Genomic DNA, 72089 nt, shown 5'->3' on the forward strand with positions numbered 1-72089 from the left:
AATTACTCTGGAACGCTTCAACAGATCCCCCTGATTCTGAGATTGTTTTTTCGTGACATATTGTACTTCATGATTGTGGTGAAATTTCTTCGATATCACTTGCGTTTATTTGTGAAAAAAATGGAAATTTGGTGAAAATTTTGAAATTTTCAAAATTTGAATTTTTATGCCCTTAAATCAGAGATATGTCACACAAAATAGTTAATAAATAACATTTCCCACATGTGTACTTTACATTAGCACAATTTTGGAACCAAATTTTTTTTTTTTTTTGGGGGGAGCTATAAGGGTTAAAAGTTGACCAGCGATTTCTCATTTCTCCAACAATTTTTTTTTTTTTTTTTTGGGATCACATTTGAAGTCACTTTGAGAGGTCTTTATGACAGAAAATACCCAAAAGTGACACCATTCTAAAAACTGCACCCCTCAAAGGTGCTCAAAACCACATTCAAGAACTTTATTAACCCTTCAGGTGCTTCACAGGAATTTTTGGAATGTGGAAGAAAAAAAAAAATGAACATTTAACTTTTTTCACAAAAATGTTACTTTAGACCTATTTTTTTTTTATTTTCGCAGGGGTAACAGGAAAAAAAATGGATCCCAAAATTTGTTGTGCAATTTCTCCTGAGTAAGCAGATACCCCATATGTGGGGAAAAAACACTGTTTGGGCACATGGCAGGGTTCAGAAGGGAAGGAGCGCCATTTGACTTTTTGAATGTAAAATTTGCTTGAATAATTAGCGGACGCCATGTTGCATTTGGGGAGCCCCTGATGTGCCTAAACAGTTGAAACCCCACCAACAAGCGACACCATTTTGGAAACTAGACCCCTCAGGGAACTTATCTAGATGTGTGGTGAGCACCTTGAACCCCCAAGTCCTTTACAGAAGTTTATAACATTGAGCTGTGAAAATAAAAAATCTAACTTTTTTCACAAAAATGTTTTAGCCCCAATTTTTTAATTTATTTTCACAAGGGTAAGAGGAGAAAATGGACCCCAAAAACTTTTGTGCAATTTCACCTGAGTACGCCAATACCCCATATGTGGGGAAAATAGTGTTTGGGCGCATGGCAGAGTTCAGAAGGGAAGGAGCACTGTGTGACTTTTTGAACGCAAAATCGTCTGGAATCGAGAGCGGATGCCATGTCGCGTTTGGAGAGCCCCTGATGTGCCTAAATAGTTGAAATCCCCCCACAAGTGACCCCATTTTGGAAACTACACCCCTCAAGGATTTTATCAAGGGGTATAGTGAACATTTTGAACCCAGAGGTACGACACAGAATTTGATGACATTAGGTCATCATATTGAATAAGTTGTCATTAGTCTTGAGCGCAAGTGCTCGCTACTTGAGTTTGCATCGGGTACGCACCATGTATCACGGGTGCTCAAGTGAAATGCTCGAGTCCCCGCCCGCATGTTTCACGGTTATTAGACACCCCCCAAAAAAAAAAAAAAAAAAAAAAAAATGCGGGGGGGAAAAAAAAAGAAAAAAAAAAAAAAAAGCAACCCTAGCGATTTTTTACGCCATTCCTAGTGCGGTATAAGTGATTAGACAACTTTATTCTTTGAGTCGGTGTGACTACAGAGATACCAGAATCATATTGGGTTTTTATGACCGACAGCTGTCACACACTAAAACACATTTTGTAAAATCTAGTTTTTGCATCGCTATATTTTGAGAGCTATAATTTTTCCATATTTTGGCTGACAGTCATGTGACGGCTTGTTTTTTGTGGGGCGAGTTGTCGTTTTTATTGGTGCCATTTTCAGGCCCGTGACATTTTTTGATCACTTTCTATTCCAGCTTTTGGGAGGCAGAATAAACAAAACAATTCAGGAATTTTTTTTATTCTACTCCACGTGTGGTAAAATTGATAATGCAGCGTTATTCTTCGGGTCAGTACGTTTACAGTGGTACCACATTTATCATTTTTCTATGTTTTGGCGCTTTTATTTTATAGAAAAAATTTTTTTTTGCATCGCTTTATTCTAAAAGCTATAACTTTGATTCTTTTGGATGATGGCAGCTTGTTTTTTTTGCGGGACGAGATGACGTTTTCAGCGGTACCATTTTTATTTATATTCGTCTTTTTGATCGCTTGTTATTCCATTTTTTGTTTGGCGGTATGATGATAAAGTATTGTTTTTTGCTCCGTTTTTTTTTTACAGTGTTCAATGAAGGGGTTAACTAGTGGGACAGTTTTATAGGTCAGGTCGTTACTTACGCGGCTATACCAAATGTGTACTATTGTTTGTTTTTTTCATAAACAATAAAAATATTTGTTGATGTGTACATTATATTTTTGGTGGATTATTTTTCATTTTCACAGAGTTTTTTTTTTTCCCCCACTTTGTCCCACTCTGGGACTTTTCGCTTTTTTTTAGTCTGATCACCTGCATAGCATAGGCCTGTGTTTTTTAGGCAGTCAGCGCTGCACAGTGAGAAGATTGTTTGGTCATGTACTGCGCAAAAAAAAAAAAAAAAAAAAATCTTCCTGCTGTCTGGTGACCCGGATGTTGTCATGACGACATCGGGTCTTCATGGCAACACCCGGGAAGCCGCGGCATACAGCGCTGGAGGCCGGAATAGGAGGCGAGTATCGCGATCACCTCCCCTTAGCCACCGCAATGCTGCGATTGACTTTGATTGCAGGGGTTAATGTGCCGGGAGCGGTGCGGGACTGCTCTCTGCACATAGCTGACACCCGGCAGCAATGGCGCCTGCACAGCCTGTGTGCACGCGATCACGTACTAATATGGGTCAGGCTCTTAAGTCCCAAGGCACAGATGCGTATTAGTACATCATGGGCTTTAAAAAAGGTGTTAAAAAAAACAAACCCATGATGTGGGAACATAGGCTTATACTGCCTGCAGAGTCACCTGAGAGTCGAGTGAAGCTCTTCCTGTGCTTCACTCAGCTCCCTGGTGCCTCTACATACAGTGATGACACTAAGGACAGCGCAGAAATGTGGAAAGGTGAGACACTGAATATCTGGTAAACGTCTATAAAAGGGGCAGTGACAAGTGTCTGATTACACAGAGAGGTTTCAAGATTTAATCCTTTCATATAGTTCTCTGCTGTAAGGCCTGAGATTTCTCTTTTTTAGGTCATGGCCCCACGATCAGTATTTTTTTTTCTCAGGAGTGGGAGCCAAAACCTGTTGAGGAACAGAGAAAAGGTAGAATAGAAACAAGTGCAGCAATTCTGCATTTATCACCTACTCCCAGTTTTGGCTCCCACTCAGGTGGGGGGGGAACTGACGAAATACCGATAGTGGGACCTCTTTGTTTTGTCCTCCCTTTGTAAAGAATCTTTTGATATAAAAAGACCTTTGATGCCTTTTTTGGCATCACACTTCCCTATTCATAGGGTACAACAAAGTATGGAAAGACTTAAAACCATCTAATCAGGTATAAATACAAACACAAAAATGTGATTATATTGTCTTTAATATAAAAATTTAAGAAATTCAGCATGTATAATTACAATAAGAAACATAAGCAGTCTAATCCACTATAAAAAGGCGTTGTCCACTACTGCTGCTAAAGAGCCCAACATCAAATATATATGCTTTGCCAGTAATGTTGGCGCTGCGTCTCTGCCGGACTAGTGACATAGTAATGACACATGACTACCAGAGACGTACCTCTGACATTGGTGGAATTTTTTTTTTTTTTTTTTTATGAGGCAGAGCAGTTGTCAAGCACAACCTCTTTAATAAAATCACCAGCATAATTAGGTTCACACGCTTCCGTTGATTCGTATCCAACATGAAAATCCCCATGCACTTCTCTGACTAGTAGGACCACCAACGTCATATCACATGGCACTGAGGCCCGTAAGGCAAAGTTCCCCCGCTGCGGATTTGGTGCGTTTGTGATGCTGCAGATTTCCAGCAGTGTTTCGACACCTAATTTCAGTGACTTGTGTTTTTTTGCCGCTATGCTTACTGTCTTTTATTATATACATCTACTTTCTATTGGAAATTTTCTTTTTGCTCAGTAACAGTTGAGATAAAACCTAGTTGGTAAAGTCATGTGCAGATGGATTTCCACAGCTGAATTGCTATAAAAAGACATTTCTGATTTTTTATCTGCATAGTTTCCACACCTCATTAAAATCTATATGAAAAAAAGTTTGTAAATAAAGCACATAATTCCTGCAATAGAAATTGTCATGCCACAGATTGCAAAAATCACACTGAAGACCAATCCATGCAGTGTAAAAAAAAAAAAAAAAAAAAAAAAAATGAATGAGAATGGTAAAAAAAAATAAAGATTATACTTACCTTATGATGGCCACTGGTCTTTTCACCGCTGCATCTAGTCTCTTGTACAGTCTGCGGTGGTGTGAAAGGACCAGCCATGACGTCATTTAGTCATGTGACCGCAGACGTCATGGAAGGTCCTTTTAGTCCATCGCGAGCCACCCAACACACCAGAGAGAAGACCAGGAGCCATCAGAGGCAAGTACAATCTTTATTTTTTTTTTTGATTTTAACAGGTTCTATGGTACCCGGGTCTGGATGAGAGTCCTCTTCTCCAGACCCAGGAACTATCTGCACATTGAATCGCTTAATATCCGCATGTAGTCATGCGGATATTAAGCGATTCAATGGCTTCAATTACGCTGAGTGTCTGCAAAATTAATGGACATTGCTGTGTATTTTTCTGCATTGATAATCCGCAGCATGTGCACAGCACACGCGGATCATTGGGGACCATAGGGCACGTATTACCAAGCATTTTTTGCTGGTGAAATTCCATGGCAAAAACGCATAGTGGGCATGCAGCCTAAGAATTGCAGGTGTAAGGAGTCTGTACGAGAAATATCTGGTTGTCACAGCATTTATACATGATTGTTAGTACAGTATAATATGTCTTAGGACTTTTACTAATAAAGGATTTATAAATCCTTTATGTATTAAAATGGAAAAAAACAAAACAAAAAAAAAAACCCAAGCTAAAAACAAAAAGTGAAGCAGTTGCCCATAGTAGCCAATCAGATAAGCTGTGACATTTCACAAGGTCTGAGAAATGAGAGGTGGAATTTGATTGGTCATTATGGAAAACTACTCCACTTTTCATAGATATCCCCCCCCCCCCCCCCCATGTATTTATATACCCTTCTGTCTAAAGCTGCTTTCACACATTGCGTTTATTCCTCCCCCCCTGTACCATGTGATCGCAAATTTAAACTTACCCATCAGCTAGCCAGGCCCAATTATGAACAGAAAAAGTACATTGAATTTGTCATATTTCTATATTAAAAATGGAGTAGATATCATTTGCCAAACTTCTGGTGCCATTAGATATCAGTAGAAAAGGAAATGCCCCTCAGGGTCACACCCGAGTTGTTCGTGTGTTGCTTTACACTGCAGCATGTTCTATCTTGGGGCAATTTCTGCTGCAAAGACACCAGAAAGAACTATGATAGTTTACCAACATAATGATATTAAAAGGGAGGTACTGGGGAGCAAGACATTAAAAAATAGACTTGGCCTTATCCAGAGGACATAAAAGGTTACTGTAATTTAGCCTCTGTATTAGAACCTCAGGTGACTTCTTAGATTCATATAGTGCAGATTTAAGACCCCGATTATTCTTCTATGATGGTTGTGTCTTTCATCTGCTGCTCCCTGTTATCCTTATAGAACCTTCATATAAACATAATACAGCATGAAGGGGCTCGGTGAATTCGGCAGTGAAGGTGTGCAATAGCCTGATGGGTTTACATAGCTCATAAAAGGACAGCAGCCCGGCATCATAATCCAGATATATCCTGACTCTATTACTGGAAATCTGGTGACGCAACAGGATCTCAGTACCATCATGTTTTAACGAATACTGAGTACTTAACAGAAGATTGCCACACAAACGCCAGGACTTGTTGTTATATCCAATAAGTGAGTGAATCCCGCTCCTGTCTATACTGGGGTAACACATCCCCAACCTCCACCTCCTCGATCCACTGATCTCCACATCCCAGTAATGTCGTCCTGAGTAGAATCCCGTCCCGCTCATCACCTGATTATACTGGAATCTCTCTGCTGTTTCTGGACGATACTGGTACATTAGTGTCCAAGTCGCAGTTGTCAGGTCGTCTGATATATGGAGATTATTATGAGCAGTGTTTACATCTAGTAATATGTCCGCAGGATCCTGCACATAGAAGGTCACATTTACAGCTCTTATTATATCAGATAATGATTGCGAGATCAGCTCTGCATCCCAATCACCTACATCATCCTGTCCACTCATGTCCTCATCATGTCCTCCTGTGGCTTCATCACCACCATCATGTCCTCCTGTGGCCTCATCACAACCATCCTCGTCAGAGTCACGAAAGTCACTGGTGTCCGGTTTCTGTAAGACAGTCAGTGGATCAGTCATGTTACACCGCTCCTCAATGTGCCTCATCTTCCTGGACAGCTGGTCCTTCTTTATTTCCAGCTTCTGAAAGACATGTGACAGCGACACCTTCTCTTCTAACCTACTGATGTCAAGCAAGACCCTGTTCTCCAGGGCGTCCACCCGCCTCCTGATGTCTATGAACAGGGTAGTGACTCTCTTGGATTCTACTGCCACTTTTTCTTGAACGTTTCTCCCGAGCTCCTCCAGACTCTGAACTCTTTCCTCAGTCTGTTTTCTTTTTCTGATCACTTTCTGCTGAACATTGCTCAGGTTCATCATCTTCTTCTTCTCCGAAGCCTCATCCAGCATCTCTACCTGGTGGCCCATATGTTCTCCGGTCAAATGGCAGGACACACAGATGGAAACAGCATCCTCAGTGCAGTAATATTCCAGGATCTTCTTATGGACAGAACATTTCCTGTTCTCCAGAGAAGAGCTGGGATCAGGGAGGACATGTTCTTCCTTGCTGTGATCTTTAAGGTGATTATCACACAGAAAAGCCTCACACAGCAGACAAGATATAACAGCAGGTACAGAAGAGTCAATACAGTAAGTGCAGCGGATTGAGGCATCATTACCACGATTAGACCAGAAATTCTCCACTACATTACACAGAGTTATGTTCTTCATCAGTGCTGGCCGCTCCTGAAACTCTTCTCTACATTCAGGACAGGTATAAACTCCAGGCCAGTCCTGTGTATCCAGGAACTGATTAATACAGGCCCGGCAGAAGTTGTGTCCACACCTCAGGGTTACCGGATCTGTGTACAGGGTCAGACAGATGGAGCAGTCCAGCACCTTTTCAAGACCTGCAGACGCCATCGCTGAAGGCAGAAGGAAGAAATGAAGGTACAAGTTTATAAAGATCAGAGAACAGCAAGTGTGATCTCAGTTTATAACAAAAGACAAGGTTGAGTTCCATAAAGGGTTTACTATAAGCTTTTGAGGTATAAAAATAACAAAATCACTGATTTTCTCATTACATGAATTATAAACCAGACACCATATAGGTACATGTTATGTCTGGAGAAAAAAAAAAGCAAAAAACACACAGGATCTTTGAATGAGACCTAAGGCTACGTTCACATGAACTTGTTTTTCTGTCCATGTGCGCAACGTACAGCATAACATGTTGACCTTGTGAAGTAGCACATAGGATTCTTTCCACACAAATCTCAGGTCTACGTGGATAAAAATTATTATATATAATTGTCTTAGCCTGTCTGTCTTTCTGTCCAGGAAATCCCACGTCGCTGATTGGCCACGGCCAGACCAATCAGCGACGCAGGATTTCAGAAAAAAGATGGCGGCCGTTAACAGCTCATCTGCCGCACGGAGGTCAGCAGCGATGCAGCCGGGAGATGACAAGCGCCAGCCGGTCATCTCCTGGCTGATCGCAGCAGAACTACCCCGACCTCCATGCGGCTACCGTCAGGAGATCAGCGGCTAGGACCGCTGATCTCCCGACAGTAAGTGTGAAGGGAGAACCGGGGAGCGGCGCTGCCGCCGGTCGGGATGCTTCTGCTGTGAGCAGCCAGTCATCTCCCAGCAGACGTACCCGCACAAGCAGCACCGCTCCCAGGCCCACACCAATATGACGCTGATTGGTCACAGCCAACTTTAAACACCGCTCTGCACAGAGGTCAGTGGCGATGCAGCCAAAGTACCACGACCGGTGGCGCCACTGACCTCCATGCGGCTACAGTCAAGAGATCAGCGGCAAGTGTGAAGGGAGGACCGGTGCCGCCATCAGGATACTTCAGCTGCAAGCAGCCAACCATCTCCCGGCTCTTCGCAGCAGAAGTACCTGCACATGCAGATCCGCTGCCTGGTCCTCAGAAATAGGATTCACTGATTGGTGGCTGCCACCAATCAGCAATATTGGCACCAAATTTAAACACAGCTCTGCTGATTGCGCCCACATACATATTCTAGAATACCCAATGCATTAGAATCGGGCCACCATCTAGAGAGATATATATATATAGCACATCTTCTCAGGCATCAGTCAAACCATACGGACAAGCACATTGGGCCAGTCATGTCTAACAGTGGATGTGACTGGTCCACAAATTGAGACCTCACCTGAACTTAACCTAAGGCCACATTCATTATTTGATCAGTATTTTACCTCATTATTTGTAAGCCAAAAATCAGACCTGCAACAGTCAGAAAAAAAAAAAAAAAAAGTATAATAGAAACGTGAGCACCACTTTTGGCTAACAAATACAGAGGTATATAATATAATTTTTTTTTTTTTTTATATATATATATATATATATATATATATATATATATATATATATATATATATATATATATATATATATATATATATATATATATATATATATATATATATAAAACCCATCACCAAATACTCAATGTGTGCATGTGACCTAAAAGGGATGGGTGAGAAAATAAGAAATTATTATAACTACTAGAGGTGTGGTGGTAACAGCAACGTTGGTCAAGATTGAAAACCCATGTATGATGGAGAAATAGAGTAAAGAAACACTGTAAATAATAATAACACCAATTCATAGGCAGAAGAAAAAGAAGCAAATTTACCATCTGTATCTAGAGACAAGGAGGCAAGGGACAGAGCAGCCCAACAGGTATCACCACACAGAGACACTTCATCCAGAGGTATCACATTGTAGGTAGAGCTGTGTTTTATAGCTAACAAAGACTTCTTAATAGGTAAAACCTGAAATGGAAGAAAAGGAGAATACAGCATCCAAAAGGCAGAATGGAGTCCTTCCCGCACCACATATTACCTGTGCAGAATCCTAATAACAGGCAGGTGTGCGGGATAGAGGACTCCAGAGCTAAAGGTCCAGCACATCAGGGAATATGTAATATATGAATATAGCATGTATAAACAGAGACACTGGCAGCCATAAAGACCACATAGAAGGAGACACGGATTAGATAACCACAATGTGTCATAATGGACATGATGAGTAACGACGAAATATAGTGTAAATGTGACAGAATAAAATGGGAGAGACGATTCACTAGTTAGGAATGGACATAAAGCTCAGTCGCTATGAAGTGTAGGGATCACATATGAGAGCAGAGAGAACCGTGGTCACTTGGAAAAGCTACAATTGCTGTGAAATTTTTACAGTGTATCAGTGCAGATAAGGAACAAATAATCAGTCTCTCTCCTGTCCTCATAGTTTGCCACAGTGTGTCAGTGCAGGTAATAAAAGATAACAGCCCAAATATCTTGTTTTGAGATTTTGCTACAATGAGAGTTTGTTACAATGTATCAGTGAGGGTAAGAAACACATCAACAGTCCAAAAATGTGTCCTGTGCTGAAGGTTTGTTACAATTTAAAAGTGAAAGAGAAAAAAATAAAAATCAGCAGCCCAAATCAATGTATCAGTGCAGGTAGAAATGAATAATAAAATAAATATTAGAGCCGTGAAATATAAAATCATTGAGAAATTAGATAACCACAATGTATCATAATGGATACGATGAGTAAGACGCAATATAGTGCAAATGTGACAATAAAATGGCACAGACGACTCACTAGTCATGAATAGGCATAAAGCTCACTCGCTATTGAGTGTGGGGTGGCGAGAAAAGTGGTCACAAATAAATGAAAGAATTTCTGTATGTCCGTGAAGTTAATCCCCCCTTCCCAAAAAATGCACCTGTCTCAGAAATCACACCTAAAGTCATTTTCACACGTTCAGTATTTGGTCAGTATTTTATACCAGTATTTGTAAGCCAAAATCAGTAGTTTGGGAAACGTGCGGAAGAGGTGCTCATGTTTCTATTATATTTTTCCCCTGATTGTTCCTCTTCTGATTTTGGCTTAGGCTGTGTGCCCACGATGCGTTTTTCAAGCGTTTTTGCTGCGGAACGTGCACATGCTGCGGAATTTTCCGTGCGGAAAAATCCGCAGCATGTCCATTATTTGTGCATTTCCGCATGCGGATTTGCCTACTCAATGCATTTGAAAAACGCATGGCAAATCCGCATGTAAAAACGCTTCAAAAACGCGTGTTAAAATCCGCATGCGTTTTTACTGGCAAGGACATGCAGAAAAGATGCGGAAATTTTCTGCTTCAATTCTGCATCGTGGGCACATAGCCTTACAATTACCGACATTAAATACCGAGCAAATACTGAACATGTGAATGTGGCCTAAAGCATTAGATCCTGATTGACTTTATTACTATCAGCGTTGACTCTCCCTTGCGTTTAAGAAAAGTATTCACATACTCCGGGGCTGTCAGGATACCAAAATTTGGGCTGGGTGTGTTGAGTCCCCTCTAACTCCTTTCGGATTGCGCCTGTGCCTCCTCTCGCCCATTTCTTATGTTCCCCTGACTCGGCAGCATCAGGCACAGTTGAAGACGTTTAATTATTTTCCAGATATTTATGGTCAGTATGGTTGGTCATTGGGAATTTATCCCCTTCAAATACATTTCTTGAGCTAATTTTATGGCTAGGAACTTATGGTCACTGATAAAATAATTCCATTCTGCTGGAAAACATTTTTTTGGAGAAGAATCTGCAGACAAAACTTCTTGATCCATAAGAATTTTGTGAGGCATCCACATCAAGAAAAAATGGCCTGTTTACATCAGGATGGTATAGGACTAGAGTAGGCAAACCAATATTTAAGTTCCTGGAAAGCTTGAACAGTGAAATACAACCGGTTCCAAGAATTAGCTCCCTTCCGAATTATGCCGTTAGGCTATGTGCCCACGTTGCATTTATGAAGCAGAAAATTTCTGCTTCATTTCTGCAAGTCCTCTCCCGGAAAAACGCATGCGGAATTCCGCACGCGTTTATCGCGCATTTTTCGCGCGTTTATCACGCGTTTTCCACATGCGGAATTGCCTTGCGTTTTTTATGCATTGGACAAAGGCAATTCCGCTTGCGGAAACGCAAAATTAAATGACATCCTGCGGATTTTTGAACGCGGCATAAACGCTGTGGAAAAATCCGCAGCATGTGCATAGAACTTGCGGAATCCCATTGGGGACCATGGGGTGCGGATTACCAAGCGTTTTACAAGCGTTTCCGCTGCGGAAATTCCGCATCAAAAACGCTTGAAAAACGCTACGTGGGCACACAGCCTAGAGGACAAAACACTCTTCCTGTTCCTGAGCTTCTCTTTAGTTCGTAGGGTGCTTCTGCAGGCCGTGTTGACACTGGAGAAACTGCAGGAACATGGAGAGGAGATGTTGAATATCTGGTCGAGGTCCCTAAATGGGTAGTGACAAAATATATGTGTGACGAGAGACTCTAATGAATTGGATATGCTTGAAGATTTAGGCCTTTCATGTATTTCTCAGCAGTAAGGCCTGAGATTCCTCTTTTTAATGCATAGATCTCGTTTGACAGATGATTCTCCGCCATTATTCACAGGACAGAATGACATACAGATGTCATGAGATTTATATTAAGGCCACGGCCCCACTAACAGTATTTGGTCAGTATTCGGTCGGTATTTTTTCTCTGGAGTGGGATCCAAAACCAGGTGAGGAACAATCAGAGAAAAGGTCTAATAGAAACAAGTCACCAATTCTGCATTTATCACTCATTTCTTGTTTTGACTCCCACTCCTGAGAGAAAATACTGACCGAATACTGATAATGGGGCTGTGGCCTAAAGGTTATTATTTCATGTACATCATATCAGTTATCAATCCCATTGATCATCTCATATTTATATATTGTTCACAGCAGCTTATGATAAAACCACCAAATCTGTATGACAGGATCCGGTGCAGCACGGAAAGCCTCAACAAACTGATTAACTAATAATAATTAGCTGCAGACTTAGGCACTTTTTGTGTTTTATAGACCGTGTACAGATTGCAATACACAAACTGATCACGAGTGCAAACCTGAGCGAACAGCTTCATATACGCCGTCAGTCCGTGCACTGTGGTCCATACGCTGCTTTGGGCCTTATTCACACATCCGCATTTTGCAACAGTATTTTAGAACTAAAATCAGGAACAGAACTGACAGAGAGAGAAACTATAATGGAAAGATTCCCTCTTGTGTGATGTGTAGCCTCTACTAGTTTTGCTGTGCAAACACTGATTAAACACTGACCAAAATCACTGCTAGAATGTATCATACATTATATAGTATAGTATTGCATTGAATCATAAAATAAAAACTTAAAAAGGGAACTTAAGAAAGTCCCTTAAATTACAATTAAAAGATATCTGAAAATACATAGGCCCCAATTTATCAGTTTTCTCCAGAATTCTGGCATGAAACTGTTCGAAGTGTTGCTACATTTCTGTGCCATTTGTAGTTTTGCAAAATTTTTTTTACGTTGGGTGTTTTTAAACCAATACTGGTCAGCTCCGAGATAGGTGGAGCAATGCGTGGGGGCGAGAAGCTGGACGTTATACATCGGAGTCAATGGGACTGAATGAAAAACCCAAAAACCATTATTAAAAGGGGTGTTCATAAAAATGGAAAATGAAAATAATTTATTTTTATTATTTATTTTTCAGAGCACAATTGATTCCGTGGTGCAGTGCATGAGAAGGGGTTTACATACAAAATACAAATATAGATTATAGAGACCAACTAACAATAAGTGACTGATACAGAAAGGAGAGGGCCCCGCCCTTGCGGGATTACATTCTGCAGAATAATGGGGAAGGAGATAGTAGACTAGGTGGTGAGGTTGGTCATTGCAGTCTGTAAGCTTTCTTGAAGAGATGCGTTTTCAAGTTGTGTCTGAAAGTTATTAAAGTGGTGGATAATCGAGTATGTTTGGGCACAGAATTTCAGATGATGGGGGAGAAGTTTTGGAGGCGATTGGGTGAGAAATGAATAACTATAAATGGAGAGAAGGAGGTCTTGGGAGGACCGGAGATTACATGTTGAAAGATATGGTGAGATTAGTTCGGAGATATATGGAGGAGATGGACGGCTTTGTAGGTCAGTTAGTAGTTTAAACTGGATACATTGGGGGAATTAAGAGCCAGTGAATGGATTTGCAGTGGGGAGAAGCGAAGGAGTAGCGAGGAAAGAGGTAGATTAATCGGGCAGCAGAGTTAAGGACGGACTGGAGAGGTGCGAGAGTGTTAGCAGGGAGGCCATAGAGGAGGATATTGCAGTAGTGAAGGCGGAAGATGGTGAGGGCATGCACTAACATTTTAGTAGATTCAGTTTTGTGGAAAGGACGGATTCTGGAAATATTTTTGAGTTGGAGGCAGCAAGAAATGGTAAGCACTTGGATGTGTGGTTTGAAGGACAGACAGAGTCGAGGGTTACTCCGAGTAGAGATGAGCGTTGTTCTACTCGAACTGTTCGCCAATCTCAAATTCGAGCTGTTTTGGGCGGTGTTCAAGCCGTTCGGCGAACACGAACAATTTGAGAAAAATTCGGCTGTTCGAGGTTATGTTCGATAACTGTTCGTGCACCAAAATCATAACTGGATTTTTTCTCAGTAATGATGAAAATTAATGTTAATACGCAGTTTGAGTGTACAGCGGGGTGGGGGGAGGGGCAGGGGATGGATCTCTGCAGGAACAATGAAGATCTCCATTTTTTTTTTCTCTTTCCTGCATTTACAGTGGGGAGGTGCAATCTGTCAGCCTATCAGCAGCGCACACACGGAGCGAAGTGCTTTTTTTCACACAAGCAAGGGCATGTGTCATTGGCAGTGTATGTCACATGTCCTTGCCCTATAAGACCAAGCCATTTTCCCCGTCGCCACCATTTTCTCACTGCTGCAGCTGCGTGTTAGACGGTACCGCTGTTGCTGTGTGCGCTATACCTTGTTAATTTCAAGCCAATTTTCGCACAAATCTACAGATAGCTTGGGAGTAGGGAATAGTTGTGATTGCAGTCCTTTTAAGGACTAGGTTACAGCATTTCCTACGACTTTTATCAGGCAGGTCTGTGCTCTTAAATAGATAGATTGTGGGAGTAAAGACTAATTGTAATTGGAGTCCTTTTCAGGACTAGGTTACATCAGTTCCTATCAGTTTTTGCCAGGCAGGTCTGTGCCAGTGCTGTGCAAGTTTTTTTCACAGCATTTGGCTGAATCTAGCAAAGCTAATCCTTTTTGGCCTATTGCAGAGTGTGTTAGTCAGTGGAGTAGCCTATCTGTGTTGCAAGATATACCACCTGTGTATAGAATACCAATTTTTTTACTGCACCTAGTGAAGTAAAATCTTTTGGGCATAGCATCATTCTATTAGTCCATCTATACTGACCTCAGGTTGCAAATTGAATATAATTTTTTTCTGCATCTAGCTCTGAAAAAATATTGGGCTTCTAGCTGTGTGTGGGACTTGTTGTATTAGTCCATCTATACTGACCTCCATCAGGTTGCAAACTGAATATATTTTTTTCTGCATCTACCTCTGAAAAAATATTGGGCTTCTAGCTGTGTGTGGGACTTGTTCTATTAATCCATCTATACAGACCTCCATCAGGTTGCAAACTGAATATATTTTTTTCTGCATCTACCTCTGAAAAAATATTGGGCTTCTAGCTGTGTGTGGGACTTGTTGTATTAGTCCATCTATACTGACCTCCATCAGGTTGCAAACTGAATATATTTTTTTCTGCATCTACCTCTGAAAAAATATTGGGCTTCTAGCTGTGTGTGGGACTTGTTCTATTAATCCATCTATACAGACCTCCATCAGGTTGCAAACTGAATATATTTTTTTCTGCATCTAGCTCTGAAAAAATATTTGGCCTTCTAGCAGTGTGTGGGACTTTCTCTATTAGTCCATCTATACTGACCTCCATCAGGTTGCAAATTAAAAATAATTTTTATCTGCATCTACAGTACCTCTGAAAAAATATTTGGGCTTCTAGCTGTATGTGGGACTTGTTGTATTAGTCCATCTATACTGACCTCCATCAGGTTGCAAATGGAATATAATTTTTATCTGCATCTAGCTCTGAAAAAATATTTGGCCTTCTAGCAGTGTATGGGACTTTCTCTATTAGTCCATCTATGCTGACCTCCATCAGGTTGCAAATTAAAAATAATTTTTATCTGCATCTACCTCTGAAAAAATATTTGGGCTTCTAGCTGTGTGTGGGACTTGTTCTATTACTCCATCTATACTGACCTCCATCAGGTTGCAAACTGAATATATTTTTTTCTTCATCTACCTCTGAAAAAATATTGGGCTTCTAGCTGTGTGTGGGACTTGTTGTATTAGTCCATCTATACTGACCTCCATCAGGTTGCAAATTAAAAATAATTTTTATCTGCATCTACAGTACCTCTGAAAAAATATTTGGGCTTCTAGCTGTGTGTGGGACTTGTTCTATTAGTCCATCTATACTGACCTCCATCAGGTTGCAAATTGAATATAATTTTTATCTGCATCTAGCTCTGAAAAAATATTGGGCTTCTAGCTGTGTGTGGGACTTGTTGTATTAGTCCATCTATACTGACCTCCATCAGGTTGCAAACTGAATATATTTTTTTCTGCATCTACCTCTGAAAAAATATTGGGCTTCTAGCTGTGTGTGGGACTTGTTCTATTAATCCATCTATACAGACCTCCATCAGGTTGCAAACTGAATATATTTTTTTCTGCATCTACCTCTGAAAAAATATTGGGCTTCTAGCTGTGTGTGGGACTTGTTGTATTAGTCCATCTATACTGACCTCCATCAGGTTGCAAATTGAATATAATTTTTATCTGCATCTAGCTCTGAAAAAATATTTGGCCTTCTAGCAGTGTGTGGGACTTTCTCTATTAGTCCATCTATACTGACCTCCATCAGGTTGCAAATTGAATATAATTTTTATCTGCATCTAGCTCTGAAAAAATATTTGGCCTTCTAGCAGTGTGTGGGACTTTCTCTATTAGTCCATCTATACTGACATCCATCAGGTTGCAAACTGAATATATTTTTTTCTGCATCTACCTCTGAAAAAATATTGGGCTTCTAGCTGTGTGTGGGACTTGTTCTATTAATCCATCTATACAGACCTCCATCAGGTTGCAAACTGAATATATTTTTTTCTGCATCTACCTCTGAAAAAATATTGGGCTTCTAGCTGTGTGTGGGACTTGTTGTATTAGTCCATCTATACTGACCTCCATCAGGTTGCAAATTAAAAATAATTTTTATCTGCATCTACAGTACCTCTGAAAAAATATTTGGGCTTCTAGCTGTGTGTGGGACTTGTTCTATTAGTCCATCTATACTGACCTCCATCAGGTTGCAAATTGAATATAATTTTTATCTGCATCTAGCTCTGAAAAAATATTGGGCTTCTAGCTGTGTGTGGGACTTGTTGTATTAGTCCATCTATACTGACCTCCATCAGGTTGCAAACTGAATATATTTTTTTCTGCATCTACCTCTGAAAAAATATTGGGCTTCTAGCTGTGTGTGGGACTTGTTCTATTAATCCATCTATACAGACCTCCATCAGGTTGCAAACTGAATATATTTTTTTCTGCATCTACCTCTGAAAAAATATTGGGCTTCTAGCTGTGTGTGGGACTTGTTGTATTAGTCCATCTATACTGACCTCCATCAGGTTGCAAATTGAATATAATTTTTATCTGCATCTAGCTCTGAAAAAATATTTGGCCTTCTAGCAGTGTGTGGGACTTTCTCTATTAGTCCATCTATACTGACCTCCATCAGATTGCAAATTGAATATAATTTTTATCTGCATCTAGCTCTGAAAAAATATTTGGCCTTCTAGCAGTGTGTGGGACTTTCTCTATTAGTCCATCTATACTGACCTCCATCAGGTTGCAAATTAAAAATAATTTTTATCTGTATCTACCTCTGAAAAAATATTTGGGCTTCTAGCTGTGTGTGGGACTTGTTCTATTACTCCATCTATACTGACCTCCATCAGGTTGCAAACTGAATATATTTTTTTCTGCATCTACCTCTGAAAAAATATTGGGCTTCTAGCTGTGTATGGGACTTGTTGTATTAGTCCATCTATACTGACCTCCATCAGGTTGCAAATTAAAAATAATTTTTATCTGCATCTACAGTACCTCTGAAAAAATATTTGGGCTTCTAGCTGTGTGTGGGACTTGTTCTATTAGTCCATCTATACTGACCTCCATCAGGTTGCAAATTGAATATAATTTTTATCTGCATCTAGCTCTGAAAAAATATTTGGCCTTCTAGCAGTGTGTGGGACTTGTTCTATTAGTCCACCTATACTGACCTCCATCAGGTTGCAAATTCAAAATAATTTTTTGTCTGCATCTAGCTCTGAAAAAATATTTGGCCTTCTAGCAGTGTGTGGGACTTTCTCTATTAGTCCATCTATACTGACCTCCATCAGGTTGCAAACTGAATATATTTTTTTTCTGCATCTACCTCTGAAAAAATATTGGGCTTGTAGCTGTCTGTGGGACTTGTTCTATTAATCCATCTATACAGACCTCCATCAGGTTGCAAACTGAATAAAAAATTTTTCTGCATCTACCTCTGAAAAAATATTTGGGCTTCTAGCTGTGTGTGGGACTTGTTCTATTAGCCCATCTATACTGACCTCCATCAGGTTGCAAATTGAATATAATTTTTTTCTGCATCTAACCCAGCCAATAGTTTTGGCCTAATACCACAGTTTGGCCACTCAGCTCTGCTCGGTTCCCATCCATTGTTTTTTTGTGCAAACAACTCCAGAGTTGTGAATTAGTTAACCACCAAAATGAGTGGAAAAAGGCCTGCTGCTGGTGGAAAGGGGAATAGGCGTGTTGGGAAGGGGAAAAAAGGTTGTGTCCGTGGGGTAGGTGTTAAAGCAACAGTAACATCTGCAGAAGAAAGACCATCTTCCAGCCAAACTAAAATGTCTACTTCTTTTAGCGGACAATGTGATAAGATCCCTTTCTTATGGCCACGCCAATCGCTACAAATTCCAGATGAGGCACAAAAACAGCAGGTGCTTCAACGGATATCAAGTGCTCCTTTAAGTGGGCTCTCCTCCACATCAACTTCAACATCACAAATACTCCAGTCCTCAAAGGTGTCACCCCAATCGCACTTGCTTCCTCACAGCTCCCAAATCTCCAGCTGCCCGTCTGAGTATGAGGTAGAACAGATGGTTGAGTCTGCAGAGCTGTTTACTCATACTATAGCCTGGGAATCAGAGGTCGACTCCAGCGCTTCTGTGAATCCAGACGAGGAAATGATCTGCACTGATGCCCAGAATCTTTATGAGTCGGATCCAGGACCAGACGCAGAAGGTTCTGACCATAATGTAGACCCTCATTCCCAAACTGTAACTCCTGTTGGTGGAGACAATGAGGAAGACGATGATAAGACTCAAATACCTGATTGGAGCGACAACTTTAGTTTTTTGTCAGGGCAGGAACAGGTTGGCTCTGAGGACGACGGGTGTGATAACGCACAGGGTGATGATGATGAGGTTGGAGTTCCCACTTACTGTCAACCCACAGTCAGCCAAGAGATGAGGTCAGCAGAGGAGGTGGAGGAAGATGCTAGTGACGACGAGGTCAGGTTGCGCCTTCCTGGACAGAGACGTAGTACTGGAAGCACGTCAACAACTGCATCCTCAAACACAACTCTGCCTCTCACCACAAGTCGTGGTGGCTCTTCAGGTCGCATGGGTGCTAAGCCTTGCATAGCCTGGGCATTTTTTCAGATCGATAAAGATGACCCAACTCGTGTTATCTGTAACATTTGTCAGCAAAAGCTAAGTAGAGGCCAAAAAATACATAGTTTGAGTATTTCATGCATGAACCGGCACATGGACATGAAGCATAAGTTGCAGTGGGAAGCTCAGTGTGCTACAATGCGGCCTAGCCGGCCGGGCCAACCACCATCTGCCATATCTTGTGCATCCGCGGCCTCTTCATCCTCTGTGACTGGGGGGAGAGCAGTCACACCTGTTTTGGGGCGCAGACCTGCCACCTCTTTACCCGCAACAGCCAGCGTGATTGGCAGGTCATCATTTTCTTTGGAGGTGGTAACACCAGCTGGTGTTGAGCGCTGTCCGACATCGATAGCACCACCTTTGGATCAAGGCAACCTAACATGTCCGCCTGCATCTTCCTCACAGACCGGCAGTTTGCCGGGGACACCCTTATCAACCCCGTCTAAGCACAATAGCCAGCCCTCGGTCCCTCAAATGTGGACAAGTAAAAGACCATTTCCTCCTAGCCATGAGAAAGCTAAGAGGTTGAATTTCACCATCTGCAAGCTCTTGGCTACAGAAATGCTGCTTTTCCGCCTGGTGGACACAGAGGATTTTCGAGACCTTATGTCCGTCGCAGTGCCCCAGTACCAGATGCCCAGTCGGCACTACTTCTCAAAGAAAGGTGTGCCTGCGCTCCACCAGCATGTCGCACACAACATCACCGCTTCTTTGAGAAACTCTGTGTGTGACAGGGTGCATTTCACCACAGACACTTGGACGAGTAGGCATGGACAGGGGCGTTACATGTCGCTGACTGGGCACTGGGTAACTATGGTGACAGCAGGACAAGGGGCTGCTGTCCAAGTCTTGCCGTCCCCACGAGTTGTGCGTCAATCCTCTTTATGTCAAAGTTCCTCCACTGCTTCTGCCTCCTCAACCTCCTCTCGGTCTTCCACCTGCACCCAAAGCCTGTCTGGTCATGCCACAAGCTTTCTAACTGCGCAGAAGGGATCCTGCACACCTCCTTACTATGCTGGCAGTAGGGCTCAACGTCATCAGGCGGTTTTTACATTGAAATGTCTGGGAAATGTGAGTCACACAGCTGAGGAGTTGTGGTCAGCTCTGGAGAACCAATTTCATGAATGGTTGTCTCCACTGGACCTGAAACCAGGGAAGGCCGTGTGCGACAATGCTGCAAACCTGGGTGCGGCCCTTCGCCGGGGCAATGTCACACACGTGCCTTGTATGGCTCACGTGTTGAACCTGGTTGTCCAGCAATTTTTAGCCCACTATCCCAGACTAGATGGCCTTCTGCAGAGGGCACGGTCGCTGTGTGCTCACTTCCGCCGTTCGCATCCCGCAGCTCAGCGACTTACATCTCTACAGAAGTCATTGGGCCTGCCACTTCACCGGCTAAAATGCGATGTGCCTACCCGGTGGAATTCAACTCTGCACATGTTGCAGCGACTGTGGCAGCACCGACAAGCCCTGGTGCAATACGTTCTGACGTATAGCCTGGGCCAACGAGATCCAGAGGTGGGGCAAATCACGCTGGAGGAGTGGTCTCAGATCAGGGACCTATGCACCCTTCTGCACAGTTTTGAAATGGCGACGAAGATGTTTAGTGCTGACGATGCCATTATCAGCATGACTATTCCGGTGATTTACATGCTGGAGCACATGTTAAACAGAATTCGGAGTCAGGTGGTGGCACAAGAGGAGGTGGAGGAAGTAGAGGAGGAGGAGTTGTATGCGGAAGGGCTAACATCTGCAAGGTCCAGACGGTCGGCAGCACCAAGGCGGCAGGCATGTGAGGGTGGGGGAGATGGTTTTACCAGGGCGCATGGTAGCAGCCAAACTAGTGAGGAAGGTGCAGGAGCCCAGGAAGAAGTGGAGGACGAACTGATGGAAGACTCATCAGATGAGGGAGACCTTGATCACATTTCTGTTGTGCGAGGTTGGGGGGAGAGGACAGAGGAAGGAAGCATGATTGTTACCTCGCCACCAACACAACAGGGACTTGGTGCTCCTGGATGCGCAACACACATGAGTGCCTTCTTGCTGCACTACCTGCAACATGACCCTCGAATTGTGAGAATTAGAAATAATCCTGACTACTGGGTTGCCACACTGTTAGATCCCCGGTACAAAAGTAAATTTGCAGAAATTATTCCTGCCATAGAAAGGTGTGCACGCATGCAGGAGTATCAGCAGAGACTGTTGCAGAATCTTACATGTGCTTTTCCACAAAATACCAGTGGTGCACGTAGTGAATCTCACAGTTCCAACTTGCCAACTGTGGGACCGTCAAGTGTTCAGCACTCAAACCGTAACAGAACCACAGTATCTGCTGGTAACATCAATTTTGCGGAATCATTTCACCACTTTTTTAGCCCATCCTTTGCAAGGCCACAGGAGACAAGAAGTCTGACACATAGTCAACGCCTAGAGACGATGGTACAGGAGTATCTCCAAGTAAACATTGAAGCCATGACTGTGTCACTGGACCCTTGCTCTTTTTGGGCTTCCAATCTGGATAAATGGCCGGAGCTAGCCACTTACGCCTTGGAGATCTTGTCATGCCCCGCAGCCAGCGTTCTGTCTGAACGTGTGTTCAGCGCTGCTGGTGGTGTGCTGACAGATAAGTGCACGCGGCTCTCCACTGATAATGTAGACAGACTCACGTTCATAAAGATGAACAAATCATGGATCCGAAACGACTTTTCTACCCCTGTGTCATCCTGGGGAGAGTAAAAGCTTGATGATTGGTTAAAATCACCCTACCAACCGTTTTAAGCTTTCAAATTACTAATCATGTTTATCTGTATCTTGGCTGGAAAATAATTTGGGCTTTGTAGCAGTGTGCAGCACTGATTCTATTAGGCCATCTATAATAAGCTCCACCAGATTTAAAATTACTAATCATGTTTATCTGTATCTTGACTGGAAAATAATTTGGGCTTTGTAGCAGTGTGCAGCACTGATCCTATTAGGCCATCTATACTAAAGCTTCACCAGATTTAAAATTAATAATAATATTTAGCTGCATCTAGCCCGGAAAATAATTTTGGGGCTCCGAGATGCGCAAGACACATAAGTGCCTTCTTGCTGCACTACCTGCAGCATGACCCTCATATTGTCAGAATTCGAAGTAATCATGAGTACTGGGTTGCCACACTCTTAGATCCCCCAAACTTTTCGATCAACCTTTTCATTTTAATAAAGACCAAAAAAATGGTCATTTTTGAAATTATAAGCATTAGCAGGTTGTTAGAAACTGAAATCAAACAGTTTTCAACTCAAAACTTTATTCTAGGTGATGTTACATTTTCACATAGGACCCCTTGTTCGAAAGGAGCTTCTGAACTCTCTCGTCCATTGAATTTGTCAGGTTTTGGATGGTTTCTGCTTCAATTGTTTTGCATGAGGACAGAATACCCTCCCAGAGCTGTTGCTTAGATGTGAACTGCCTCCCGCCATCATAGACACTCCTTTTAATGATGCTCCAAAGGTTCTGAATGGGGTAGAGGTCAGGGGAGCATGGGGGTCACACCATAAGTTTGTCCCCTTTTATGCCCATATCAGCCAGAGATGCAGATGTTTTATGTGCAGCATGAGATGGTGCATTATCATGCAAAAAAATGATCTTGCTGTGAAATACACGGTTCTTCTTCTTGAACCATGGCAGGAAGTGCTGTTTGAGAAAATCCACATACATTATGGAGTTCATCTTTAGCGCCTTCAGGGATCCTAAAGGGACCGACAATCTCTCTCCCCATGATTCCAGCCCAAAACATTACTCCACCTCCTCCTTGTTGGCGCTGTAGCCGTGTTTGCGTGGGGTGTCCATCAACCAGCCATCCTCCACTCCATCCATCTGGACCATCGAGCGCTGCACGGCACTCATCCGTAAACAAAACAGTTTTGAAATCAGTCTTCATGTAATGTTTGGCCCACTGGAGCCGTTTCTGCTTGTGTGAAGTGGATAGAGGAGGTCGACAGGATGGCGTATGCACAGCTGCAAACCTCTGAAGGACCCTGCATCTTGTTGTTCGGGGGACGTTGGAGGCACCAGCAGCTTCAAAAACTTGTCTGCTGCTATGACAAGGCTTTTTTGCCGCTGCTCTTTCAACCTGACGTAATTGCCTGTAGGAAAGAGTCCTCAATTTGCCCTTATCAGCACGCACACGTGTGTACTGTGAATCAGCTACATACTTCTTGATTGCCAAGACACTTCATCCTGATCATCGCACAATGTTGATTGTAGTCATGCCTTGACCTAAACACTCCACAATTTGTTGCTTCTCAGCAGTCGACACATCCTTTTTCTTTCCCATTTTGGCAGAAAATGTAGGCTGCTTAATAATGTGAGACAGCCTTCTTAAGTAGTCTTGCCTTTCATTGGACACACCTGCCAAACTAATTAGCACAGGTGTCTGCAATTGCTTACAGTGATATAAAGAGCCCTGACACACATCACCATCAATGAGTTTAACTGACAAACAAACAAATTCTTCCCTTATCACTCCTAAACACTTTTTGCATAATAATTTGGAACACAGTGTACATGTGCTTTTCCACAAAACACAAGTGGTTCACGTAGTGAATCTTACAGTTCTAACTTGCCAACCGTGGTCTGTATGGAGTTGTTCAATAAAGGGCCCAAAATTAAGATAACATAGATGGGAGAGGTCTCTATGAATAGGAATTCCTAAGTATTTGATACCCTGTGAGGGCCAGGCAAAGGGAAAGTTGGACTGGATGGAATCCTATATGGATTTGGGGAGGGAGACATCGAGGGCCTCAGACTTCGCTGCATTGATTTTAAAATTTGACCATGTAACAAAGTGATCTATTTCAGCCATAACAGCATGGATGGATATATGTGATTGAGTGATATATACTAGGACATCATCAGCAAATAGAGAGCACTTGTACTCGGTGCCTCCCACCTCAATCCACCTAATATTGGGGTTATGGCGAATTGATGAGAGCAGGTGCTCCGTCACTAGGATGTATAAGAGAGGGAACAGAGAACATCCCTGCCTTGTCCCATTGGTGATTGTGAAAGGTGATGAAAATGTTCTGACGCGCCCCCTGGGCCTTGGGACACCCGGAGCCGGACCCTTTTTGGTGGATGCTGGTGGTTGTAGTCTCCGTGGCGGCGACCCGATTCTGTGGCTCAGGGCGGTCAAACCAGTGGCGGAACTATTTTTGTGGTTTTGATGTTTAAATGTCCGACTACGCCACCCGTGGATTGCGGTCAGAGTGAACCGCCGCTCCAGGGCAGACCGCTGAGGCTGGTGTTGTGGGTGCAGCAGAGCGTAGCATAACTCCCCACGGGAGGAGTATAGCCTCAGGGCAGTGTATGCGGAGGATAGGGGTGATGGTGCAGGGCAGCAGCAGTAACAACACGGAGTCAGTGATGCAGTCCAGGGCCTTTACTCACAGTTCTTATTATCCAGACCACGTCTGCAGGTAACGGCTGCCCACGTCGTACTGTGCTCACCAGGTGAGGGGCTCAGACAACTCCCAGATAACTTTGGAGCGCTTCACAGGACCCCCTTTGTGTGTCCTTTGTCTGGCCTTTCTTACCAACCCTTCTGTCCGGCTGCCTCGGGCCTCCTCTTGGTAAACTTGGCGCCAGTTTCCCTGACCCTATGTGGTGCCTTCCTAGCGGGTGTAGCGAGGGGCTGCGCCACATAAAATGTCACAGCCTCCTGTTTCTAGCTGAGGGTCGTTTCCTGCCTCCACTAGTTTCGGGGACCGGTCTCCCCCTTTGGCCTGACCCCTCCACACAGGTGGATTCGGGCGTGCGGTGGCGACTCGCCCGTCCGCACCCCTGGGATCCCTTCGTTCCTCGTTCCTGGAGCCTTCTCCGCTCCTGTTCCTTCCTTCTCCCTCTTCCAGGCCTGGGCCTCTGTTACTAGGCCCGCCTCCGGAGCAGGGCTCATGCAGAGCCCCTGCTCCCTGCCACTTCTGCTCAGACTTCTCTGCACTGAACTAAGATGGTGCCCACCTTTTATACTCCCTTCTCAATGCACCCAGGAACTGCTTCCTCCCTGCTCCTGCACTACAGGGTTCCCCTTCCTCAGTGTTCCCTCCCCCCACTCCAGCCAGGGACAGGGACTGTCGTGCCCATCTCAGGGGCATATTGGTCGCCCTGCCCCACGGCAATGTGGTGTAATGCATGCAGGTGTCGGGTCCTGATCCACACTACATCCTTACCTGAGAGTGAGATATCACACCTCTGGGTGAGGTGCAATACCTCTGTAGCAACCGAGCCCTCAGGGTGCTACAGTTCCATTTATCTTCAGCCTAGGTGACGTATTGCGATACAGGGCCGTGATTTTGGCTATAAAAGGGTCCCCTAGACCCCTACCCCAAGCTTTTTAAGAGAATCATATATGGCGTGCCAGGAGACTCTATGGAATGCTTTCTCAGCATCCAACGAGAGTATCTAATTACAAATTTTTAACTGCATCTAGCCCAGGAAATACTTTGTGCCTAGTAGCAGTGTCTGCTAGTCAGCGGATTATCCCGGCTGTTAAGCAAGCTACACCACCTGTAGTTTGGACACTTAATTTTTTCAAAGGAAATGCTTCGGGACCACGGGATACTCAGTGAAGAGCATCAGGAGGCACCCCAAGGCATAGGGGCTGGGACTGGCAGTAGGATGCCTTGCGGTGGACAGCCGAGCTCGATCCTTATAAAAGCTTTTTAACTGCAGCAGCTTTAGTGGACGCTACTGGAGCTGGAATTACGCGGCTGCTGGCATGAGACTTGCCCTCCAATAGATCCTTGTAAATGGATTTAAAGTGTATTCATTCAAATTAGAGAGACAATTTAAATTAAAAAGCTTAGAGCTGCCTCCACCACAGGGGGGCTCGCTCGACCCACCAGCGGACAGGCACCAGTATTGGGAGAGGGGGGCTGGCCGTCAGGGTTCACCGCGGCTCTGGCACAAACCCGGCGACACGGAGGTGGCACGGGCAGGAGCAGACTGAACGTGTCGTCTTCTCACTTTTTGGATTTTAGAAGGGCATGACATGCCTATATCTGTGTCTCCCCCTCCTTTTACTCCTCCACCTCTTTTCTTTTCGCATGACTATATGTACTTGTCACTTTTCCATGTGTTAGTTGTGTCTTCTGAGCAGTTTGTCAGCTTTTGGACACCTTTGAAGGTGTTTTCTATGTGTTTCCATGTGTTTTTGTTTGCCTGCCATTGGTTTTAACGGTGTTCGAAGGTGTTCGACGAACAGTTCGACGAACAGTTCGGCGAACACACGGGTGTTCGACGAACCGAACCGAACTCGAACACTACGGGGGTGGCTCAACACTAACTCCAAGGTAGCGAACTTCTGGTACAAGGGAAAGCATGATATAATTTATTATGATAGCTAGATCAGGTAGAGGGGTTAGGTGAGATGGAGGAAAGATGATTAATTTAGTTTTGTCCACATTGAGCTTTAGGAAGCAAGTTGAGAAGAAGGAGGATATGGCCGATTGACACTCTGGGATTCTGGACAGCAGAAAGTTGACATCTGGGTGAGAGAAGTAGCTTAGATATCCATGGTTACGACCACTCATATAGTGACAGTTAGTGGTCGTAACGATGGATACCTAGGCTACAGGAACAACTTGCATATGGGGTAAGCGACATAGCTAATCAGAAGAACTATACTATATTTCTAACTGGAGGTATTTGTTAATATTATTACACCTACTACATACTGGGATTGGATCTTGGAGATCGGAATACCCCATTAAGATTTTTTTAATGCAAATCTAATCAGATATCCATGGTAAAAATAGAGTACAACAAAGTATCACTAGAAGATGCATTTTAACTCCTTTCTGACGTAGGGCGTAATATTACGTACCTGGGCCTTAATGACCAGGTACATATTATTATGCCTTGGCGATCGCGCCCGCTCAAAGTCTGTGCTGGTGCGATCGCCGCCGGGTGTCAGCTAATTCTAACAGCTGACACCTGGTACTATGTGCCAGGAGCGGGTCCCGCACCGCTCCCGGCACATTAATGCCCGAAATGTTGCGAAGTTGATCGCGGCATTGTGGGAGCAGGCAGAAGAGAGCCCATCTTACTTTGGATCGTAGACCCCGCACTTTGTGCGTGGGGTCCCGATCATTTACATGCTGACCCGATATCGTCATGATGACATTCGGGTCACCAAGCATCAGGAAGTTAGATAGATTGTGTGCAGTGCACGATCTATCTAACTTGTGCCAGTGCAGAGCTGACAGCCTGCATAGCATAAGGATGCTGCTGCATCCCTATGCTATACAAGCGATCAGCCTGCAAAAAATGAAAGCCCCATAGTGGGGCAAAGTATAAAAGTGAAAGAAAATGTCAGAAAGTGAAAAAAATAAATTGTAAATATATTAAAAAAGAAAAATAATCCAGAAAAGGAAAAATATACTGTACACATAAATAAATATTATTATGAAAAAAAAAAAAAAAAAGTACACGGAACAACCTGACCTATGAAACTGTCCTACTAGTTAACCCCTTTAGTGAACACCGTAAAAAAAAAAAAAACAAAGCAAAAAACAATGCTTTATGAAATGTTTATGAAATGGAAAGAGGGAGGCATATCTAAAGAAGATTATAATGCAGTCTGCAGATCCTGCAGGGCACGTATCAGGTTAGCTAAAGCTGACAATGAATTAAGGCTTGCAAGAGATGTCAAAAGCAATAAAAAAGGATTTTGGGGGTATGTCAAAAGTAAAAGAAAAGTCAAAGATGCTATAGGATTTTTACAGGATGAAAATGGAGAAATGGTAAGAGAGGATGTTGAGAAGGCCAAACTTTTTAATTCCTATTTTGCATCTGTTTTCTCTCAGAAAGAAAATGTAACATCAACTGATTTTCACTGTCCTTTTAAAGGAATAGAAGAATCCAAGTTATCTGTAAACAGAAAGATTGTGAGGGAATATTTAGCTAACATAAATGAGTTCAAGTCTCCAGGTCCAGATGAATTACACCCCAGAGTACTGAAGGAGATCGTAGAAGAAATTTTAGAACCACTCTCCATAATCTTTGAAAATTCTTGGAGAACAGGAGAAGTCCCAGAAGACTGGAGAAGAGCAAATGTTGTTCCTATCTTCAAAAAGGGGAAGAAGGTGGACCCAGGGAACTATAGGCCGGTGAGTCTGACTTCTATACCAGGAAAGATCTTTGAACAAATTATTAAACATCATGTATGTAAGTACCTGGATAAGAATGAAGTGATTAACCAGAGTCAGCATGGGTTTGTAACTAACAAGTCATGTCAGACTAACTTAATTTCCTTCTATGACAGAATCACTGACTGGGTGGATCAGGGAAATGCTGTAGATATAGTATATCTTGACTTCAGCAAAGCATTTGACAAAGTATCTCACACCATCCTTATTGAAAAAATGACCAAGTATGCAATGGACCAGGCAACTGTTAGGTGGATTCATAACTGGCTTAGTGATCGGACTCAAAGGGTGGTTGTAAATGGCTTCACATCCAGCTGGATGAATGTCTCAAGTGGGATACCACAGGGCTCTGTCCTGGGACCTGTATTGTTCAACATCTTCATCAATGATTTAGATGAAGGAATTGAGGGTAAACTGATTAAATTTGCTGATGACACAAAGCTAGGAGGGATAGCTAATACTAGAGAAGAGAGAGAGAGGATTCAAAAAGACCTAAATAAACTGGAGCAGTGGGCAGCAACCAACAGAATGGTTTTTAACAGGGAAAAATGCAAAGTACTACATCTGGGCAATAAAAATGAAAAAAGCATATACAGAATGGGAGGAATAGAGCTAAGCAACAGTACATGTGAAAAAGACTTAGGTATACTAATAGATCATAGACTGAACATGAGTCAACAGTGTGATGCAGCAGCAAAAAAGGCAAATACAATTCTGGGATGTATTAACAGAAGCATACAGTCTAGATCACGTGAAGTCATTATCGGTCTTTACTCCTCTTTGGTCAGACCTCATCTGGAATACTGTGTACAGTTTTGGGCACCACATTTTAAAAAAGACATAGACAAGCTGGAACAAGTTCAGAGAAGAGCGACCAGAATGGTGACTGGTCTGCAAACCATGTCCTATGAGGAACGGTTGCAGGATTTGGGAATGTTTAGCTTGCAAAAAAGAAGACTGAGAGGAGACTTAATAGCTGTCTACAAATATGTCAAGGGCTGTCACATTGTAGAAGGATCATCTTTATTCTCATTTGCACAGGGAAAGACTAGAAGCAACGGGATGAAACTAAATGGGAGGAGACACAGATTAGATATTAGAAAAAACTTTTTGACAGTTAGGGTGATTAATGAGTGGAACAGGCTGCCACGAGAGGTGGTGAGTTCCCCTTCAATGGACGTCTTCAAACAGAGGCTGGACAGACATCTGTCTGAGATGATTTAGTGAATCCTGCTTTGAGCAGGGGGTTGGACCAGATGACCCAGGAGGTCCCTTCCAACTCTACCATTCTATGATTCTATGATTCTATGATTATCATCATACTGCCAAACAAAAAATGGAATAAAGTGCGATCAAAAAGACGAATGTAAATATAAGTGTTACTGCTGAAAACGTCATCTTGTCCCGCAAAAAAAACAAGCCACCATACAGCTCCATCAGCCCAAAAAAAAAGTTATAGCTCTCAGAATAAAGCGATGGAAGGTTGGGTTAGGGTTGTGCTTGGGTTAGGGTTGTGCTTGGGTTAGGATTGTGGTAGGGTTAGGGTTGTGTTACAGTTAGGGTTGTGCTAGGGTGTCATGCTAGGTAAGGGGAGGACCAAGTGTACGACGATGGGAAAAGGGGGGAAGCCCAACAATAAGGGAGAGTGGAGACCCCTAGGCAGATCTTACAACACCCTGACTCCCCTACCGTTCCGCATCTATCGCAGAGCAGGATACCTAATCCCTAACTGACCCTAAATCTAGCTCTATGTATTGAGGGGAAGAGGAGAGCACTAGTCAGCCCCCACTGCAACTAAAGACAAACAAGGAAAGCCAACAAGGTGTCTTTGGTGTCTTCTCAAAGATACACTTATCTTTGAGAAGACACCAGAGAGAAGACAACAACAATCCACCAAGAAGAAACTAGCCAACTGCTAGAGATCCAATCCTGACCAGAGGAAAATATTTCTAGCACTGGCGACTTTCTGGAGACACTGAGGGTTTTTAAAGATCAAGCAAGGGTGTGTCAATTAGCGGCAGAAGTTAGAGATCACTACTGAGTCCTAGCGAGAGAAGGATACCACTAAACTACAGAGATGAAAGGATTAAGACGGTGTCTACCAAGCCAAGCGCAGGGACCTTCTACACCCAGATCCAGAATGACTGTCTGTCAAACCTGATACACCTGTGACAGTACCCTCCCTTCTACGAGTGGCCTTCTTACACTCAGGACCAGGTTATCTGGATGAGAGGCATGGAAAGAACGAACCAGTCTAGGGGCATTCACCTCCGATGCTGAAACCCACATATTTTCCTCTGGACCATAACCCCTCCAGTGCACCAAATACTGAAGGGAACGACGCTGAAGACGAGAATCCACAATCCTCAAAATTGGGAACTCCAAATTGCCATCAACCATGATTTGGGGCGGCGGAAGTGGGGTGGACTCAAGAGATACCACATATTTTTTAAAGGGGTTGTCCGGTAAGTTTAAAAAAATGCCAGTGTGTTTTAATGATAGATACAACCGTTCTAATTACCTTGCGCTGCTGATACTACCTGTGAGCGGCGCTATTGGTGACTGTTCACAGGCAGCACGTGACCCCCGGCTGCAGCCGGCGCTGACATCTGCTGACGTAACGATAAGTTGTGGGTGCAGCCGAGGTTCCCTCTTCCGCGGTCCACCGGTGGCTGCTGGGTTGTGGGCGGGGTTATTTTATAGGTCCCAGCTTCCAGGAAGGAACCTTCACTTGATATTCCTGGTAGACAACCACATAAAGTCATTCACACTTAGGTCCGGACTTGACAAGCGTTTCCTGTCAGCCATACGTTTGTACCTGTCTCCCATGATCTTAAAATTACTCTAAACTCCCCGCCACACAGAAGAGAGTGACGAAGCAAAACATTCCTCCTCAGGAACTACTGAAGCCCCTCCCCCACTTAAGGTACCAAACTGTAGATGAAAACCATTTGCACCAAAAAAAGGAGACCTGCCAGTAGACTTGGCGATGATTATTAATAGCAAACCCTGCTCACTGTAAGTAAGATGCCCAATCCTACTGGTTCTCAGAGACAAAACACCTGCTCTAAGTCTCCAAATTCTGATTAATGTGCTCGGTCTGTCCATTCGACTGAGGATGAAAGGCAGAGGAAAAAGACAACTTCACCCCCAGTCGAGTACAGAAAGCCTTCCATAACTTAAAAACATACTGGGTTCCCCGATCTGACACCACATCAGAAGTAACCCCGTAAAGCTTCACGATCTCATTAATGAATACCTGAGCAAGAGTCTTGGCATTCGGAAGTGCCGGTAATGCAATAAAATGAACCATCTAACTGAACCTATCTACAGCCACCAGAACCACAGTCTTGCGTGCGGATACCGGTAGGTCAGTAATAAAATCCATGGACTAGTGTGTCCATGGCCTGCTAGGAATAGGCAGCAGAATAAGAGGACCAGACGGAAGGGTATGGGATACTTTAGAACGCACGCAAATACTGCAAGCAGACACATATTCAACCACATCCTGATGCAACCCCGGCCACCAAAAACGACGAGAAAAGAGGCCTTACTACATGGATGACCAGCAAGCACCGAGTTGTGATGTTCCCTAATTACTTTATGGTGCAGATTAGATGGTACAAATAACCTCCCCGAAGGGCAGGAGGCAGGGGCGTCCCCCTGAGCCTCCAACACCTCTCCCTGCAGGTCAGGGTACAAAGCCAAAATGACTACCCCCTTCTGCAAAATAGGGGCAGGGTTCTCATGGTCACCACCACCAGTGAAGCTCTGGGACAAAGCTTCAGCCTTGATATTTTTGACCCCTGGACGGAAAGTGACAACAAAATTGAACCTAGTAAAAACAGGGACAATCTAGAGTTGAGACGTTTAGCAGACTGAAGATATGACAGGTTGTTATGGTCCGCGATAACAGTAATATTATGGACAGCCCCCTCCAACCAATGTCACCATTCTTCTAATGGCAATTTAATCACCAAAAGTTCCCTACTACCAACGTCATTATTTCCCTCATGCGATAATATTTTGGAAAAGAAAGCGCATGGACACCATTTACCAGAGGATGGACCCTGAGACAACACAGCCCCAACTCCCTCCTCCAATGCATCGACTTCTACGATAAAAGATTGAGAAACCGGGTTGACAGAGTATAGGTCCAGTGGCAAAACATCTCTGAAGGAGGAAAACATGTTGGTATTTGACCATTTATAAATATCAGACCCCTTTCTTATCATGTCAGCAAGGGGTTTCACAATTACCAAATAATTTTGGATAAATTTCCGGTAAAAGTTAGTAAAGCCCAGAAAGCGCTGTAATGCCTTCAGGTTCTCGGGATGGTCCCAATAAAGTACAGCATGGATCTTCTCCGGATCCATCCGAAATCCTGATGATGACAACAGGTACCTCAAAAACTGCACCTCCTGGACAGCTAAAACACATTTCCCTAGTTTGGTATATAGTTTGTTATCCCTTAATATCTATAATACCTGTTTAACATGCCCATGATGTGTCTCAAAATCAGGTGAGTAAGCCAAAATTTCATCCAGATAGACCACCACAAACCTGCCCGCTTGTCTCTCCGGGCCAGAAAGTCTGGACTTTGGTAGTTTAGCTTTGGGAGTCAGGTTAATAGGACAGTAATATGCACGATGAGGAGGCGAGGCAAATCATGACACCCCCTTCTTAGAAAATACATCCTCAAAACCAGACAAAAACGCAGGTAAGGTCTCCGTAGAAACCGCAGAAAGGGAAATGTTTAAGCAGTTCTCGTGACAGTAATCCCCCCATTCAACAATTTCTCTGGATTGCCAGTCCACTATCGGATTATGTTTCACCAACCAGGGTAGACACAGTAAAGTCGGAGTGGGAAGGCTCTCCAGGACATAACAAGGAATTACCTCATAATGCAAAGACCCCACCCTCAGTTTACAGTGGATATGGAAAGTATTCAGACCCCTTTAAATTTTTCACTCTTTGTTTCATTGCAGCCATTTGGTAAATTCTAAAAAGTTCTTTTTTTTCTCATTAACTCTGCACCGCATCTTGACTGAAAAAAAACCCAGAAATGTAGACATTTTTGCAAATTTATTAAAAAAGAAAATCTGAAATATCACATGGTCATAAGTATTCAGACCCTTTACTCAGTATTAAGTAGAAGCACCCTTTTGAGCTAGTACAGCCATGAGTCTTCTTGGGAATGATGCAACAAGTTTTTCACACCTGGATTTGGGGATCCTCTGCCAATTTTCCTTGCAGATCCTCTCCAGTTCCGTCAGGTTGGATGGTGAACGTTGGTGGACAGCCATTTTCAGGTCTCTCCAGAGATGCTCAATTTTGTTTAGGTTAGGGCTCTGACTGGACCAGTCAAGAATGGTCACAGAATTGTTCTAAAGCCACTCCTTTGTTATTTTAGCTGTGTGCTAAGGGTCATTGTTTTTTGGAAGGTGAACCTTCGGCCAAGTCTGAGGTCCAGAGCACTCTGGAAGAGGTTTTCATGCAGGATATCTCTGTACTTGGCCGAATTCATGTTTCCTTTAATTGCTACCAGTCGTCCTGTCCCTGCAGCTGAAAAACTCCCCTATAGCATGATGCTGCCACCACCATGTTTCACTGTTGGAATTGTATTGGGCAGGTGATGAGCAGTGCCTGGTTTTCTCCACACATACCGCTTAGAATTATCACCAAAAAGTTCTATCTTCGTCTCATCAGACCAGCCCTTATTATTATTATTATTTATTATTATAGCGCCATTTATTCCATGGCACTTTACATGTGAAGAAGGGGTATACATACAAGAACAATTACAATAATCTTGAACACAATGTGACGGCAACTGGCACAGGAGGAGCGAGGACCCTGCCCGCGAGGGCTCACAGTCTACAAGGGATGGGTAAGGATACAGTAGGTGAGGGTAGAGCTGGTCGTGCAGCATTATTTGTGGAGTGGTGGTTACTGCAGGTTGTAGGCTTGTCGGAAGAGGTGGGTCTTCAGGCTCTTTTTGAAGGTTTCCACGGTCGACGAGAGTCTGATGTGTTGGGGTTGATAGTTCCAGAGTAGAGGGGAAGCACGGGAGAAAGCTTGTATGTGATTGTGGGAGGAGGAGATTAGAAGGGAGTAGAGAAGGAGATCTTGTGAGGATCGGAGGTTGCGTGCGGGTATGTAGCGGGAGACTAGGTCAGAGATATATGGAGGAGACAAGTTGTGAATGGCTTTGTATGTCATGGTTAGGGTTTTGAACTGGAGTCTCTGGGCAATGGGGAGCCAGTGAAGAGATTGACAGAGAGGAGAGGCCGGGGAATAGCGGGGGGACAGGTGGATTAGTCGGGCGGCAGAGTTTAGGATGGATTGGAGGGGTGCGAGAGTGTTGGAAGGGAGGCCATAGAGCAGGATGTTGCAGTAGTCAAGGCGGGAGATGATGAGGATGTGCACTAGTGTTTTTGCAGATTCATGGTTGAGGAATGTGCGGATCCGGGTGATATTTTTGAGTTGGAGTCGGCAGGAAGTAGAAAGGGCTTGGATATGTTGTTAGAAGGAGAGTTCAGAGTCCAGGGTTACCCCAAGGCAGCGAGCTTGATAGACTGGGGAGAGTGGGCAGTCATTGACTATGATGGATAGGTCAGGGGTTGAATGAGATGGCGGAAAGATGATGAATTCTGTTTTGTCCATGTTAAGTTTTAGAAATCTAGCAGAGAAGAAGGATGAAATAGCAGACCGACATTGTGGGATTTTAGTTAGTAAGGAGTTGATGTCAGGTCCAGAGAGGTAGATCTCTGTGTTGTCAGCATAGAGGTGATAATGAAAGCCATGAGACTCTATGAGCTGTCCCAGGCCGAAGGTGTAGATGGAGAAGAGCAGGGGTCCTAGAACTGAACCTTCGGGGACACCGACAGATAGGGGGTGAGATGAGGAGGTGGTCTGTGAGTGAGAGACACTGAATGTCCTGTCTGTTAGATATGAGGAGATCCAGGATAGGGCCAAGTCTGTGATGCCGAGAGATAAGGAGAGTTTTTAGTAAGAGGGAATGGTCCACTGTGTCGAAGGCAGATGACAGGTCTAGGAGGAGGAGGACAGAATAGTGTCGCTTAGATTTGGCGGTTAGTAGGTCATTGGTAACTTTGGTCAGTGCAGTTTCAGTAGAATGGTGCAGTCGGAAACCAGATTGTAGGCGGTCAAAGAGGGAGCAGGAGGAGAGGTGGGAGGACAGCTCAGAATGGACGTGTTGTTCCAGTAGTTTTGTGGCATAAGGGAGAAGCGATATGGGGCGATAGCTAGACAGAGAGGATGGGTCAAGGAGGGCTTTTTGAGGATGGGTGTGATTGAGGCATGTTTGAAGCATGAGGGGAAGACACCAATTGTTAGTGACAAGTTGAAGAGGTGGGCTAGGGCTGGGATGAAGATAGTGGTAAGGTTTGGGATGAGGTGGGATGGGATTGGGTCAAGTTTACAGGTGGTGAGGTGTGATTTGGAGAGTAAAGAGGAAAGTTGATCTTCTGTAATGGTGGAGAATGTGGTTTTGGAGGAGGTGGGTTGAGTAGGTGTGGGGAGGGGCTGTTGGGGCTTTAAGCAAAAGCTTTGTCTGATGGTGTCAATCTTCTGTTTGAAGAATGAGGCAAAGTCTTCTGCTGAAATAAGAGGAGAGGAAGGAGGCACTGGGGGACGGAGGAGAAAATTGAAGGTGTTGAATAGTTGTTTGGGGTTGTGAGACGGGGAGGATATGAGAGATGAGAAGTATGTTTGTTTTGCTTGTTTTGCTGCAGTGAGTGTGGACTTGAAGGTCGTGAGGGACTGTTTGAATGCGATGAAGTGCTCATTGGAGTGGGACCTTTTCCATCTACGCTCAGCAACCCTGGAGGCCCTTCGCAGTTCTTTAGTTAGGATGGTGTGCCAGGGCTGTCTGTTGATTGTGGGAGCCTTGGAATGTGTGAGGGGGGCAACCGAATCGAGAGCTGCAGCTGTTGTGGTGTTGTATAAAGTGGCAGCAACATCTGCATCATGTAGGGAACTAATGTCTGTAAGAGGGAGAAGGGATTCAGAGAGTGAGTGTAGGTCAAGGTGTTTGAGATTTCTGCGAGGGTATGCAAATTTGTGAAGAGGGGATTGTTTCCCTGGAGAGGAGAGGGTAGAGAATGTAAGTAGGTTGTGGTCTGAGAGAGGGAGAGGTGAGTTAGAGAGGTTAGATAGGGAACAGAGGCAGGTGAAGATGAGGTCCAGCGTGTGGCCGTCTTTGTGAGTGGATGTGGAAGACCACTGGGTAAGACCAAAGGAGGAAGTGAGGGATCGAAGCTTAGAGGCGGCTGAGAGGGAAGTGTCAATGGGGATGTTGAAGTCGCCCATGAGGATAGTGGGGATGTCAACGGAGAGGAAATGAAGTAGCCAAGTGGTGAAGTGGTCAAAGAAAGTGGTGGCTGATCCTGGGGGGCGGTAGATGACAGCCAATTGGAGGTTGGAGGGATGCGCACGCAGTGCACTTCAAAAGAGGGGAGAGTAATTGAGGGTAGCAGTGGGATATGGGTGAAGGAGCAGTTATCTGAGAGGAGAAAACCTATTCCTCCACCGTGCTTGCCGGTGGGGCGCGGGATATGGGAGAGGTGGAATCCGCCGTATGAAAGTGCAGCAGGAGAGGCCGTGTCAGAGGAGATGAGGCAGGTTTCAGTGATGCCGAGGAAGGAAAGCTTGTTGGTGATGAAGAGGTCATGAATGTAGGACGGAGACGGAGCGAGCGTTCCATAGAGCTCCTGTTAGTGGGACTGGGGAAGCGGGGGCTGGTCGGATGGGTATAAGGTTACAAGGGTTACGAGAGTTTGGGATAGATCGTGGGTAGGAGGTGGAAGTGACTGTGGGGATGTGGTGAGGAGGGCCAGGATTTGGAGAGATGTCGCCGGCAGTAAGGAGGAGCAGAGAAAGCGTTAGTAGGTGGGAGCAGGAGAGGGCATGAGGTGGCTGTCTGTGTTTGGAGGCAAAGGATTGTATGTTGAGGAATAGCTCTGAGGAGAAGGTGAGATGGGTGGGGAGAATGGAGGGAGAGATGAAGAGTTCCTTACTAGGTGTAGAGATTAGGGGTGGTTGGAAAAGGTGAAGGATTACGGGGGTGAGAGTGAAAACAAACACAAACATTGTTTATTGTGACTTAGTATCCAGTTACCTTCAGTTCACTTCAGATTCAATTCAGAATTCATATTTCTCACACTTAAGCAATGGACACTTAAGGTGATGGACACAGACTAAAGTCTGACACAGACTCCTGACTCATAATATATTTGTAACTGAATGCATTCAGCTTATTTCTCATAGTCTGGGAGTCCTTGGTGTGTTTTTGAGCAAACTCTATGCCGGCTTTCATATGTATTGCACTGAGGAGAGGCTTCCACTCTGCCATAAAGGCCCGACTGGTGGAGGGCTGCAGTGATAGTTGACTTTGTGGAACTTTCTCCCATCTCCCTACTGCATCTCTGGAGCTCAGCCACAGTGATCTTGGGGTTCTTCTTTACCTCTCTCACCAAGGCTCTTCTCCCACGATTGCTCAGTTTGGCTGGACGGCCAGGTCTAGGAAGACTTCTGGTGGTCCCAAACTTCTTCCATTTAAGGATTATGGAGGCGCTGTGCTCTTAGGAACCTTGAGTAATGCAGAAATTCTTTTGTAACCTTGGACAGATCTGTGCCTTGCCACAATTCTTTCTCTGAGCTCCTTGGGCAGTTATTATTATTATTATAGCGCCATTTATTCCATGGCACTTTATATGTGAAAAAGGGGTATACATACATGAACTATTGCAAAGATCTTTAACAAAACGTGACGACTGGTACAGGAGGAGTGAGGACCCTGCCTGCAAGGGCTCACAATCTACAAGGGATAGGTGAGGATACAGTAGATGAGGGTAGAGCTGGTCGTGCAGCAGTTTGGTGGCGCAATGGTTACTACAGGTTGTAGGCTTGTCGGAAGAGGGGAGCCTTCAGGTTCCTTTTGAAGGTTTCCATGGTAGGCGAGAGTCTGATGTGTTGGGGTAGAGAGTTCCAGAGTAGGGGGGATGCACAGGAGACATCTTGTATGCGATTGTGAGAAGAGGGGAGTAGAGAAGGAGATCTTCTGAGGATCAGAGGTTGCATGCAGGTATGTACCGGGAGACTAGGTCAGAGATATAAGGAGGAGACAGGTTGTGGATGGCTTTGTATGTCAGGGTTAGGGTTTTGAACTGGATTCTCTGGACAATGGGGTGCCAGTGAAGGGATTGACAGAGGGGAGCTGCCGGGAAATAGCGCGGGAACAGGTGGATTAGTCGGGCAGCAGCGTTTAGGATAGGATGGAGGGGTGCGAGGGTGTTGGAGGGGAGGCCACAGAGCAGGAGGTTGCAATAGATGAGGCGGGAGATGATGAGGGTGTGCACTATTGTTTTTGCAGATTCGTGATTGAGGAATGTGCAAATCTGGGAGATATTTTTGGAGTTGGCAGGAAGTAGAAAGGGGTTGAATATGTGGTTTGAAGGAGAGATCTGAGTCCAGGGTTACCCCAAGGCAGCGAGTTTGAGGGACTGGGGAGAGTGGACAGCCATTGACGTTGATAGATAGGTCAGGTGGGGGGGATGAATGAGATGGTGGAAAGACGATGAATTCTGTTTTATCCATGTTAAGTTTTAGAAATCTGTCAGAGAAGAAGGATGAGATAGCGGACAGACATTGTGGGATTTTGGTTAGTAGGTAGGAATTATCGGGTCCAGAGAGGTAGATCTGTGTGTCGTCAGCATAGAGGTGGTACTGAAAGCCATGAGACTCAACGAGTTGTCCCAGGCCAAAGGTGTAGATGGAGAAGAGCAGGGGTCTTAGGACTGAACCTTGGGGGACACCAACAGATAGGGGGTGAGATGAGGAGGTGATGTGTGGGTGGGAGACACTGAATGTCCTGTCTGTTAAGTATGAGGAGATCCAAGATAGGGCCAAGTCTTTGATGCCAAGAGATGAGAGAATCTGGAGTAAGAGGGAATGGTCCACTGTGTCGAAGGCAGATGACAGGTCTAGGAGGAGGAGGACAGTAGTGTCGCTTGGTTTTGGGGGTTACTAGGTCGTTGGTGACTTTAGTCAGGGCAGTTTCATGGTGTGGTTGGAACACAGATTGGAGGCGGTCAAAGATAGAGCAGGAGGAGAGGTGGGAAGACAGTTCAGAATTAACGTGTTGTTCCAGTAGTTTTGAGGCATAAGGGAGAAGTGATATGGGGTGGTAGCTAGTCAAAGAGGATGTGTCAAGGGAGGGCTTTTTCAGGATGGGTGTGATTGAGGCATGTTTGAAGCATGAGAGGAAGACATCAGTTGTTAGTGACAGGTTGAAAAGGTGGGTAAGGGTTGGGATGAAGACTCTGGTAAGGTTGGGGATGAGATGGGACAGGATTGGGTCAAGTTCACAGGTGGTGAGGTGTGATTTGGAGAGTAAAGAGGAAAATTGGTCTTCTGTAATGGCAGAGAAACTGCTTTTGGAAGAGGATGATTGAGTAGGTGTGAGGAGGGGCTGGGGGACTTTAGGCAAAAGCTTTGTCTGATGGTGTCAATCTTCTGCTTGAAGAATGAGGCAAAGTCTACCGCTGAGATGAGAGGAGAGGGGGGAGGTGCTGGGGGACTTAGGAGAGAATTGAAGGTGTTGAATAATTGTTTAGGGTCGTGAGACAGGGAGGATATGACAGATGAGAAGTATGTTTGTTTTGCAGCAGTGAGTGGATTTGAAGATAATGAGGGACTGGTTGAATGCGATGAAGTGCTCATTGAAGTGGGACCTTTTCCATCTATGCTCAGCAACCCTGGAGGCGCGTTGCAGCTCTTTGGTTAGGCTGGTATGCCAGGGTTGCCTGTTGAATGTGTGAGCTTTGGTATGTGTGAGGAGATTGACTGAATTGAGAGTTGCAGCTGTTGTGGTGTTATATAGAGCAGCAGCAACATCCGTGTCATGTAAGGAACTGATGTCTGTAAGAGGGAGGAGGGATTCAGAGAGTGAGTGTAGGTCAAGGTGTTTAAGATTTCTACGAGGGTATGCAAGTTTGGGGATTGTTGCTCTGGAGAGGAGAGGGTAAAGAATGTAAGTAGGTTGTGGCCAGAAAGAGGGAGAGGAGAGTTGGAGAGGTTAGATAGGGAACAGAGGTGGGTGAAGATGAGGTCCAGTGTGTGGCCATCTTTGTGAGTGGGGGCAGAAGACCATTGAGCAAGGCCGAAGGAGGAAGTGAGAGGTAGAAGCCTAGAGGCAGCTGAGAGGGAAATGTCAATGGGGATGTTGAAGTTACTCATGATGATGGTGGGGATGTCAGCAGAAAGGAAGTGAAGTAGCCAGGTGGTGAAATGGTCTAAGAAGGTGGTGGCCGGTTCATCGGGACTCTAGATGACGGCAGGTTGGAGGGGGAGTAGATGCGCACACAGTGCACATCAAAAGAGGGGAGAGTAACATAGGGTGGCAGTGGGATTTGGGTGAAGGAGCAGTTGTCTGATAGGAGAAAACCTACTCCTCCACCATGCTTGCCATTGGGGTGGGGTGTGTGGGAAAGGTGGAATCCACCGTATGAAAGTGAATCTGGAGAGACAGTGTCACAGGGGGTGAGCCAGGGTTCAGTGATGCCGAGGAAGGAAAGTTTGATGTTGGTGAAAAGATCATGGATGAAGGAAAGTTTGTTACAAGGGGAACGAGCATTCCATAGTGCTCCTGTTAGTGGGGCTGGGAAGAGGGGGCCTGGGCGGATGTGTATAACGTTATAAGGGTTGTGAGAGTTTGTGATGTATCGTGGATAGTAGTTGGAAGTGACTGTGGGGATGTGGTTAGTAGGGCCAGGATTAGGGGAGATGTCGCCAGCAGTGAGGAGGAGAAGTGAAAGTGTTAGTAGGTGGGAGCAGGAGAGACCATGAGGTGGCTGTCTGTGCTTAGAGACACTGAATTGAATGTTGAGGAACAGATATGATGAGGAGGTAAGATGAATGGGGAGGATGGAGGGAGATATGAGGAGTTCGTTGCTGTGTGTAGAGATAAGGGGTGGTTGTAAAAAGTGAAGGATTATAGAAGAGAGAGTGAAAACAAAGACAAACATTGTTTACAGTGTCCAAGTATCCAGTTCCCTTCAGTTGCCTTCAGGTTCAATTCAGGGATAATTCAGATCTCAAACTTAAGCAATACATACTTAAGGCAATGCACTGCGGACTGCAGTTCCTTTAAGCTCATGATTCTCATTTGGTCTGACATGCACTGTGAGCTGTGAGGTCTTATATAGACAGGTGTGTGCCTTTCCAAATCAAGTCCTATTAGTTTAATTAAACACAGCTGGACTCTAATGAAGGAGTAGAACCATCTCATGGAGGATCACAAGGAAATGGACAGCATGTGACTGAATACTTACCATGTGATATTTCAGTTTTTCTTTTTTAATACGTTTGCAAAAATTTTTACATTTCTGTTTTTTTTCAGTCAAGATGGGGTACAGAGTGTACTTTAATGAGAAAAAAATGAACATTTTAGAATTTACCAAATGGCTGCAATGAAACAAAGAGTGAAAAATTTAAAGGGGTCTGAATACTTTCGGTACCCCCCACTGTAGATACTATAAGCAACAGATCGCGTTCAATAATGCTCAAATCAAATTGGGGATCCCCTCCTCCACCTATGCTGATTCGTCCCTGCGAACTGTATAGAGTAAGTTTCTTCTTTAATCCTTATTATTTTGTGTAACTGCCTATGAATTGTATTGTCTCCATTTGTAAAATCTTGTGTATTTTTCATAACACTGCCTCCCTTTTGTATTAAATATAAAATTTAATAGTCCTGTTTCTTTTGTCCTGTAATCGTCCCTCCCCCGAAGCCATATGCACTACCAGAACGCAGACGTCCGCCCAGGCCTGTATTATATTTCAAATCTGGAATTTACCAAATGGCTGCAATGAAACAAAGAGTGAAAAATTTAAAGGAGTCTGAACACTTTCTGTACCCACTGTACAATCACAGTCAGAGCTCTCTGTGCTAGTGGGGCTGAGTCAATGGCATAAATAAGGATGCCTTGGGCTGGATCATAAATCTGAAAAAAACAGATCTAACCCCATCAAACCAAAAGGTGTTCTTAGGAATCCTCTTAGATTCTCAAAATCAGAGGTCCTTGCTACCAGCATCCACTCCATTAAATGTGAGATCAAGGATCCAGGTACTAAAGAACCAAAAGACGGTGTCCATAAGGTTTGCCATTTCGGTAATGAGATCAATGACAGCGTGTATTCAGGCTGTTCTCTGGGCCCTGGCTCATACAAGAGTCCTGCAGAACTTTATCCTCTCTCGCTGAGACAAATCTCCAGACATGCTCAACTCAAAAATCTCCCTTCCCCACCATGAGAAGATCTCTCAACTGGTGGCTCAACCCGGGAAATTTAACCAAGGAAATTTCTTGGATTAAATTTCCGATCTTTTCTCTATCAACAGACGCCAGCAAAAGGGGTTGGGGAGTAGTTACATCCCAGGGGTCTTCCAAGGCATCTGGTCCAAGAAGATGGATTACCAATCTTCAAATTTCAGAGAAGAGCGGTAGAGGAAGCCCTGAGAGCAGCAGGTTCTATTCTCCAGGGAACTCATGTCATGAATCATTCAGACAACATGACAACTGTGGCCCATCTTCATCATCAGGGCAGCACAAAGTTTGGGAGCTTACAAGAAGTCTCGGCAATAATTTTCTTCTGAGCAGAACATCATCTCCTGTTTCTATCAGCCCTTCATCTAAGAGGAGCCGACAATATTCAGGCAGACTTCCTGAGCAGGATGGAAATAAATCCAGGAGAATGGAGCCTCAATTCAAAGGTGTTCCAGCTAATACCCAGGAAATGGGGTCACCCAGAGGTGGACCTGTTTGCGGAGTCGGCAGAATACAAAGGTGGATCAATATTTCTCCATAGATCCCAACAAGACTCATTCAAGGGTAGATGCATTTTCTCACCCATGGAACTTCAGGTAGGCCTACGCATTCCCTTCAATTCCATTACTACCGAGGACATTGCAAAAAATCAGACTAGACAAGTTCAGGACCATTCTGATCGCCCCTCTATGGCCAAAGAGACGTTGAGTTTAGGGCTCTGAACTTTCTGAACTCAGATGGTTCTCTTATCCTACCTCCAGACCACAATCTACTCCATCAGGGTCCAAGATTTCATCTGGCTCCCCACAGCCAATCCTGAAAGCCAAAGATCTCTCGGATGTCGTCATAGATACCCTACAAAAAAGCAGGAAGCAGGTCACTAATGCCATTTACCTAAAAATATGGAAGACGTTCTCTGCATTGTATGCATCTACTCCCATCAATCCATTTCATCTTGATATTGCCAGGATATTGGACTTTATACAGGATGGTCTATCTAAAGGGTTAAAGCCTAGTACCCTGAAATTCCAGATTTCTGCTCCAAGTTCTTCTTTTGACCAAAACCTGGCAAACCACCGATGGATAAAGAGGTTCGTGACAGCAGCCTCTAGAATATGTCCAAAAATGCCCATCATGATTCCAACCTGGGACCTGAATATAGTTCTGAAGGGTCAAACTATCATGCCCTTTGAACCTATGATCCAAGCTCAAATGGACAAATTATCTTGGAAAGCAGCTCTATTAGTAGCCATAACAACAGCAAGAAGAGACGGCGAGCTCCAGGCCATATCCATTAGAGAACCTTATCTGAAAATTCTGGATGACAGAATAATCCTTCGCCTAGACCCTTCTTTTCTTCTGAAGGTATCGTCTCATTTTCACATGCCCCAGGAGAAAATTCTCCCATCCTTTTGTCAAAATCCAAAGGACAACAAAGACTGTGGTTTGTCCGTCACACGGATCACATATAAGTTCACTCCAAATTCAGCCATTTGTAGTGAGCGTGAAAGATATTGTCCTCCATTTAAAATGGGCAAGGCACGTGGCAAGGGACGGGGAACTGGACATGATGGTGATCGTGCATGCAGAGGCCGAGGCCGTGGGCAAGCTGAAATTGTGCCACAACAAACACCTACATCTTCTCGCTCGACCTTCCTGTCCCAATTAATAGGGGACCGCAGAACACCACTATTGAACATAGAGCAGTGTGAAAAGGTTATTGGTTGGATAGCAGATAATGCTTCCAGTCACTTAGCCACCACCACCACCTCCCTGTCTTCCACACGGTCAACTCTCAGTAGCTGTGAGTCTGGACCGCATATTCCTCACCCTGAACCTCCTTCCACCATGTCGCGTGCCCAGAGACAACTGATCCCACACTTGGACACTCCGAAGAGCTGTTCACTTTTCCATTTATAGATTCGGGCCTCTCGCCCGGTCCACTTGAAGCGGAGAAAGAGGAGATCGCATGTAGCAATGCCCAAATATTTGAGCAGCCACGGTCATACGAAGGCGACAGTGGGAAAATGTCACAAGAGGTGGACGATGATGAGACACAATTGCCAGAAAGTCAGGAGGATGAACAGGGTGTGGAAGTGGAAGATCAGGTGGTGGATGATATAGTAACAGACCCAACCTGTCAGGAGGACATGCAGAGCGAGGACAGCAGCACACAGGGGGAGGGAAGCAGAGCACCCCAACAGCCCGGGAGAAGCAGTGTGGTGGCCTCAGGCAGAAGGCGAGCAACTGTTCCCCGTAACACGAACACAGCAGAAGTTGCCAGTATAACTATTAGGTCTTCTCGAGTCTGGTTGTTTATTAAAGACTCTGCCGATAACCCCAAAAAGGCCATTTGCACCACCTGCCAGGCCATCATCAGCAGGGGTAGCAAAACTACCAGCCTGACCACCACCAGCATGATCAGGCACATGGCAGCAAAGCATCCGACTTTGTGGGCTGAACCCCAGAGTCCAGGAACAGTGTCTGCAGGTGAAACCACTGCTTCTTCCGCTGTTGTGTGCAAGCCAATCCCCTGTTGTAGTGTCGGCGTCCCTGCCCTCTGCTAAGCAGGGACGCTGTTCCCCTCACCTCTCTGCTCCGAGCCCGGCGTCCTCCTCCCGCTCTGCTGGCAGCGCGCGCTCCTTCCCGGCCACTGTGCTTAGGGCGCGCGCGCGCGCTCCCTCCCTCTTAAAGGGGCCGCGCGCGCCGTCCTAAGGAGTCCCCGGCCAATGGCCGGAGGACTTCACCATATATAAGGCACCTCCTCCAAAATGGAGGTGCCCGAGCAATGTTGTTGCACTGTTCACTACTCTGCTTCAGCCCTCAGGTCCCGTTGCCAGTTACCTGCCTGATTCCTGCCAGAGTCCTGCCAGTTTGCTGTCTGTTTCCTGCCTGATATTCCTGCTACCTGCTTGCTAGCCTGAGATCCGACGGTCTGCCTTCCTACTCCTGTCAGTCTGTCTATGGACCAGCTTGGCCGCTCACCTGGGAGCGCACATCTGCTACCTGCCTGCTAGCCTTCCTGGAGGCTCTGCCGTCACGTGCTGTGACCACCTGCTATTCCAGAGACTCCTGCCCGCTCACCTGGGAGCGCACATCTGCTACCTGCCTGCTAGCCTTCCTGGAGGCTCCGCCGTCACGTGCTGTGACCACCTGCTATTCCAGAGACTCCTGCCCGCTCACCTGGGAGCGCACATCCGCTACCTGCCTGTTTGCCTACCTGGAGGCTCCGCCGTCACGTGCTGTGACCACCTGCTATTCCAGAGACTCTTGCCCGCTCACCTGGGAGCGCTCATCTGCTACCTGTCTGTTGGACTTCCTGGAGGCTCCGCCGTCACATGCTGTGACCACCCGATTATCCAGAGACTCTCGCCTGCTCACCTGGGAGCTCACGTCTATCATCTGCCGCCACAGGTCGTACCAATCCTTTACCCAGAGACTGCCCCGGTCACTTACCGTGACCTCCTGCCCGTTCATCCAGAGACTGCCCCGGTCACTTGCCGTGACCTCCTGCCCGTTCATCCAGAGACTGCCCCGGTCACTTGCCGTGACCTCCTGCCCATTCATCCAGAGACTGCCCCGGTCACTTGCCGTGACCTCCTGCCCGTTCACCCAGAGACTGCCCCGGTCACTTGCCGTGACCTCCTGTCCGTTCATTCAGAGACTGTCCCAGTCAACTGCTGTGACTGCCTGCCCGTCTACCCTGGTCGCCACCCGCTCCCTTACAAGGACCGCCCCCTTGTATAGTAGCTCAGAGGTTCCGCCTCCCAGACCCGTTACAGTTTGCTCGGGCCATGGAACCCGGTGGCACCCAAGCTCCCTCGCTCTCGGACCTCTGTCATGAACTGTCCCGTCAGAGGTCCCAACAGGAGTCCATCCTGGGTCACCTGCGGAATGTCAATTCTCGCCTGGACACTCTGACTGCTCCACCAGCAACCACCGCCAGTGCCATGACTCGCAACCCGGCAGCTCCGCTGCCCACCAATACCATGGTATCCTACCCCGGACCCCGGCTTTCTGCACCTCCTCGCTTCGGAGGCGACTCCGCCCAGGCTCGGGGCTTCATAAATCAGTGCACCCTGCACTTTGAACTCCTGTCCCACCAGTTTAACTCCGACCGGGCCAAAATTGCATTCATCATGTCCCATCTCACCGGGGAGGCCCTGGCCTGGCTAAATCCTCTATGGGAGAGAGGAGACCCCCTGGTGTCCGACTTGCCTGCCTTTCTCATGGCTTTCCGGAAATTCTTCGACGAACCCGGACGGAAGACCTCATCCGCATCATCTCTGCTACGCCTCCGTCAGGGAAGTCTCACCGTGGGCCAATATGCCATACGGTTCCGTACCCTTGCCTCGGAGCTGGCCTGGGATAACGACGCTCTGGTATCCGTCTTCTGGGAGGGTCTGTCCGGCCGTATTAAAGATGAACTTGCCGGTCGGGACATTCCTACCACTCTCGATGACCTAATAACTCTTGCCATCCGGATAGACCTACGGTTCCAGGAGCGTGCCAAAGAGGTCACCCGTGAGAGGAGGTTTCCACGTCTAGCTCCTACTTTTCAGAAATCCGTCTCTCCCCAGGTACACTCTCCTGAGCCTATGCAGGTTGACCAGACCAAGATGGTCAAAACCCGTCAGGACTTACGCCGTGCCGAAAGGAGCTGCTTCTACTGTGGCAGTAAGGAGCACCGGATCCGTACCTGCCCGGAGAGGTCGGGAAACGCCTGTGTCTAGGTTCGCTCAGAGAGGTCAACCTAGACAAGAATAAATCCTCTCCATCTCTGCTACTGTCAGTCTCTATTATCTGCGGGGAGAATCGTTATTTCGAACTAGCCCAACTTGACTCTGGAGCGGCCGGGAATCTTATCTCACAGTCCCTGGTAGAAAAATACCGCATTCCCACCAAACCTCTGGCTGTACCATTATCTGTCGCTGCTGTGGATGGAGGCCTCTTACCACGTCCCATCCAACTCATCACCGAATCCGTAACTCTGCAGGTGGGAATGCTGCACTCTGAGAGCATCTCTTTTCATGTTCTGCCTGGACTCTCTCACGCCCTCTTACTAGGTCTACCTTGGCTCCAGAGACATACACCCGTGCTTGACTGGCAGACCGGAGAAGTCCTTCGCTGGGGACAGGACTGTCATAAGACTTGTTTGGTTCCTGTTCATCCCGTCCGTCCTTCTCCTACCCCAACTAATCTACCTGGACTTCCGATTCCCTATTGGTCATTTGCTGAAGTCTTTAATAAAAAGGAGGCAGAGACATTACCCCCTCATAGACCATACGACTGTCCTATCGACCTGTTACCCGGTACTACTCCTCCCCGTGGGCGTATTTACCCATTGTCCGCAGCTGAGACCCGGTCGATGTCCGAATATATTGAGGAGAATTTGGCCAGGGGATTCATCCGGAAATCTACCTCCCCGGCGGGAGCAGGCTTCTTCTTCGTAAAAAAGAAGGACGGCTCTCTCCGTCCCTGTATAGACTATAGAGGCCTTAACCAGATCACGGTGAAGAATAAGTACCCCCTTCCGCTCATTCCAGAATTATTTGATCGCCTGAGGGGGGCTAGAGTCTTCACCAAACTGGACCTCCGTGGGGCGTACAACCTGGTCCGTATCCGTCAAGGGGATGAATGGAAGACTGCATTCAACACCCGGGACGGCCACTATGAATATCTGGTAATGCCCTTTGGTCTCTGTAACGCTCCTGCCGTCTTTCAAGAGTTGGTCAATGACATCTTCCGGGACCTTCTCTACTCCTGCGTTGTGGTGTACCTGGACGACATCTTGGTCTTCTCTCCGGATCTCCAGACTCACCGGAGGGACGTTCGTCAGGTCCTGCTCAGGCTCAGGCAGAACCACCTCTTCGCTAAATACGAGAAGTGCCTCTTTGAGCAGACCTCGCTTCCATTTTTGGGCTACATTATTTCTCAGACCGGCCTACGAATGGATCCAGAGAAACTGTCTGCCATCGAGAAATGGCCCCGACCGGAGGGGTTGAAGGCCATTCAGCGGTTCCTGGGCTTCGCTAACTACTACCGCGTCTTCATATCGCACTTCTCTTCCCGGACTGCCCCAATTTCCGCGCTCACCCGTAAGGGTACTAATCCCAAAGAGTGGCCGCCCGAAGCAGAGGAGGCCTTTCTTTCCTTAAAACAGGCCTTCTCTTCCGCCCCGGTGCTGCATCGTCCGGACGGCAACAAGCAGTTCTTTCTGGAGGTTGACGCCTCCTCCTCTGGAGCCGGAGCTGTACTTACTCAAAAATCTTCTTCCGGGAGGATGGTAACTTGCGGCTTCTTCTCCAAACTCTTCTCCTCTTCTGAGCGCAATTATTCCATAGGAGACCGAGAGTTATTGGCCATCAAGCTGGCATTGGAGGAGTGGCGTTACCTACTCGAGGGGGCTCTTCATCCGGTAATAATTTACACTGACCACAAGAACTTGGCTTATCTCCAGCATGCCCAGAGACTTAATCCGCGCCAAGCCCGGTGGTCCTTGTTTTTTGCTCGCTTTGATTTTATTCTACATTTTCGCCCGGCTGACAAAAACATCAAAGCAGATGCCTTGTTCCGATCCTTTCTGGTATCTGATCTCGAGGAAGAACCTAAACATATCATCGATCCCGCCAGAGTAATGCAGGTGGCTCCCGTGAGTCTAAATCGTCTCCCTCCCGGTAAGACGTTCGTATCGGTACCTGATCGGGAGAAGATCCTACTCTGGGGTCATTCGTCTAAACCAGCTGGCCACGCCGGTCAGAAAAAGACCCTCCAGCTTATTTCCCGGCACTACTGGTGGCCTAACCTGCGCAAGGATGTAATAGACTTTGTTTCTGCCTGTGTGTCCTGTGCCCGCAACAAAGTTCCGAGACACCTGCCAGCCGGTCGCCTTCTTCCTCTGCCAGTACCTGCTGCCCCCTGGCAGCATATAGCGATGGACTTCATTACTGATCTTCCCGTCTCTGCCGGTTGTACGGTCATTTGGGTGGTCGCTGACCGCTTTTCCAAGATGGCTCACTTCATTCCCCTGCCAGGCCTCCCGTCTGCACCCGAGCTGGCTAAAGACTTTATCCGCCACATCTTCCGTCTTCATGGCCTGCCCCGTCACATCGTGTCGGATCGTGGGGTACAGTTCACTTCTCGTTTCTGGAGAGCCACTTGTAAATTGCTAGACGTCACCCTGGACTTCTCCGCTTACCACCCACAGTCTAATGGTCAAGTGGAGCGGATCAATCAGATCCTGACCAGTTACCTCCGGCACTTCGTTAATGCCCACCATTCTGACTGGGTGGATCTCCTGCCATGGGCCGAATTCTCGTACAACAATCACGAGAGCGAATCTTCCTCCAAATCCCCGTTTTTTGTAGTCTTCGGTCAGCATCCTCGGATCCCGTTTCCCGTCTCCACCTCGGTGGACAATCCGGCTGCGGAATCTCTTGTTAACAAATTTTCCTCCACATGGGAGAGTACCCGGTCCGCACTCCTTCTGTCATCCGAGCGTATGAAAAGACATGCTGACAAAAAACGTCTGGATCCTCCTCAATTCCGTCCAGGGGATAAGGTCTGGCTCTCGTCCAAGTATGTCCGGCTCAAGATTCCTTCCTATAAGTTAGGGCCTCGGTTCATCGGTCCTCTGGAAGTCATCAGTCAGATCAACCCGGTGGCCTATAAATTGAAACTCCCGGCCAACTTGCGGATCCCTAACTCCTTCCATGTATCTCTCCTCAAACCTGTGGTACTTAACTCTTTTTCCAAGTCTACAGGCACGCCTCCTGCTCCGGTTTCCGCTGAAAACGAATTTGAGGTAGAGAACATTCTGGCCACCAAAAGGGTAAGAGGGAAGACCTTTTTTCTAGTAGATTGGAAGGGGTTTGGTCCTGAAGAGAGAACGTGGGAGCCCCGGGAGAACATCCATGCCCCTCTCATCCTTGCTAAATTTCTGTCTGGCCTAAAAAAGGGGGGGCCTAAAGGGGGGGTACTGTAGCGTCGGCGTCCCTGCCCTCTGCTAGGCAGGGACGCTGTTCCCCTCACCTCTCTGCTCCGAGCCCGGCGTCCTCCTCCCGCTCTGCTGGCAGCGCGCGCTCCTTCCCGGCCACTGTGCTTAGGGCGCGCGCGCGCGCGCTCCCTCCCTCTTAAAGGGGCCGCGCGCGCCGTCCTAAGGAGTCCCCGGCCAATGGCCGGAGGACTTCACCATATATAAGGCACCTCCTCCAAAATGGAGGTGCCCGAGCAATGTTGTTGCACTGTTCACTACTCTGCTTCAGCCCTCAGGTCCCGTTGCCAGTTACCTGCCTGATTCCTGCCAGAGTCCTGCCAGTTTGCTGTCTGTTTCCTGCCTGATATTCCTGCTACCTGCTTGCTAGCCTGAGGTCCGACGGTCTGCCTTCCTACTCCTGTCAGTCTGTCTATGGACCAGCTTGGCCGCTCACCTGGGAGCGCACATCTGCTACCTGCCTGCTAGCCTTCCTGGAGGCTCTGCCGTCACGTGCTGTGACCACCTGCTATTCCAGAGACTCCTGCCCGCTCACCTGGGAGCGCACATCTGCTACCTGCCTGCTAGCCTTCCTGGAGGCTCCGCCGTCACGTGCTGTGACCACCTGCTATTCCAGAGACTCCTGCCCGCTCACCTGGGAGCGCACATCCGCTACCTGCCTGCTTACCTACCTGGAGGCTCCGCCGTCACGTGCTGTGACCACCTGCTATTCCAGAGACTCTTGCCCGCTCACCTGGGAGCGCTCATCTGCTACCTGTCTGTTGGACTTCCTGGAGGCTCCGCCGTCACATGCTGTGACCACCCGATTATCCAGAGACTCTCGCCTGCTCACCTGGGAGCTCACGTCTATCATCTGCCGCCACAGGTCGTACCAATCCTTTACCCAGAGACTGCCCCGGTCACTTACCGTGACCTCCTGCCCGTTCATCCAGAGACTGCCCCGGTCACTTGCCGTGACCTTCTGCCCGTTCATCCAGAGACTGCCCCGGTCACTTGCCGTGACCTCCTGCCCGTTCATCCAGAGACTGCCCCGGTCACTTGCCGTGACCTCCTGCCCGTTCATCCAGAGACTGCCCCGGTCACTTGCCGTGACCTCCTGCCCGTTCATCCAGAGACTGCCCCGGTCACTTGCCGTGACCTCCTGCCCGTTCACCCAGAGACTGCCCCGGTCACTTGCCGTGACCTCCTGCCCGTTCATCCAGAGACTGCCCAGGTCACTTGCCGTGACCTCCTGCTCGTTCATCCAGAGACTGCCCCTGTCACTTGCCGTGACCTCCTGCCCGTTCACCCAGAGACTGCCCCGATCACTTGCCGTGACCTCCTGTCCGTTCATTCAGAGACTGTCCCAGTCACCTGCTGTGACTGCCTGCCTGTCTACCCTGGTCGCCACCCGCTCCCTTACAAGGACCGCCCCCTTGTATAGTAGCTCAGAGGTTCCGCCTCCCAGACCCGTTACACCTGTCCATAGTGCGTGCAAAGATGCCTCCTGCCCTGCACCTGTCATTGTACACTCTTAACTAGCACCATCAGCAAGCACATCCTTGTCCCAGCGCAGCGTTCAGTTGTCCATACCCCAGGTCTTGGAACGCAAATGCAAATACGCAGCCAACGCCCCACAGGCCACACTGCTAAATTCCCACATTTTGCGACTTCTTGCGCTCGAAATGTTGCCTTATAGGCTCGTGGGGATGGAAGCTTTCCACAACCTGATGGTGGCCGTCCCTTGGTACTCTGTCCCCAGCCGCTACTATTTCTCCTGGTGGGCCGTCCCCGCATTACACGAGCATGTGTCCCACAACATTAGCCGTGCCCTCAACAATGCAGTTACAGGGAAAGTCCACCTAACCACGGACACATGGACAAGTGCTTGTGGGCAGGGACGGTACATCTCGCTGACGGCACACTGGATTAACATAGTGGAAGCCAGGACCCAGTCAGACCTTGGGACGGAACACATCCTCCCAACGCCGAGGATTGCAGACCCACAGTCTACAGCTCCTGCACCTCAGCCTCCTCATCCTCTTCATCCTCCATCTCCGAAATGACCACATCAGTCACAAGCTGGAAGCACTGCAGTACTGCCTCAGCCAAGCGGCAACAGGCTGTGTTGAAGCTAATATGCTTAGGTGACAAACCGCACAATGCTGAAGAGTTGTGGACAGCTCTGAAAGAGCAGGCTGATCTGTGGCTGACACCGCTGAACCTACAGCCAGGCATGGTCGTGTGTGACAATGGCCAGAACCTGGTGGCTGCTCTGAGGCGAGGCGAGCTCACACATGTACCATGCTTGGCCCATGTGCTTAACCTCGTGGTTCAGCGGTTTCTCAAAACCTACCCGGAGCTGCTGGATCTGCTTGTAAAAGTGCGCCGCCTGTGTGCCCATTTTAGAAAGTCAGCTACAGCTTCCGCCGCCCTTGCCGTGCTTCAGCAGCGTTTGCAGCTTCCGGCTCACCGACTGGTGTGATGTCCCGCGTTAGAACTCCACACTGCAGATGTTGGGAAGGATTTGTGAGCAGAAGAGGGCAGCATCAACAAGGCCGTCGGTATTCAGTTCAGACTCCACACATAAGACCTCAGGAGTGGACATGGATGTCAGACAAATGTACCATCCTCCAAAACTCTGAGGACTCCACCGAGATGGTGAGCGGCGATGACGCCATAATTAGCGTCACCATCCTGCTTCTCTGTCTTCTGAAACGCTCTCTGCTCACAGTCATAGAGGATCCACTGCAGGCGGCGCACGATGAGATGGAGCAAGGAACCATACAGGGTGATTACACACAGCCCAGCCTCATCTCATCCCAATGTGGATTGGGTGACAATGAGGAAGAGGAGGAGGAAGAACAGGGGCTAGTTTCATACGCTATAGATGGTACTACCTGCACAATTGTCATACGGTCTGTTCAGCGTGGATGGCCTGAGGACAGGGGGGAGGATGAGAGCATGGTCAGTCGTCCTCTTGGTGAGGAGAAGGAAGTCTTGCCTGTTAGCAGTCTGGCACGCATGGCTGAGTTTATGTTACACTGCCTTTCCCCTGACCTTTGCGTTCTCCAAATTTTGGGTGACAGTTATTACTGGTTGGTGACACTTCTAGACCCACGCTACAAGGAGAACTTTATATCTCTTATTCCTGAGGCAGACAGGTCTACAAAAATGAGTCCCTTGTGGCGGAACTATTAAAAAAATTCCCATCTGAGGACGCTGGCAGCAGAAGTCACAGTTCATTTGACAACCAAGGAGTACAGGCAAGAGAGACACAACTCCAATCCAGCAGAGGCAGGGGAACACTGTCAAAGTTCTGGGAGAGTTTTCTCAGCCCCTCCCGTCGCACAGGCCCTGAGGCGCGGGACACTCTCACAAGTAGTGCAAAGTTTGGGAAGATGCTGAGGGAGTACCTTGCCGACCGTACCAACGTATTCTGTGATTCCTCTGTGCCTTATAATTATTGGGTATCCAAACTGGACACGTGGAGTGAACTGGCTCTCTACGCCTTGGAGGTCCTGGCCTGCCCTGCCGCTAGCGTTTTATCAGAGCGGATTTTTAGTGCCGCTGATGGAATTTTAACTGATAAGCGCATCCGCCTGTCAACTGAAAATGCTGACTGGCTGACTCTTATAAAAATGAACAAGGGCTGCATTGGGCCAGACTTCTCAACACCACCGAATGATAGCAGCGTAACATAAACTAAAATCCAGTGTCTTTTTTTGGGAGGTGTATTCCCATGCACCTTTTCACACCCACACATGGGTATATGCTTCCTGATTTTGGCTACTTGCTCTTGTCCTCCTCCTTCTCCTCATCCTCCACCACCATATCACCAGGGTGACCGTAGTCCGTGATGCAACACCCACATAATTTTTTTAAAGGGTGTTTATCATGCCCGTAAAATTTTTTTTTATAAAGTATGTTCATGTATACCCCCTAGGGGTAAATGTTTGTTAGCCCATACGCTTAGTACATGGGCAATACAAGTATAAAAGACCCGCTCCTTTCTAATGGGAATATTTTTTCATGAGGCCCTCTATGTCTCTTCCAAGGGGCATTAGAGTTCCTCCCAATTTTTGGCAGCCCTTGCATTCACTGCATAGGCCAACACTATGGGAGAACCACTTCCTAATAATGGGAAACATTTTTCATGAGGCCCTCTATGTCTCTTCCAAGGGGCATTGGAGTGCCTCCCAATTTTTGGCAGCCCTTGCATTCAGTGCATAGGCCAACACTATGGGAGACCCACTTCCTAATAATGGGAACATTTTTTCATGAGGCCCTCTACGTCTCTTCCAAGGGGCATTGGAGTGACTCCCAATTTTTGGCAGCCCTTGCATTCACTGCATAAGCCAACACAATGGGAGACCCACTTCCTAATAATGGGAACATTGTTTTCAGGAGGCCCTCTGACCTCCACGTCTCTTCCAAAGGGCATTGGAGTGTTTCCCAATTTTTGGCAGCCCTTGCATTCACTGCATAGGCCAAGACTATGGGAGACCCACTTCCTAATAATGGGAACATTATTTTCAGGAGGCCCTCTGACCTCCACGTCTCTTCCAAGGGGCATTGGAGTGCCTCCAAATTTTTTGCAACCCTTGCATTCACTGCATAGGCAAACACAATAGGAGACCCACTTCCTAATAATCGGAACATTGTTTTCAGGAGACCCTCCTCTAAGTCTCTTCAAAGGGGTATTGGGGTGTGTCCAAATTTTCAAAGGGGTATTGGGGTGCGTCCAAATTTTGGGCAGCCCTGCCACTCACTGCATACGCAATAACAGTATAGGAGACCCACTCTTTAGTAATGGGAACAACAAAGCATAGCCGGCTAATGGCTCTCTAAGAATAGTGAGGGGCGACTGCTGGCCCTTTAAGAATAGTAAAGGCCACCTGATGGCACTATAAAAATAGGCTTTGTGACTTTCAGAGTCCCTCCTTCATAAATGAAACATGATGTGTCTGATGATGTGTCACACACCACATGGCCAGATAAGGTTGTAAAATGTTAAAATAACATCGCCCGGTGAATGCATTTGTCACGGTTGAAAGCAATGCAAAAGTGCAAAAACGCATCAAAAACACTACGTGTGTTGAGTATTTTGGGGTTTGGTTATTTATTTTGCCTTGTATACAAGTCATTACCCTGGAAAGGATGTTACTTAACATATTTCCCAGGAAAATCCACTTTGGTTTCTTTTTTGTATGTTTTATTGTGAGTCCGTAAGTGGCGTAATATCTCTGACAACGTTGTTGACAGCACTGACCTGGGAGTCAGAAATGCTTCCAGGGGTCTTCCTCATGCTGTTCCCATGTTATTTGAGCACTGTGTCCATCGATTTGGGCAATTTTTAGGCCTCTGCAGACCGCCATGGGGAGCCGCCTTAAAGATGCTCGAGTTTCCCATAGACTTACATTGAGCTCGTTGCTGGGGTCGAGCACCCGAGTATTCCAATTTGCTCAACCAGAGCATCGAGCACCCGGGCATTTTAGTGCTCACCCATCACTACTCCTCATTTACAGAGGAGCAATTTTGGGTTCAAGCTGGACCGATCTACTGAGTCCCCAACATTAGGAGTCTGCAGCCGCTGCCGTTGCTGCTGAACCTCAGATCGAAGGTCAGTCACCTCCAGTGAAAACCTCCGAAGCTTCTGTGCCAGCACAAAAACGGGATCCATGAACCCGGGGAGAAAAAAAAACAAAAAAAACCTCACTTGTCAGTTTTTATTTTTTTTAATATACGGCCGGTGATAATGTCACGCTAGGTAAGGGGGGACCAAGTGTACAATGATGGGAAAAGGGGGGAAGCCCAACAACTAGGGAAAGGGAGAGTGTAGACCCCTCAAGGATTTTATCAAGGGGTATAGTGAAAATTTTGAACTCAGAGGTACGACACAGAATTTGATAACATTAGGTTAGAATATTGAATAAGTTGTCTTGAGCGCAAGTGCTCGCTACTTGAGTTTGCATTGGGTATTCGGGTATGCACCATGTATCGTGGGTGCTCAACTGACATGCTTGAGTCCCCGCCCCGCATGTTTCACGGTTAGACACCCCAAAAAAAAAACATGCGGGGATAGCTCGTGCATGGCAGGAAATCTCCGCGTGTTTTTTTTGGCAAAACATATGGGGTGGAGACTCGATCATATCACTCGAGCACCCGTGATACTCGGCACATACCCGAGCATCCAATGCAACCTCAAGTAGCGAGCACTTGTGCTCAACATTAGTCGCCATATTATCTTTTTTTTTTACTTTTGAAAAAATCCCAACCCCCAACACAATCCTAACCCCAACCCTAATAAAATCTCCATCCTAATACAACTGTTATGTTCTGCTACCAGAGCTAAGGAAAGAGAGGAGATCTGTCCCTACGATAGAACTCAGCTTAATCCCTACGATGTAACAGGGGACCTGATCCTGCGATCAGACCTGCTAAAGTCCTAAGCTAGTCTGTACGGAGACCTATAGATGTGGGGAAGGAATCCCTACAAGTACTAAGGACTGGGAGGAATATGGGACACCTCCTAACAGAAATAGTAGCAGACAGACGAACAAACAAAATATATAGAACATAGAGGTCAGTAGACCAAGCAAACTATCAGAGCAAGACACAGAGCACAGGCTAGCTAGAAAGTAGATATACAATGAAGTCCAGCAAAGCCAGAAGGGCGGAGCAGGCTTAAATAGGCCAACAAGGTCGTGTGACCAGCAAAGGAAAAAAAACCTAAGAGCAAGGTTCTAACAGTACCCCCCCTTCTAAGAGGATCCTCCGGATCCCCTAGGACCAGGCTTATCAGGAAATCTCCTGTGAAACGCTCTGATAAGTCTGGACGCGGAAACATCATCCGACCTCACCCAAGAGTTATCCTCGGGTCCGAAACCTTTCCAGGCCACAAGATACTGCAAACTACCTCTATACAGTCTAGAGTTAAGGATGCGAGAAATTTCATATTCCCCGTCCTCCACCACCGGAGGAACAGAGGCAGAGGCGTCACAATCCGATACAACAGCTTTTTTCAACAGAGAGACATGAAATACCGGATTAATTCTCCAGGAGGTAGGAACCTCCAACCTAACAGCAGATTGGTTGACAACCTGAAGCACCTTAAAGGGCCCTACAAACTTGGGACCCAATTTCTTAGAAGGAATCCTCAACCGCAGATTCCTAGAGGACAACCAAACCATGTCACCAACAGCGAACAAAACCTCCTGTCGTTTCCTATCAAAGTAGTCCTTAGATTTTCTGTTGGCCTCCTGAAGATTACCACGCACATCCGTCCAAACTCTCTCCAAATCACCGGAAAAATTCTCCTCCTCAGGCACGGCAGATCCCAACTTGGAGAACGACCCAAACGACGGATGTCTCCCAGAACAACAAAAAAAAGGCGAACAACCAGCAGAAGAAGATGTATGATTGTTCAGAGCAAATTCAGCAAGTGGCAGAAACTCAGACCACCCCTCTTGATTGTCTGCCACAAAACAACGCAAGAACTGCTCAACATCCTGGTTTTTCCTTTCTGTCTGGCCATTAGATTCAGGATGATATCCGGACGAGAATGATAAATGAACTCCCAACCTGTCACAAAAGGCACGCCAAAAACGAGCCACGAACTGAGGACCCCTATCAGAAACAATGTCAGTAGGAATGCCATGAAGTCTGACAATTTCCTTGACAAAGGCCTTAGCGAGAGTTTTAGCGCAGGGCAGTTTGACAAAGGGAACCAAGTGACACATCTTGCTAAAACGGTCCACGACCACCCAGATGACAGTAAAACCCTCAGAGGGGGGAAGGTCAGTTATAAAGTCCATAGCCAAATGTGTCCAAGGAGCACTGGGAACCTCCAAAGGACAAAGCAACCCCGCAGCAGGAGTATGTGAGGACTTAGATCTAGCACATATAGTACATTGACGCACCCACTTAATGACTTCCTTCTGCCATCCAGGCCACCAAAAACTGCGACCCACCAGTCTCTTGGTCTCAGAGATTCCGGGATGACCTGCCAACCGAGATTCGTGACACTCAACAAACAAATCTCTCCTAAAGGTCCCAGGCACAAACAACCTCCCATGAGGAGTGTTAGAAGGTTCATTCTCCTGTGCTTTAAGAATCTCATTTTCCAAAACGGAGTCCAAAGCAGCTATCACAACACCTTCTTGTAAAATGTTCTCCTCTTTCTCAGCACCGACTATGGGAGAAAAACTGCGAGACAAGGCATCCGCCTTAACATTCTTAGTACCAGGGATGTAAGTAACGGAGAAATTAAACCGCGAGAAAAACAGTGCCCACCTAGCCTGACGGGCATCCAGGCGCTTGGCAGCATCAAGATATATCAGATTTTTATGATCCGTAAGAACCTGAACGGGAAATTCCGCACCTTCCAAGAAGTGGCGCCAGTGTTCAAATGCGAGTTTAATAGCCAATAATTCCCGATTACCAATATCGTAATTCAGTTCAGTCTCCGAAAATTTTTTGGAAAAAAAGGCACAGGGATGTAATCCATCCCCGTTATCCTCCTTCATGCGCAACAGATTGTATGCCCCCTTAAGGTCAATTTTAGAGAACCACTTGGCCCCCATTAACTGGTTAAACAGATCAGGAATCAATGGCAGTGGGTAAGGATTGCGTACAGTAATTTTGTTAATCTCACGAAAATCCAGACAAGGACGTAAACCGCCGTCCTTTTTTTTTACAAAAAAAAATCCAACCGCCACAGGAGACTTAGAGGGCCTAATGTGACCGGCGGCCAAACTTGTCTGTATGTATTCCTCCAAAGCCTTCCTCTCAGGAATAGTAAGGTTAAATAAACGACTTTTAGGAAGAGTCGCTCCAGGGACAAATTCAATAGAACAATCATAGTCTCTATGGGGAGGCAAAACCTGCGATTCCTTCTCAGAAAAAACTCTCCAAAAATCCTGAATAGGAACAGGCAATTCTCCCCTATCCAAAGCTGCAATACGCCCGTTACAACACTTGTCATAACATTTATGGCTCCAGGATTTAATTTCACTGGTAGACCAATCCAGTACAGGATTGTGAAATTTTAACCAGGGCAATCCCAATATTACTGGAGAAGGCAAGTTATTCAACACTACCAAATCCAATTTCTCATGGTGAACACCATTAATAGTGAGAGGAAATTCACAGACCTTGAGAGTAATATTCTTCAAAGGGGAACCATCCACAGAAACCACAGCAATGGGGGATGATAAAGGTTCAGGTTTTAAATTGAGTCTTTCCACGAATCCCCCATCAATTACATTCAGAGTAGACCCGCAATCAACAAAAACCCGAAATTCCATTAATTTTTTCTGAGCAATCGTGGAAGCAGCTAAAAATATACCCTTGGAATTTAAACAGGCAATACGGGCGTGACTGACCATTTTTTTTTCTTTCTTCATACGAAGCTCACAACCTTTAATCAAATGACCAGATTTTCCGCAATAGAAACACAAGCCTTCAGAAAATCGACGGTCTTTTTCTTGAGAGCGAGGTGCCACCGATCCAATCTCCATCGGTTCACCACTGTTAGTACACACATTCTCATAACCAGAAACTGACATAGCAGAGGATTTGCTCTCATTAACCCTTGCACGCAGTCTTCTATCCACCCGTATAGCTAATTGCATAGCCTGTTGCAAATCTTCAGGTGTAGGATAAGCAATTAGCAGGTCTTTAACCCTTTCACTGAGCCCAGCAAGAAATAGACTTTTCAGAGCAGAATCGTTCCACCCTGTTTGAGTAGACCAACGACGGAAATGAGTACAATATTTTTCCACATTACCTGATCCCTGTTTTAAACGTCTCAACTCAGTCTCAGCTGATGCGACACGGTCAGGATCATCATATAATAGTGCCAAAGCAGAAAAAAAACTATCCACTGATCTGAAGCATGTATCACTAGGTTGCAAAGAAAAGGCCCACTCCTGAGGCTCTTTGCGCAAAAGTGACATTATGAACCCTACGCGCTGGGATTCATCCCCAGAGGACTTAGGTCTCAAACGAAAATACAATAAGCAAGCATTTTTAAATGAAAAAAATTCTCGGTGTTCACCAAAAAATAAATCCGGCAAACATACCTTAGGCTCCAAGAAATGTGCTCCAGGACAGTTACTCACGTGCTGACGGAGCTCGGCCACCTCCAGAGAGAGTCCCTGCAGGCGATGAACCAAATCCTGAACCGACACCATGATGGAACAGAAAAATCTTTCCTTAGAGAATTTGCGGGCTGGACTTACTGTTATGTTCTGCTACCAGAGCTAAGGAAAGAGAGGAGATCTGTCCCTACGATAGAACTCAGCTTAATCCCTACGATGTAACAGGGGACCTGATCCTGCGATCAGACCTGCTAAAGTCCTAAGCTAGTCTGTACGGAGACCTATAGATGTGGGGAAGGAATCCCTACAAGTACTAAGGACTGGGAGGAATATGGGACACCTCCTAACAGAAATAGTAGCAGACAGACGAACAAACAAAATATATAGAACATAGAGGTCAGTAGACCAAGCAAACTAACAGAGCAAGACACAGAGCACAGGCTAGCTAGAAAGTAGATATACAATGAAGTCCAGCAAAGCCAGAAGGGCGGAGCAGGCTTAAATAGGCCAACAAGGTCATGTGACCAGCAAAGGAAAATAAACCTAAGAGCAAGGTTCTAACAACAACCCTAAATTAATACAATACAATCCTAACACCACCTTAGGGTTAGGGTAGTGCTAGGGTTAGGGTTGAGCTAGAGTTAGCACCACCCTAACCCTATGTCAAGGGTGAATCAGGTTTGACAGACAGTCATTCTGGATCCGGCTGCAGAAGGTCGCTGCGCTTGGCTTTGCAGACACCTTTTTGATCCTTTCATCTCTGTAGTGTAGTGGTATCCTTCTCTCGCTAGGACCCAGCAGTGATCTCCACCTTCTGCTGCTGACACACTCTTGCTTGATTTCTTAAAACCCTCAGTGTCTCCAGATAGTCGCCGGTGATAGAATTATTTTCCTCTGCTCAGGACTGGATCTCTCGCAGACGGCTAGTTTCTTCCTGGAGTTTCTTGGTGGATTGTTGTATTCTCTCTGGTTTCTTCTCAAAGATAAGTGTATCCCCTTGTCTGTTTTCCTTGTTTGTCTTTTGTTGCAGTGGGGGCTGACTAGTGCTCCCCCCTTCCCGTCCCTACCTAGAGCTAGCTCTAGGGTCAGTTAGGGATTAGGTACCCTGCTCGGCGATAGGTACGGAACCTATTTAGGGATGGTAGGGGAGTCAGGGTGTTGGAAGATCTGCCTAGGGGTCTAGTTTCTAAAATGTTGTCACTTGTGGTCGGTTTCCACTGTTTAGGCACATCAGGGGCTCTACACATGCGACATGGCGTTCGCTCTCGATTCCAGCCAATTTTGCCGTCAAAAAGTCACACAGTGTTCCTTCCCCTCCGAATCCTGCCGTACTGGCAAACAGTGTATTTTCTCCACATATGGGGTATCGACTTACTCATGAGAAATTACACAACAGTTTTTGGGGTCCATTTTCTCCTCTTACCCTTTTGAAATTAAAAAATTGGGGGCTAAGATATAATTTTTGTGGAGAAAGTTAGATTTTTTTATTTTCATGGCTCTACGTTATAAACTTCTGTGATGCACCTGGGGGTTCAGGGTGCTCATCACTCAGCTAGAAAAGTTCCCTGAGGGGTCTAGTTTCCATGGGGTTAGTTGTGGGCAGTTTCCACTGTTTAGGCACATCAGAAGCTCTCCAAACGCGACATGGCGTCCGCTAATTATTCAAGCAACTATGACATTTAAAAAGTCAAATGACGCTCCTTTCCTTCCGAACCCTGCCATGCACCCAAACAGTGGTTTTCCCCCACATATGGGGTATTTGCTTACTCAGGAGAAATAGCACAACAAATGTTATGGTGGAATGTCTCCTGTTACTCTTATAAAAATGCAAAATTGGGGGATGATAAACATTTTTGAGGGAAAAATGTGAAAATTTAATTTTTATGGCTCAATGTTATAAACTTCTGTGAAGCACCTGGGGGTTCAAGGTGCTCACCACACATCTAGATAAGTTCCCTGAGGGGTCTAGTTTCCAAAATAGTGTCACTTGGGGGGGGTTTCCCCTGTTTAGGCACATCAGGGGCTCCCCAAACGCGACATGGCTAACGCTAATTATTCAAGCAAATTTTACATTTAAAAAGTCAAATGACGCTCCTTCCCTTCCGAACCCTGCAGTGAACCCAAACAGTGGTTTTCCCCCACATATGGTGTATCAGCGTGCTCAGGACAAATTGCACAACAAATTTTTTTGTCCATTTTTTCCTGCTACGCTTGCAAAAATAAAAAAAACATGGGTCTAAAGTAACATTTTTGTGAATAAAAAGTTAAATGTTCATTGTTTTCTTCCACATTCCAAAAATCCCTGCGAAGGCCCAGAAGAGTTAATAAACTTCTTGAATGTGATTTTGAGCACCTTGAGGGGTGCAGTTTTTAGAATGCTGTTACTTTTGGATATTTTCTGTCATAAAGGCCCCTCAAAGTAACTTCAAATTTAATGTGGTCCCTAAAAAATGGTTTTGTAAATTTTGTTGGAAAAATGAGAAATCGTTGGTCAACTCTTAAACCTTATAACTTCCTAACAAAAAAAAAAATTGGTTCCAAAATTGTGCTGATGTAAAGTAGATACTCTGGGTACGGAAAGTATTTAGACCCCTTTAAATTTTTCACTCTGTTTCATTGCAGCCATTTGGTAAATTCTAAAAAGTGATTTTTTTTTTCTCATTAAAGTACACTCTGTACCCCATCTTGACTGAAAAAAAAATAAATGTAGAAATTTTTGCAAATTTATTAAAAAAGAAAAACTTGAAATATCACACGGTCATAAGTATTCAGACCTTTGCTCAGACACTCATATTTAAGTCACATGCTGTCCATTTCCTTGTGATCCTCCTTGAGATGATTCTACTCCTTCATTGAAGTCCAGCTGTGTTTAATTAAACTGATAGGACTTGATTTGGAAAGGCACACACCTGTCTATATAAGACCTCACAGCTCACAGTGCATGTCAGACCAAATGAGAATCACTCTGCCTTTATGGCAGAGTGGCCCGACGGAAGCCTCTCCTCAGTGCAAGACATATGAAGGCCGCTGCCACGGTCTCCACACTTTCCTTGTCTGCTATGTTACTATTGTGTGCGGTTCTACAATCATCTGTGTTCACGTCCCTTGATTAGTCTTCTACTTAAGCATGATAGCTCATTCACCCAGTGTCAATTGTACACTTGCTGTTGCCTGTGTAGGACTGATCTCTCTGTGCTCTGTGCCTGATTGAGCCGGATTATTTTCCCTTACCTGGATTTTGACAATTTGCCTGTTATCTGACTATTCTTTTGTCTGCTCCCTATGTACTGCCTTGTCTTTCTGGTTTTCCTGACCCCAGCTTGTGTAGCGGATTACGTCTCTAACTTCTCCTTGTTGTACTGCGCCATTTTCCTGGACTTGACTTTGGATCGTTTGACCTCCCTCTATTTATCCAGTAAGTAGTACTTACGTAATATTTCTTTCAGTAATATTAGTCTCTTCTCTCCTCTTCTGTTACTTTTATTTCTGTAGTGACTCGCGTCACATTACAATTGACCGTTAATTTTTTCTTTTTCCTACCTATGGATCCATTACATACTTTATGTGATCAGGTGGCTCAGTTATTCCAGGATCTGGCCTTGAAACAACACAAACTGGCGTCCTCACAAGCTCAGTTACAAGTCCTGATTTTTGGTACGTTTACTGCTCCTCAGAATCTTTCCTCTCCGATCGCTGTCATGACTTCTGAACCATCTGACGTATCTTTGAGCCCCCCTGAACCCGCTATAGCACTCCCTGACAAATTTTCGGGGGAGAAAGATCAGTTCAGAATTTTCAAAGAGAGTTGCAAATTATTGTTTACCTTGTGCCCTCTGTCATCAGGGAATGAGTCACAGCGGGTGAGAATTATAATGTCACTTCTGCAGGGGGGTCACCAGACTTGGGCATTTTCTCTACCCCCTTTTGCCCCTGAACGTCTTTCTGTGGACGCTTTCTTTGATGCTTTAGGACAGATCTATGACGAACCTGACAGGGTCAAGGTGGCAGAGACAAGGATCATGAACCTGACACAGGGGAACCACACAGCAGAAGATCATTGTTCTGAGTTTCGTCAGTGGTCCACTGAGGTCTTGTGGAATGACGCGGCTCTCAGGTGCCAATTCCTCAGGGGTCTTTCGGAGTCTCTAAAGGATGCTCTGGCTCTGCATGCTCCACCTGGTTGTTTGGTGGAGGCCGTGACTCAGGCTATCCGCATGGATCGGAGGATGCGGGAGAGACGCAAGGTTGAACAAGAGGTTCCATTTTGTCCATCGGGCCCGGGTCGTTTACCTGAGGTAGAACCTATGGAGGTTGGGGCTGCCAGCTCATGGGTTAAGGAGAAGAGACGCCGTCTGGAACTTGGATTTTGTCTGTATTGTGGCTGAGCTGGACATCTCACACCATCCTTATTGAAAAAATGACCAAGTATGGAATGGACAAGGCAACAGTTAGGTGGATTCATAACTGGCTTAGTGATCAGACTCAAAGAGTGGTCGTAAATGGCTTCACATCCAGTTGGATGAATGTCTCAAGTGGGGTACCACAGGGCTCTGTCCTGGGACCTGTATTGTTCAACATCTTTATCAATGATTTAAATGAAGGAATTGAGGGTAAACTAATTAAATTTGCTGATGACACAATGCTAGGAGGGATAGCTAACACTAGAGAAGAGAGAGAGAGAGGATTCAAAAAGACCTAAATAAACTGGAGCAGTGGGCAGTAACTAACAGAATGGTTTTTAACAGGGAAAAATGCAAAGTACTACATCTGGACAATAAAAATGAAAAAAGCATATACAAAATGGGAGGAATAGAGCTAAGCAACAGTACATGTGAAAAAGACTTAGGTATACTAATAGATCATAGACTGAACATGAGTCAACAGTGTGATGCAGCAGCAAAAAAGGCAAATACAATTCTGGGATGTATTAACAGAAGCATACAGTCTAGATCACGTGAAGTCATTATCGGACTTTACTCCTCTTTGGTCAGACCTCATCTGGAATACTGCGTCCAGTTTTGGGCACCACATTTTAAAAAAGACATCGACAAACTGGAGCAAGTTCAGTGAAGAGCGACCAGAATGGTGACCGGTCTGCAAACCATGTCCTATGAGGAACGGTTACAGGATTTGGGAATTTTTGCAAAAAAGAAGACTGAGAGGAGATTTAATAGCTGTCTACAAATATCTCAAGGGCTGTCACATTGAAGAAGGATCATCTTTATTCTCATTTGCACAAGGAAAGACTAGAAGCAATGGGATGAAACTGAATGGGAGGAGACACAGATTAGATATTAGAAAAAACTTTTTGACAGTTAGGGTGATCAATGAGTGGAACAGGCTGCCACGAGAGGTGGTGAGTTCCCGTTCAATGGACGTCTTCAAGCAGCGGCTGGACAGACATGTGTCTGAGATGATTTAGTGAATCTTGCTTTGAGCAGGGGGTTGGACCAGATGACCCAGGAGATCCCCTCCAACTCTACCATTCTATGATTCTATGATCTCTTAAAGGATTTCCTGGCACGACCTGCAACAAATAAGCCGTCGGGAAACTCCTAGATCTAGATGATTGTCGAGGAGGTCACCCAGACGTACAGGTACCCTTTTACTCCTCCGATAAAGTGTTGTTGAATGCTGAACTTCTCTTTCAAAAACAGTGTTTGTCAACATTTGCCATTATTGACTGTGGATCTGCGGCTAATTTCATTGATTCAGGACTTGTTCAGAACTTAGGATTAGGGACAGTTAAGCTAGAAGACCCTATTCAAATTGTGGCTATTGATAGAACACCGTTGCTAAAAAATCTGGTTCAGTTAGTTACGGTGGAGTTCACACTCAAGGTGGGGTCACTTCATACAGAATTAATCTCCTGTTATGTCTTGGACAATTTACCTGCTGGCGTTGTGTTGGGTCTTCCTTGGCTGCGTATGCATAATCCGATCATTGACTGTATCAGAAAGATATTGTTAAATGGGGCCCTTATTGTATCAAAAGATGTCTTAAATCTGTGCATGTTTTCTCCTTTAGTCTGGAGGGTCTTTCAGAATACCTGAAGGACTTCGGAGATGTTTTTTTCGGAAATAGAGTCTGAGATCTTACCTTCTCACTGTCCCTATGACTGTGCTATTAATCTCATTCCTAACGCCACAGTACCTAAGGCTCGCTTGTATAGCTTGTCTGGCCCAGAGCGGGCAGCCATGAAGGCTTATATTAGTTTACGGAAAGGTCATATTCGTCCTTTCTCATCGCCGGTTGCCGCTGGATTCTTTTTTGTTAAAAAAAAAGATGGAGGTCTCCGTCCCTGCCTCGATTTCCGAGAATTAAACAAGATAACGGTTAAAAATACTTATCTGCTTCCACTTATCCCCGATCTATTTAATCAGCTTTCGGGGGCCAAATGGTTTTACAAACTGGATCTCAGAGGGGCATATGAGTGGAAGACAGCGTTTTTAACCTCCGAAGGTCTTTTTGAATACCTCGTCTATCAAATGCACCCCCGGTCTTTCAGAATTTTATGAATGATATTATTCTCTCTGATTATATTGGGAGATTTATTGTGGTTTATTTAGATGATATTCTAATTTTCTCACCTGATCTGAATATTCATTATAAACATGTCCGTTTGGTTCTGCAAAGGTTAAGAGATAATTGTTTGTTCGCAAAGATTGAAAAATGTACCTATTCTGTTCAAGAAATATCACTCTTAGGCTTCATTGTGTCAGCCTCAGGGTTTAAGATGGATCCTGGGAAGGTTCAGGCCGTCATTGATTGGGTTCAACCCAGCGACCTTAAGGCTCTGCAGCGCTTTTTAGGGTTCGCAAATTACTATAGAAAATTTACTTAACCCTCCGTCAGGGGCAATATGTTTCATAACGAGTTTAGGGGCATTGCGCCTGCCATGCACAGGCTAGAAAATTGGCTATATTTTCCTTTTTTTTAAATTTCAATGCTCTAAAAGTGATCAGTTACCTTAATAGGAATGTAATAAATGAGAATACACATAATCACGTGGAAAAAAAAATGTTTACTAACCAGAAAAGTAATATGTTTCAAAGTGCACACATTTTGCTACTTGCAAAAAAAAAACCGACAGTTTTCTTCAAAAACTATTAGTAAACCTAAAATTTAGATAAGCAAAATAAATTATATGGTTGCTGAAATAGTACTGTACTCAAAATCAGTCACTCTCAGATGTTAGCGGTTCACCTGTAAAAGTACACTTGCAGAGCAATGAGCATGATTTGCAGATCATTTCTGCATGAGACAGGCAAATAGCATTTTTGCAATTTTTACATGCATAATTTGAGAGTCTCCTGAGTCCTGTTTCTACAGTGCAGGTGTTGCATCTCTGTCTTTTGGGTGGTGGGGGTGCTGTTGATTCTTCGGGTTCATGTTCTGTGCGAAATTTTCTCAGCCGCATTTGCATGCTAGAGGGTATTCCAATTGTTTTCACACTTCTTCTGTGAAGCTCTGCAGTGACCAGTTCATGAGCCAATGTTTTTAGATAGAGTCTTCTACGCTGTGATCCCAGCTGGTTTCCTATGTAAATAACTTGAGAATTTATTCCTGCCACATTTAGCATAGTGAAAAAAATTACCATTGGCCAGCGCCTGACATTTCTGCACACGCTGAAAGTAGCACACATCTGATCTGCAGTGTCTACACCACCCTTGGTTTCGTTGTAAAACGTTATAATTTCCGGCTTATTTTGTGCTTCAGACCGAGGATCGATCGCATCATCATCGTAAAGCGAGGATTAGTGTTGAGCGATACCTTCCGATATCAGGAAATATCGTATCGGATTGGATCGGACCGATACTCAAAAAGTATCGGATATCGCCGATTCCGATACCGGAAACCAATGCAAGTCAATGGGACACTAATATCGGAATGAAAATAAACCCTTTCTTTCCTTGTAGGTTAATTCTACATGAAGTAAAACAACTAAGAATAATGTAGAATGTATTATGCGAAAAGCCGGCAATTCATCAGCGCATACACCGGTACCCGACAATTTACAACAGAAAGAATAGAGCTTCACACATAGATTAGATAGATAGAAACATGTCAGTCACATATATATGAAGTACAGGGACAGTGTTGCTTACTGTACTTGTCATTTAGTGTAAAGGATTTATTTAAAAAAATAATAGTGTTTTCATGCACCGTCTCTTTAAGAAAGCCGGCCGGCAATTCAGCATCTGTACCCGACAATTTAGAATAGAAGGAATAGAGAATCACACATAGATTAGATAGATAGAAACATGTCAGTCACATATATATGAAGTACAGTGATAGTGTTGATTACTGTACTTGTCATTTAGTGTTAAAATAAAGGATTTATTTAAAAAAAAATTGGCGTGGGGTTCCCCTTAATTTTAGTCTCTAGCGGAGGTTAAGCAGACAGCTGGGGCAGATGTTTGAAGCCTGGGAAGGGGGTAATACCCACGGAGCTTCCCAGGCTACTAATATCAGCCCCCAGCTGAATACCTAGCCCTTACTAGCTATTAAAATGGGGGACCCCCCCAAAAAATGACGTGGGGTCCCCCCTATTTTAATAGCTAGCAAAGGCTAGGCAGACAGCTGGGGGCTGATATTAATAGCCCAGGAAGGGAGCCATGAATATTGGCCCCCTCCCAGGCTAGAAACACCAGCCGTCAGCCGCCCCAGAAATGGCGCATCCATAGGATGCGCCAATTCTGGCACTTAGCCTCGCTCTTCCCACTGCCCTGTTGCGGTGGCAGTGGGGTAATAGGGCTGGGGTTGATGTCAGCTTATAATGCCAGCTGACATCAAGCCCAGGTTAGTAATGGAGAGGCGTCTATAAGACACCCCCATTACTAACCCCATAGTGAAACTTAAAAAAAAAACACAAACACCCAGAATAAAGTCCTTTAATTGAAATAAACACACAATTCTTTATTGTTCTAAATTAAACCATACTTACCATCACGCCCATTCCAGCTGAAGCCAACGATCTCCTGCAATAAAAGAAAAATAATAAACCAACCTCATCCTTACCTTTCCATGGTTCCCACGACGGCTCCAGCTCTGCTACATTGAGATGACAGGCTGGACCCCAGCAGAACACTGCCATCCAGCCTGTCATCCCGCAGACACTGAGAAGCGCAGGCTTGCTTGCGCTCCTCAGTGTCTCTCTGTGACGGCATCCAGATGAGCCGACAATGAACTCGGCTCACCTCATGCACGTCACTGACAGCGTGGGAGAATTCTCACGCTGAAGCGCTGAGTGCAGGAGAATTTTCCCACGCTGTCAGTGACGTGCATGAGGTGAGCCGAGTTCATTGGACATGACCTCACCTCATGCACGTCACTGACAGCGTGGGAAAATTCTCCTGCACTCAGCGCTTCAGCATGAGAATTTCCCCACGCTGTCAGTGACGTGCATGAGGTGAGCTCATGTCCAATGAACTCAGCTCACTTCATGTACGTCACTGACAGCGTGGGAGAATTCTCACGCTGAAGCGATGAGTGCAGGAGAATTTTCCCACGCTGTCAGTGACGTGCATGAGGTGAGCTGAGTTCATTGGACATGAACTCGGCTCATCTTTATGCCATCACAGAGAGACACTGAGGAGCGCAAGCATGCCTGCGCTTCTCTGTCTGCGGGATGACAGGCTGGATGGCAGCGTTCTGCTGCGGTCCAGCCTGTCATCTCGATGTAGCAGAGCTGAAGCTGTCGTGAGATCCATGGGAAGGTAAGGATGAGGTTGGTTTATTATTTTTCTTTTATTGCAGGAGATCGTTGGCTTCAGCTGGAATGGGCGTGATGGTAAGTATAGTTTAATTTAGAACAATAAAGAATTGTGTCTTTATTTCAATTAAAGGACTTTATTCTGGGTGTTGTGTTTTTTTTAAATACTTTACTAGAAATTCATGGTGGTCATGTCTAATATTGGCGTGACCCCATGAATTTCGGGCTTAGGGCCAGCTGATAATGCCAAGCTGGCCTTAACCCCTTTATTACCCAGTGAGCCACCGCACCAGGGCCCTGGATGAGTTGGGTACAGCGCCAGAAGATGGCGCTTCTAAGAACGCGCCATTTTCCGGGGCGGCTGCGGACTGCAATTTGCAGCGGGTGGGGCCCAGAAAGCTTGGGCCTCCCTGCGCTGCGGATTCCAGCCCCCAGCTGCCTAGTTGTACCTGGCTGGACACAAAAATAGGGCGAAGCTCCACGTATTTTTTTTTTTAATTATTTCATGAAATTCATGAAATAATTAAGAAAAAAAGGGCTTCCCTATATTATTGTGTCCGGCCAGGTACAAATAGGCAGCTGGTGGTTGGGGGCAGCCCGTTCCTGCCTGCTGTACCTGGCTGGACCCAAATATAGTGCGAAGCTCCACGTCAATTTTTTTTTCATTATTTATGAAATAATTTTTTAAAAAAAGGGCTTCCCTATATTGTTGTGTCCGCCAGGTACAAATAGGCAGCTGGTGGTTGGGGGCAGCCCGTTCCTGCCTGCTGTACCTGGCTGGACACAAATATAGGACGAAGCCCCACATCAATTTTTTTTAAATTATTTCATGAATTTCCTGAAATAATTAAAAAAAAATTGATGTGGGGCTTTGCACTATATTTGTGTCCAGCCAGGTACAGCAGGCTGGAACGGGCTGCCCCCAACCACCAGCTGCCTATTTGTACCTGGCCGGACACAACAATATAGGGAAGCCCTTTTTTTAAAAAATTATTTCATGAAATAATTTAAAAAAAATTGACGTGGAGCTTCGCACTATATTTGGGTCCAGCCAGGTACAGCAGGCAGGAACGGGCTGCCCCCAACCACCAGCTGCCTATTTGTACCTGGCGGGACACAACAATATAGGGAAGCCCTTTTTTCTTTATTATTTCATGAATTTCATGAAATAATTTTAAAAAAAAAATACGTGGAGCTTCGCCCTATTTTTGTGTCCAGCCAGGTACAACTAGGCAGCTGGGGGCTGGAATCCGCAGCGCAGGGAGGCCCAAGCTTTCTGGGCCCCACCCGCTGCAAATTGCAGTCCGCAGCCGCCCCGGAAAATGGCGCGTTCATAGAAACTGGATGCTGTACCTGGCTGGCATACAAAAATATGGCAAAGCCCACGTCAAAATTTTTGGGAAAAATTAATTAAAAAATAAATAATAATTTAGGGACTGCATCTTTATTAACTCCTCAAATGTCATTTAGTGTTAAAATAAAGGATTTATTTAAAAAAAAAATTGGCGTGGGATCCCCCATAATTTTAGTCTCTAGCGGAGGTTAAGCAGACGGCTGGGGAAGATGTTTGAAGCCTGGGAAGGGGGTAATACCCACGGATCTTCCCAGACTACTAATATCAGCCCCCAGCTGAATACCTAGCCTTTACTAGCTATTAAAATGGGGGACCCCCCCAAAAAAATGACGTGGGGTCCCCCCTATTTTAATAG

General features: G+C 45.7%; 1 protein-coding gene across 1 annotated transcript; it reads right to left on the reverse strand.

Moving 5' to 3' along the window:
* Positions 1-5627: 5627 nt before the first annotated feature.
* On the reverse strand, positions 5628-27210 carry LOC141164083 (E3 ubiquitin/ISG15 ligase TRIM25-like). The gene is made up of 4 exons (XM_073649240.1): positions 27142-27210; positions 8988-9126; positions 6296-7240; positions 5628-6106 (listed from the first exon to the last, which is right to left on the reverse strand). The coding sequence occupies exons 1-4, from the start codon at positions 27208-27210 to the stop codon at positions 5628-5630; spliced, it is 1632 nt and encodes a 543-aa protein (XP_073505341.1).
* Positions 27211-72089: the final 44879 nt, after the last annotated feature.

This window comes from Phyllobates terribilis, unplaced genomic scaffold (genome assembly GCF_046119375.1).
Source record: "Phyllobates terribilis strain yellow unplaced genomic scaffold, ASM4611937v1 Scaffold_10__3_contigs__length_209671492, whole genome shotgun sequence".
Lineage (NCBI taxonomy): Eukaryota > Metazoa > Chordata > Amphibia > Anura > Dendrobatidae > Phyllobates > Phyllobates terribilis.

What these genes read in the sequence shown, in the direction of transcription:
- LOC141164083 (XM_073649240.1), bottom strand. Translation starts at nt 27,210, where the DNA reads ATGACGATATCGGGTCAGCATGTAAATGATCGGGACCCCACGCACAAA. An exon ending in CTTGTCTCTAGATACAGATG is followed by an intron (nt 7,241 to 8,987) that starts GTAAATTTGCTT and finishes TTCTGCCTTCAG; the next exon opens with CGATGGCGTCTGCAGGTCTT. An exon ending in CACAGGAGGACATGATGGTG is followed by an intron (nt 6,107 to 6,295) that starts GTGATGAAGCCA and finishes TCCATATATCAG; the next exon opens with ACGACCTGACAACTGCGACT.